Source organism: Hipposideros armiger, unplaced genomic scaffold, assembly GCF_001890085.2.
Source record: "Hipposideros armiger isolate ML-2016 unplaced genomic scaffold, ASM189008v1 scaffold_283, whole genome shotgun sequence".
NCBI classification, from domain to species: domain Eukaryota; kingdom Metazoa; phylum Chordata; class Mammalia; order Chiroptera; family Hipposideridae; genus Hipposideros; species Hipposideros armiger.
In genome coordinates, this window is record NW_017731633.1 from 1290200 (window position 1) to 1358073 (window position 67874).

At 50.0% G+C, this 67874-nt stretch overlaps 5 protein-coding genes and 1 long non-coding RNA gene across 13 annotated transcripts in view; 4 read left to right on the forward strand and 2 right to left on the reverse strand.

Moving 5' to 3' along the window:
* The window catches only part of IRF3 (interferon regulatory factor 3), a 10520-nt gene extending 5216 nt beyond the window's left edge, over positions 1 to 5304 (reverse strand). The window contains exons 1-2 of one of the 2 annotated variants that reach the window (XM_019658294.1): positions 3989 to 5304; positions 30 to 210 (exon numbers count right to left, since the gene is read on the reverse strand). The gene's annotated coding sequence lies outside the window, so the exon portion shown is untranslated. The remainder of the gene's footprint in view (positions 1 to 29; positions 211 to 3988) is intronic. The other variant, XM_019658295.1, reaches the window with a different exon arrangement.
* The window catches only part of BCL2L12 (BCL2 like 12), a 6539-nt gene extending 1067 nt beyond the window's left edge, over positions 1 to 5472 (forward strand). The window contains 8 exon segments of the mRNA XM_019658161.1: positions 1 to 66; positions 68 to 111; positions 730 to 844; positions 1069 to 1211; positions 2036 to 2122; positions 2210 to 2301; positions 3137 to 3424; positions 5252 to 5472. The exon segment at positions 1 to 66 is cut by the window's left edge and continues 62 nt beyond it. Of these exon segments, the coding sequence (XP_019513706.1) occupies positions 1 to 66; positions 68 to 111; positions 730 to 844; positions 1069 to 1211; positions 2036 to 2122; positions 2210 to 2301; positions 3137 to 3424; positions 5252 to 5302 (886 nt within the window). The 3' untranslated portion in view covers positions 5303 to 5472.
* A 4505-nt stretch (positions 5473 to 9977) lies between these two features.
* PRMT1 (protein arginine methyltransferase 1) lies at positions 9978 to 20170 on the forward strand. Of its 4 annotated transcripts, XM_019658297.1 has the most exons (11): positions 9978 to 10134; positions 12317 to 12370; positions 12911 to 13012; positions 13790 to 13945; positions 14110 to 14173; positions 15310 to 15452; positions 16238 to 16325; positions 16430 to 16545; positions 17916 to 18066; positions 18386 to 18507; positions 19849 to 20170. In XM_019658297.1, the coding sequence occupies exons 1-11, from the start codon at positions 10099 to 10101 to the stop codon at positions 19930 to 19932; spliced, it is 1116 nt and encodes a 371-aa protein (XP_019513842.1). In that variant the 5' UTR covers positions 9978 to 10098; the 3' UTR covers positions 19933 to 20170. The 4 variants fall into 4 exon arrangements, with proteins under 4 accessions (XP_019513842.1, XP_019513843.1, XP_019513845.1 ...); XM_019658298.1 differs by lacking the exon at positions 12317 to 12370; XM_019658300.1 differs by lacking the exons at positions 9978 to 10134; positions 12317 to 12370 and adding an exon at positions 12571 to 12671.
* A 2423-nt stretch (positions 20171 to 22593) lies between these two features.
* On the forward strand, positions 22594 to 42933 carry CPT1C (carnitine palmitoyltransferase 1C). 3 transcript variants are annotated; one of them, XM_019658400.1, is made up of 20 exons: positions 22594 to 23357; positions 23843 to 23904; positions 24034 to 24189; positions 28052 to 28191; positions 29427 to 29598; positions 29854 to 29955; positions 30049 to 30186; positions 36151 to 36228; positions 36462 to 36569; positions 36673 to 36757; positions 37076 to 37274; positions 37381 to 37563; positions 38262 to 38367; positions 39475 to 39591; positions 40127 to 40291; positions 40528 to 40662; positions 41291 to 41443; positions 41884 to 41997; positions 42124 to 42216; positions 42466 to 42933. In XM_019658400.1, exons 3-20 carry the CDS (start codon positions 24049 to 24051, stop codon positions 42649 to 42651), a joined length of 2415 nt encoding a protein of 804 aa, XP_019513945.1. In that variant the 5' UTR covers positions 22594 to 23357; positions 23843 to 23904; positions 24034 to 24048; the 3' UTR covers positions 42652 to 42933. The 3 variants fall into 3 exon arrangements, with proteins under 3 accessions (XP_019513945.1, XP_019513943.1, XP_019513944.1); XM_019658398.1 differs by having other exon boundaries at positions 22601 to 23357; positions 23843 to 23917; XM_019658399.1 differs by having other exon boundaries at positions 23072 to 23114; positions 23843 to 23917.
* A 6906-nt stretch (positions 42934 to 49839) lies between these two features.
* Positions 49840 to 63159, reverse strand: TSKS (testis specific serine kinase substrate). Of its 2 annotated transcripts, XM_019658143.1 has the most exons (11): positions 62891 to 63159; positions 62261 to 62486; positions 55050 to 55145; positions 54759 to 54842; positions 54336 to 54419; positions 53485 to 53774; positions 52784 to 52978; positions 52181 to 52354; positions 51355 to 51490; positions 50133 to 50257; positions 49840 to 50001 (listed from the first exon to the last, which is right to left on the reverse strand). In XM_019658143.1, the coding sequence occupies exons 1-11, from the start codon at positions 63058 to 63060 to the stop codon at positions 49863 to 49865; spliced, it is 1719 nt and encodes a 572-aa protein (XP_019513688.1). In that variant the 5' UTR covers positions 63061 to 63159; the 3' UTR covers positions 49840 to 49862. The 2 variants fall into 2 exon arrangements, 1 of the variants encoding a protein (XP_019513688.1); XR_002125705.1 differs by lacking the exons at positions 50133 to 50257; positions 51355 to 51490; positions 52784 to 52978; ... (4 more) ...; positions 62261 to 62486; positions 62891 to 63159 and having other exon boundaries at positions 49913 to 50001; positions 52181 to 52269.
* LOC109390987 (uncharacterized) lies at positions 52893 to 62956 on the forward strand. The gene is made up of 3 exons (XR_002125706.1): positions 52893 to 52992; positions 58760 to 58956; positions 62812 to 62956. It is a non-coding gene; the product is annotated as an uncharacterized LOC109390987 (long non-coding RNA).
* Positions 63160 to 67874: the final 4715 nt, after the last annotated feature.

Here is a 67874-nt window from a genome sequence, read left to right on the forward strand (position 1 = left end):
GCCCCTTCCACGTTTGGGCCGCCACCAACCTGGTCCAGTGCGCAGGCGCGGGAAAGTTGAAATAATTTACACAAGTTCAGCGAAGGAGGCAGCGGCGGGGCCCGGGACCAGGTGAGCGGGACGTTAGTGAGGGCTGGGCTGAGGAGGGGGCCGGGATCCAGGAACGGGCATCTCAGTTCCCGGGCGGGTCCCCGGGTCCCGCCAAGCGTCCTGGGTCCCCAAAGAGTTTAGCTTCAGATAGTGAAACTACACCTCCCAGCACGCTGCGCGGTGAACAAGTACGGACCGAGTGGAATGTTTGCTATGAAGCCTGCTGGGATTGGTAGTTTCCATGCACTAACGACTTTAGCCCTGAGAATCTAAAAATCGAAGATTCAAGCCCCTTTCTCCCCCGGGGACCCAGAGGTCTGAGGCAGAATCCCCTTACTCTTTCAGACTCAAGAGTTCTGACCCTTAAACTGCTCTTTCACCACTAAAAAAAAAAAAAAAGTTCAGACTCTTAGCACCCTCTTCCTTAGACCCAAGAATCGCTAGAATCAAGGAGTCTTCATCCTCATCCCTCTTCTCTCTGGGGACTCAAGAGTCTGGGCCCCCAGACCTCAATTCCCTTAAAGGACCTAGGAGTCCAGACCCTCAGCCCCCTTCTCATTCACGGATAAGGAATTTGGACCCCAAGCCATCACTTCCCGCTAAACCCTGGAGTCCAACGCTCAGCCCCCTCTCTCACAGGTGCCTCCATGGCAGGCTCAGAGGAGCTGGGGCTCCGGGAAGACACGCTGAGGGTCCTAGCTGCCTTCCTTAGGCGGGGTGAGGCTGCCAGATCCCCCGTTCCAACGCCACCCAGGTAAGAGGAGTTGCCCTCCCCACTCAGGAACCAGCATTTGGGGTGGGCCCTCCCGGTGGGCCCTCCCTAACTCTTGCTCCTGGTCTCAGTCTGTCTCCTTTCCCCTCTCTTTATATCTGGTTATATTCCTTGCCCCTGGAGTTGCAGGGAGAGGCCCTCAGTGGGAGAAAAAAGGGGTTGCTTGGAACGCGCCGCTGGGGTCACTCTGAGTTCCCTTTCCCCAGGAGCCCCGCCCAGGAGGAGCCAACAGACTTCCTGAGCCGCCTTCGAAGATGTCTTCCCTGTTCCTTGGGGGGAGGAGCAGTTCCCCCTGAATCCGCTCGGCCTTGCTCCCTGCCCATCCATCCATGCTATGGTTCAGAGCCTGGTAAGAGATTTCCCTAGATCACCCATGAATTGGCAGGGCCAGGAGCTTTGGTTCTTAAAGTATAGACTGGATAAGAAACTAATTCAAGATCACTCAGCCAAGGGGGTAGGTAGCTGTGTGGCGTCTCCAGTACCTACCCTCGCCATTCTGTGCCCACCCCCTCACCCCCCATTCCCAGTTAGATTGCTATCAATTCTGTGAGCTGGCTTCAGGAGAGCGTTTGGTACATTTCTATTTGTTCTCTCCCTCCTTCCCCACCCCTGGAACTTTTGTAACCACCAGTACCCCCAATAGGGAGGCAGGAGACCTGGTTTTCAATCACAACTCTCTAGCTATTTAGTAACATGACTCAGAAAATCCTTTTCTTCCACACTCCTATGTTTCTCCAGTAGCAAAGTAGGAATGGGAATATGTGTCATTGGACTTGATCAAGAGTGACCAACAGCTTTCCTCTCATATGTGATCCTGGATAGACTAGTAATTGCTACTGGGAGTGCTAGCTTGGAAAGGATTTCCCAGCTGGAGAAAAGAGCTCTGTGATCAGTTGATTATGCCTGAAATAGGCCAGAGATAGAGTGGTAATAGCTAGAGTGCCATGAGTTTGCCTTCCTTGAATGGGATAATCTTCAATGTCCAGTTCAGCTTTAATATTCTGAGTCCAGTTTGGGGGACACGATAAAGGGTCTTTTGCCAATTTTGCTCACTGGGCCTCACTTTACTCCATTATGAAATGGAAATCATTGCTACCTACAAGGTGGCTGGGAGGAGAGAATCCATAACTTCCTAATGTCCTGGAGACCTATCATTGGCTCTTTTCACCCGAGGCCCAGCTACTCCAGACTTCTATGCACTGGTGGCCCAGCGGTTGGAACAGCTGGTCCAAGAGCAACTGAGATCCTCACCTAACCCAGGTGAGGTGCAGAGGGGCCCTGGAGAAGGGTGAGAGTAGAAGGGTTGTCAGGTTTCTGCCCCTAGCCGAATTCTCTTCTGCTCCCCAGAGTTACAGGGTCCTCCACCTACAGAGAAGGAAGCCCTGCTGCGGAGGCTGGTGGCTTTGCTGGAGGAGGAGGCAGAAGACATCAACCAGAAGGTGATGGTCAGTCTGTTCCATCCCTTAGCTAGGATAGGAATTGCTGGATGGTTGGGCACTGGGATCAGAAGCTGGAGCTGCATTCTCATCTGATGGTCAGGTGGGGAGAAAATAGGACAAGCCTTAATGAAGGGTTGAGTGGTATGGCCAGGGCAATATCTTAGAGGCTTCCATTGCTCCTTACAGGGGCCTGGCCTAAAGGCAGAGTGTGTGGTCATCAGAAACATGATCTAGGAATGAAACTGGGACTAGTTGAGGAGACAAGGGAATGTATGGTGGTGGGAGTGGTGGTTTGGAGAAGGCTGTCTAAAATCTGAAGCCCTGATTGACTATATAAGGGCATGGTTTAGAGTGTGGGAGAAATGGACTGCCAGAGGTGTGATTTGTGACTCTGATTGAGTCACAAATGATTGGCATATGATTGGCTCGGGAGTTTGGGCAAAGTGTATGGTCCTGTAATATTAATTGTATGGTAGAAGGCAAGGTTGTTGTAGACACTGGCGGGGCCTCCAGGGCTGTCAGGGAACCCCATTGGAGGTGTGGCTATTAGATTCACATTCTAGAAGTCGGCTAAAGTAGGGCTTGGGCCTCATTGACTGTCGAGGCCTCAGCAGGGGCACGGCTTAACTTCTTGGGTTCTAAGCCACTTTTCCGGGAGTAGTTTCGCAGAGACCAATCTGGTTATGATTGCCGGATGTGATGAATAGGGGCATGGCTTACAGCGTGAGTATCTACCACGCACTTGAACCAGAAAGCCACGCCTCCCAGCCTCCTATTGGCTGGTCACGAGGGCGTGACTGAGGTGGACCCTCCTCTTCCCCTTCCCACCCCACAGCTGGCTTCGGACCCTGCCCTGCGCCGCAAGCTGTCTCGCCTCTCTGCTGGCTCCTTCGCCCGCTTAGCGGAGTTGTTCTCCAGCCGGGAAAGCAGCCCTTACCCCAGCTGCTCACGCCCCTCGTTGCCGTGCCCCGGGCCCCCGCCGCCTTCTCCGGAGCCCCTGGCCCGCCTGGCCCTGGCCATGGAGCTGAGCCGGCGCGTGGCCTGGCTAGGGGGCACCCTAGCCGGACTCAGCGTAGAGCACGTGCACAGTTTCACACCCTGGATACAGGCCCACGGGGGCTGGGTGAGCCTCCAAACCCTCTCTGTGCCCCCCTTTACCTAATTGTAATTGTGTGTGTGTGTGCGGGGGTGTGTGGGGGGGTGGAGGCTTCTTAGGTTTCCTTTCAGACATCACAGGTATTCTCCCAGCCCTACCATTCATTCATTCACCTGTTCAGTGTTTATCGAGCACCTACTGTACACTAGGCATCGCGGTGATCAGTGGGTTATTGTGAGGATTAAATGAGATCATCCTTGTAAGTACTTCGCACTCCGGGGGCACTTGTTTGTGTGGTTATCTGGTGACTGTATGCCTGGGTAATGCTGCCTGAGGGAATGCCCTTGCCAGGGTTTTCTCTCTGCCTCATTCTTTCTGCTCCTCTGTTCCTCTCAGTTATTACCCCCAGGGAGGCCTTCCCTGGTCCCCATTTAAAACTGCAGCCACCTCTTACCCACTCTCCTTCGGTTTTCACTGCTTTACTTCCTTCCATAGCACTCTGTACCTTCTAACAGGTGGTAGAAATGACCAGTTTTACTTACTTCTCTTTGTTGTTAGACACATCAGCTTCAGAAGACCAGGGAGTCTTACCTTGCTTGTTCACTGCATTCAGCGCCAGGTTCAGAGCTGGGTTGAGCTTCAGTGTACTGGCTGTATAGCCTTGGCAACTGCTGCCACCTCCCTGAGCAGCTGTCTGTCCCTGAACAATGCCCTTGCCTCGTTGCTGTGGGGATGCAGTCAAAGAAGGACGCATACCAGGCCCTCAGAATGTAACCGTTGCTTCACAGACTTGGCAGGAATAGTCCAGGTGTGTTTGAGGAGCAGGGAAGAGGGGCCGTTAGGGCTGTAGCGGGGTGAACGAGAGGGCGAGAGTTGAGAGCAGGAGGGGCGGCCAGGTCGCGCAAGGCCCTTGGTCACAGTGAGAACTTGGACTTTGACTCTGAGTGAGCCCAGAATCCCTGAAGGGCTCGGAATAGAAGGACAACAGGGGACTTAGGTGTTAATGGCGCCCTCTGGTGGTGGCCTCGGGAACACTGTAGGAGGAGAGGGCAGAAATAGGGAGCTTGGAGAGGCTGACTGCTCTGGTCCAGGGAGGAGATGAGGGTGGATCAGACTAGGGTGGGGGTAGTGGAGGATTCTGGGTTTAATTTGGAAGTAGAGCTGACAGATTTTGCTAATGGAATGGATGTGGGCACTGAGTGGCAGACAGGATTCAAGGATGCTGGCCTGGCAACTGCAGGGCTCCATCTGCTGTTCCCTGAGATGGGGAAGAGTTGGGTGGAGAGCAGTGGGGGAGCAGGTTTTGGGAAGAGTCAGAGATGAGGTGATCCATTTAAGCGAGATACTTCCTTCAGACCTCAAAGCCAGATGATGAGGGCACAATAGATGTAAGTGTTTGGCTCTCAGCCCACAAGCTTGTTGAGTTGTAAAATTATTTTATTTTTTAAGGAATGATAACAGGTAAGCTTGGTCAGGTACTTGCCAAGGACTTCAGAGGAATGATCCCATTTAAGTTCCTCAACAACCTTATGAGATTTGGTTACTGTCCTGGTCTTACAGAGGCTGAGTGGGGGAGTTCTCGTGCGGGGGTTTCAAATCAGCACCTTGTCACAAAGTCAGGACTCTAAGTCGTTCAAATCCCAGCACTGTATCTCCCTCTCTCTAGGATTCTGTCCTGCCCACCCCATAGTCTCTGATCCTTGCTCTGGGTCTCTGTCTCCCCATCTCTGGTCTCTGTCCCCTCCTTTTTCTGGTTCCTTGCCTCCCCTCTCTCTGCTCTTACTGGGCTGGTGTGGATGTTGCTGTGATCAGAGGATGCCTCTCCTCATGAGGCACTGCCACTTTTCCCTCCAGGAGGGCATCCTGGCTGTTTCACCCGTGGACTTGAACTTACCCCTGGACTGAGATCTTCCTCAGAAGCTGCTACAAGACAGGACCTCACGTCCCCGCGCTCTTTGTGTACTTCCCAAGCCTTCCTGTTCCACTCAGGGATATGGGGTGGTGGCTGCCCTCCCTGGTTTTGCCAAAAAGAAAATTAAAAAAAATTTTTTTCATATTAAAAACTTTTTCAAGTATTAACTTGTCACTCAAGAACTGTTCTAAGTAGGGGAGGTTTGGTTCAGAGATCTCTCTGATTTATAAATTGAGGAATGAGCCAATTCATTCATTCTAGAAGTGTTTATTTGGAGCACTTACAAGTGCTTGTCACCTGAACATACAGCGTATTTGAGGATATCTGTAAATTTGATTCTAGCTAATTACGTTCTTTTTCCAATTGCATGATTTATTTATTCCAGCTAACCCCGTGTTGATGCTCATGGAGTCTTTCCAGGTAGTTCCAGAAGAAAGCTATGATCTTCCTTCACGAGTATCCAGACACCACCCTCTTCTCATTTTTCTCCTCCCACTGCTCCTTCTGAACCTTTTTTTTTTTTTAAGATTTTATTGGGGAATTGGGGAAGGGGAACAGCAAGTTGTTATCCTTCAGTCTTAGTTGTGGAGGGCGCAGCTAGCTCAGCTCCAAGTCCAGTCACCATCCTGCCGCTCATCGGCAGCTCAGCTCAAGGTGCTATGTTCAATCTTAGTTGCAGGTGGGTGTAGCCCACCATCCCATGCGGGAGTCGAACCAGCAACCTTGTTGTTAGGAGCATGTGCTCTCACCAGCTGAGCCATCCAGCCACCTGTTGGCAGCTCAGCTTGGGCGCAGCTCACTGGCCCATGTGGGAATCAAACCGGCAACCCTGTTGCTCAGAACCGCTCTTAACCAACTGAGCCACTCGTCCAGCCCCTTCTGAACCTTTTTTGCTGGTTACTCCTCATCTATCTGTAGACTCGGGGTTTGTTACCTTTTAAGGGCGACAGCCCCTTTCACAGATTTATGTTTGTAAAAGCATACATGAAATATACAGGATTACAAGGGAACTCTACAGTTGATCTTCGTTATACACAGATTTTGTATTTGCGAATTTGCCTATGCACTGAAATTTATGTGTAACCCCCAAATTAATACTCACGGAACTTTCATGGTCATTGTGGGCACGTGTGTGGGCAAAAGATTTGACCTCAGATAAGGTTGAACAAGGCAACACTCTGCCTTCTTGTTTCAGCTCTTATACTGTAAACCCATGTCCTGTCCGCACTCTATTTAGTGCCCCATTTTTCTACTTTATGTACTTTTTGTGGTGATTTTGTTATTGAAAGGGCCCCAAGCATAGCACTGAGTTGCTGTCTAGTGTTTCTAAGTGCAAGAAGGCTGTTGTGTGCCTTGGTTAGATAAACTCATTCAGACATGAGTTATTGTGCTCTTGGCTGTGACTTCAGTGTGAGTAATCAACAATATCTATTAAATAATATGTCTTCAAACAGAAACACACAATCAAGTGATGTATTGATGGGTTGACAAAAGTGTTGTGACAAGAGCAACCTGACCCACCTTGTTTTTCCCTGGGAACAGTGGCTCAGTACTTGCAAAGTCAGTGAGGGCAGCGACTTTATAGAATATAACTATCACAATAAGAATCGACTGTATAGTGAAATAAGGTTTTCAATATTAATATAAAAATTAGTGGTGCTGGGGTGGCCGGGTGGCTCAGTTCGTTAGAATGTATGCCCTAACAACAACGTTGCGGGTTCAATTCCCACATAGGCCCTTGAGCTGTGCCTTCTGCAACTATTGGGTTGTCTGAAAAGTCATGACGCATTTTTGCAACAAAAAACGTAGAAAAAAATACGTTATGACTTTTCCGACAACCCAATAGATTGAAGATAATGGCTTGAGCTGAGCTGCCGGTGCCCAGCCAGATGACTCAGTTGGTTAGAGCCCATGCTCTTAACAACAAGGTTGCCAGTTCGATTCCCACATGGGATGGTGGGCTGTGCCCCCGTGTAATTAGAGTGAAAACAGCGACTAGACTTGGAGCTTAGCTGCGTCCTCCACAACTAGATTGAAGGACAACGACTTGACTGGGAGCTGATGGGTCCTGAAAAAACACAATGTTATCCAATAAAAATTTTTTTAAAAAGTTAAAAAAAATCACTGGTGTAATAATAGGCATGCCTCTTCATTAACATATTAATTAGAAAGAATTAATTAGAATTAGAATAGGTCTAATAACCATTTTTCTTTTTAAAATTTTTTTATTGCTTATTTTTTTTTAATTAGTTTCAGGTATACAAAACAACATAATGACTAGACATTTACACCTCTCACAAAGTGATAGCCCCAACAAGTCTACTACCCCCGAGACCATACATAGCTATTCCCTATGCTGTACTTTACATTCTGTGACATATATATATATATATATATATATATAATATGTTACCGTTAATATCCAATATTATTTTATATTAGTTTCAGGTATACAGTGCAGTGGTTAGGCATTCATATAATCTACGAAGTGATTAATAACCATATTTCTAAATAGAGCAGGAATGACATCTTCAGATGTGTTCGTTATTGCTGTTTCGCTGTGTAACAAATCACACCAAATGCAGAGGCTTACAATTTGTGTAATGGCTTAATTCATATTTATTAATCACAATTTCTGTGGGTCAGGGATGTGGGTGCAGCTTAGCTGGACACTGTTCAGGGTTCAGTCAAGTTCTCAGCTTTCGCTTCATCAGAGGCTCAGGGTCCTCTTTCCAGCACCAATGGCTGTTGGTAGAATTCATGTCCTTGTACCTGTATGACTCGCGATGATGGAACAGCTGGAGAATCACTGTGACCGTAGAGAAGGCCTCAGCCCCTTTTAAAGGGCTCCCATCTGATTAAGTCAGGCCTACCCAGGAAAATATCCCGTTTGATTTATTTAAAGTTCACTTATTTGTGGCCTTAACAGCATCTATAAAATCAATTCGCCCTTGCCATATACAGTAATCTAATCAAGGGAGTGACATTCACATCCTTTGTCATATAACCCAACCTACTCCTTGGTATGTAACACTAGGGGGCAGAGATCACAAGGGCCACCTTAGAATTCTGCCCACCACAAGCCTCTCTGTAAAGAGCTGCGCCCTCCACAACTAGATTGAAAACGACTTGACTTTTAGCTGATGGGTCCTGGAGGGACACACTGTTCCCCAGTAAAGTAAGAAAAGAAAAAAAATGAAGAAAAAACGTTCAAAGAGCGATGCAAAATGACAACCACAATGTCTTCATACCCACGACTGTGAAAATTAAAGACTGATCAAGTGCTGGTCAGAATGTGGAGCAAAGGAACTCTTCATGCATCACTGATGGGAATGCAAAATGATAGAACACACAGGAAAACATTTGGCAGTTTCTTATAAGGTGCAACACACCTACCATACGACGGAGCAATCCTTCTCCTAGGTTTACCCAAGAGAAATGAAAGTGTCTGTTCACAGAAAGACTTGTATATCAACGTTCATAGCCATTTTGTTCATAATAGCCCCAATCTGGAAACTACTCAGATGTCCATTAACAGGAAAACGGATAAACAGTGATACATCCATACAATGGAGTATCCCTCAGCAATAAAAAGAATTGCACAGCCGTTATGTGCAACGACTTGGATGAATATCGAAAGCATTATGCTGAGTAAAAGCAGACACAAGAGAGCACATACTGTATAATTCCATTCATTGGAAACTTTAGCAAAGCAAAAGCTACACTATCGTGACAGAAAACAGAAAGTGATTGCTTCAGGGCTTGGGTGGGGGAGGTATTCACTGGAAAGGGTCCTGAAGGAACTTTCCGGGGTGATGGATATATTCTACAAGTTGCATCCATCTTCATCCAACTATTAATTTTTTCTGCAGGTCGAGGAAAGACCCCCGGAGGAGGTGGTGTCTAAGCTGTGCTCAGACTGACGAACAAGAGTTGGCAGACAAAGGGAGGTGGGTGTTGCTGGCAGGGAAGGGACTTAGCAGAGGCCAAGGGGTTTGAGTGGGGTCGCTGGGTTTTAAAAACTTGGAATAGTTAAGTAGAAGACTAGAGTTTAAATGCTTTAACACCTGAGTCCTATTGCTGACTTGGATCGGGACCCTGGAGAAGCTCTCTCTCTCTCTCTTTGGGCCTCTCATTGCTTCAGTTTTTCCCTCAGGTAGATGAGCAAAATTGCCCTTGTTCTCCTAGACTCCCCTCGGACTGGGAGAATCCACCGAACGGACGATGAGTGACAGTTAGTTTTTGCCAATCGCTGGAGCCTAAAGCCCTGTTTCCTCCCTCCTCGTAGGCCAATCGCCGTGTTCTTGAGACAGCCGCTTGCAGAGGGCTAGCCAAAGGCCTCGTGAAGTCACATTTTGGATAACCCAGTGAGCGGCTGTTAAGGGGGCGGGTCGTTTCGGTGATGGACAGATCTATTTCAAAATGTCCGCTAGCGCGTGGCCTGCCGGGAAGCTTTGAGGCGGTGCTGGGGGGAAGGGGCGGGAACCCATGGTTGACTTTGACCAATCATCAGTCAGATTTCTTGCGACAGACGGGCAGTCTTTCCCCATCCTGTCGACTTGAGGAGGCGGGACTCTGCACGCCAGACTGGGCGGGCCCCTGAACTTTGATGAGCGTCTACTTGGCCCAATTGCTAAACGGTATTCCCAGACGGGCCGCTTCCATTGCCAATGAGATTTCCTGGCAGGATCACGGTGGGCGGGCCGCGGACCCTCCGGTATAAGGCGGTCCCGGGGGAGTGCGGAGAAGGGGGGGGTTTTGGCGGCTGGAGGAGTAGGTGCGGGTGAAGATGGCGGCAGCCGAGGCCACGAACTGCATCATGGAGGTGAGCATCTGGAACGCCGCCGGGAGCGGGGGTCGGTTTGGGGGTTTGGTGTTTCATGGCTCCGTCGTGGGGAAGGGGCTCCGGGTTGGCGGATGGGGGCTTGAGGCCGCCAGCTGTACGGAGGGGAGGCCGCATGCTCCGGATTCGGGGATACCGTTTGAAGTGTGGTTTCCCTAGCTCTCGGGGGCTTGCGGTATCCCGCCAAGCCGATGTTCTCGTGCCCCCTCTCACGTGGAGGAGGACTGGGGTGCTTCCGGCCTGGACCCCCCGTGGCCCGGGCGCGGTGAGAGGGGAGGAGGTGTGCCATGCCCGGTGGCCCGGCGGGCTCCACGTGCAGGACAAAGGCCCCGCCCCTGGCCGGGGGAGGGGCGCCCCGGGGGGGGGCGGGGAGGAGGCTCCGACCCTACTTTGGAGGCCCCCAGCCTTCCTCCCGGGGGATAGCGACGTACACCTCCGGGTGGGACCTATTTGGGTCCCTCCACGAAGTAAAGAGTCTCTTGGGAGGGGCAGTGTATCTCGACCCTCTATAACCCCCTTCCTTCGAGAGGGCCATCTGCTTAGGCATCGGTCCAGCTTTTGTGCACTTTTGGGTTAGGATTAGAGGAAGACGAAGAATTGGTGTGCCCCCCCCCCATTTCCTGTCCCTGGATTCTACCCCCGGCAGGGGCTTTGGGAACTGGGGGGGATGGGGCATGCCCCTGTGACCTCCGTCTGGGTGGTGGTGGAGCCTCTAGCTTGAAGGAGATCTTTCCGGATAAGGGACGGGGCACCCCCTTGTGGCCATTTCTGGGTGTGTGAGTGGGACATCTTTTTCATGGGGCGTGTCTCAAAGCCCACTGTCCCGTCCCGTTTGAGGCCTCCCGGGCGAAAAGAGGGAAAGTCCTTCTGCTGGGAAGGGGATGTGATGGAAGCTGCGAGCTTTAACCCCCCTTTTCACTCCCCATGGCATTTGTGAAGGTGGGAGATGATCTCCCCCTTCCTGAAGCCCTGTTTTGAGGGTCCTTGAGCCTAGATTCCCTGAAACCATTTCCCAAGAGGTTGGTTCTTGTGCAGCCATGTGGGGTTGGTTCCCGGCGCTGTTTCAAGCCCTTTGGGCCTTGTCTGGCGGTGGTATCAGTGATATTGAGAAATGGGCCCCAGTGGGAAATCGCCGCACCAGGCGTCCTTTGTAGGCATCCTCGCTGGCTTGGGAGAATGGGGGTGGGGCTTGGAGCCCCGTGGGTTATGTCAGTGACTTCACACTTCTTGGAGTCTGAAGCTGGTCATATCTTGGAAGAGGTGTAATCTGATGGGGCCTCAGTACTCCCATCCCTTACCTTGTAGCATTCTCTGGAGGGGAGGTCAGCTCCTCAGGGTCACGCCAATGACTCCCATCCCCCTTGGCTGTCTCCTGGACCAGGGCCTATGTGGGTGGAGGAAATACCTTCTCCAGAGGTTGCCTCAGGACTTGGTCCAACACCTGGGTGGATTCTGGGCATGGGATGGGTGTCTGAATGGGGGGAGATGAGTTCAAGGGTCCAGAGTTTGGCCTCTTCCCAGGGACTCTACCTTCCTAGGTAGAGGGTAATAAGCAAGGAGATTGTCTCCAACTGGTTTTATTTGGGGCCCAAGGCAGGAGCATGGGGGAGTGCCAGCTCTGGTGGGGGTGCCTGTGTGCCACACCTCCTTTCTGGAACCCTCTCAGACAAGAGACTGGTTTGCAGAAGTGGCAGATGCCCAGTTGGGTACCTCCTGCCAGCCCCCTCCTCCAGCTAGCTACTCATGGCACCCCAGCATGGGGGTGTGTGTCAGAAAGTGTCACCTAATCTGGGGGGATTAGATGATGAGGGGGAGCGACAGCTGGCAGTGCCTGTGTGCCCAGCCAGTGCCAGTTCCTCTGGGCTTGATGGGGGAGGTGTGTATGGTCAGGTTCCTGGCCAGAGAGGGGTAATGTGGGTGTGGTCCGCCATCTCTCCAGCCACAGCTGAGACAGACCCCCCTCCTCCCTTCTCCCCCCTACTTGTCCCACCCCTTTTGAAAACAATCCTGCCTCATTACTTGCTCCCTCTGCCACCACTCTCCACCAAGGAAAAGGAAAATTGCAGGAAACACCTCCCCTCCCCCAAGAGCCGGGGTCCCCTGGCCTGGGCTGCCCCTAGCCACTCCCAGTAGCTAATCCTTTCTCCCTGTTACTCTCTCCTAGAATTTTGTAGCCACCTTGGCTAATGGGATGAGCCTCCAGCCGCCTCTTGAAGAAGTAAATATCCTTTTGTGAGACCCTTCCCCACATTAAGATATCTTGCCACACAATAGGCCCTTTCTAGCAGTCTAACCTTGATCCCTCTCGCTTCAAACCAGTTTATCCCGTGCCCCTGAAACAGTACAAACACCTCCAGGTTTGTGGCCCCCATCAGACCTCCCCAAATACTGTGGCTGCTTCCTTAACTCCATTTCCAGCCCCCCTTTGCCCTTCCCTGTGTTTGCCCCAGTTCTGCCTTCCCCTCCCCTCCCCAGCTGTGGGCTGAGCTAGAGACGGGGGCAGAGAGACTGGAGAGATGGTAGGCGTGGCTGAGGTATCGGGGTACTCCCTGGATGGTGCTCTGGGGGGGTCCTGCAAGAGGAAAATGGGGTTTTAGGTTTTGGGGTTCTGGGGGAGGCAAGACGGCAGGAGGGGCTGTAGGGTTGCCATGGTACGATTTTGGGGGGTTTACTCCAGGGAGAAGTAGGGACCTGGAGGCTTAAGAGGCTTTGGGGAGGCTCCCAGATTTGACTCATATTCCCCTCCGCCCCTTCCCAGGTTTCCTGTGGCCAGGCAGAAAGCAGCGAGAAGCCCAACGCTGAGGACATGACATCCAAAGATTACTACTTTGACTCCTACGCTCACTTTGGCATCCACGAGGTGAGTGTGGACAGCTCCTAAGGCTGCTGAATCTTGAGGGGTTAGTTAATATTTGGGAAGGCTGGAACTTAATTTTCCACGCGTGCGCACTGCCTTCCCTGGCAACAGGCCGCCCCTCTGCGCATGCCAGGCACCCACCCCTGGTCTCCTCTCCCAGCCGTTGCCTTGGAGACTGAGGTTAGCTTGGCGCTCTTTAGGACCGCTCTTGGGCGGCAAGGGTGTGAGTGCGCATGTGTGGCTGAGACTGCAGCTGGAGGTCAGGGCCTGCTGGTCTCTGCCGCCCTCTAGTGACCGGCGGTGGGATTGCCCCCAGCTGCTCGTGCCTGGTGTGCAGACAGCTTCCCTCCTCTTAACACACTGGGGCCTGAGGTCCCAGAAAGCAGCTGGGATGGGGTTCTGAGATCTTTTTTTCCTGCTGAGGCCTCATATTTTAAATTGTGGTAAACTATATATACATAACAATTTACGATTTGATAAGTATACAGGTCAGTGACATTAGGCTACTGAGGACTTTTTAAAGCCAAGGATACCTGAGGTTTAGGATACAGTGGTGGAATCTGGCAAAGATGGGAGTTTAGTCCATCCAGGCTGATTGTACAAATAGGGAAACTGAGGCACATGGAGGAGAAATAACTTGTTCCAGGGGATTAAGCAGTGGGGAGGTTGAGCTCTAGCTCTTCAAATTGTCAGCGTGTCAGAGGCCAATGCAACCCATTTTCCAGCTGGGAATGCAGGTCCCCTTCATGGTATTTTTATACCCTTCCCCCCCACCCACAGGAGATGCTGAAAGATGAGGTGCGCACCCTCACGTACCGCAACTCCATGTTCCACAATCGGCACCTCTTCAAGGACAAGGTGGTGCTGGACGTGGGCTCAGGCACGGGGATCCTCTGCATGTTTGCTGCCAAGGCTGGGGCCCGAAAGGTCATCGGGGTGAGTGTCCTAGGCAGCTGGGCAGGTCTGGGCCTTGGGACCGAGAGGGGGCCCCTTGGGAGGGCTCAGGGATTGCATGGAGGGGAATGGGGGCTGAGAGTGGGAGTGGAGGCTGAAAGTGGGAGTGGGGGGCGTCTCACCCTCCCTTTTTCCTGGGCCCCCAGATCGAGTGTTCCAGTATCTCTGATTATGCGGTGAAGATCGTCAAAGCCAACAAGTTAGACCATGGTGAGCCCAGTAAGAGAATGGATTTGTGGAGATGGAGCGGGTGATCCCAGCTTCCCCGGGGTCCTCGGCAAGGGGTGGGGGTCACTAAACATAATTCAGCCATTCCTCCCCTGTGGGCTCTGGGCTGCCAATAGCCAGAGAATCCAACATCTTGAGAACCCATGACCTGATGAACGTGTCCTACCATCTTAGAATTTGAGTATTGGAGTCACAGTTAGTGCCTCAGTCTTAAAACGTTAGGGCAAGAAGCAGTCTTGCTTCTTCAATGAGTAATAGATGGTGCTTGATACCTGAGGGCCCCTAGTGAGAAGTCTACACCTATAATAAGCACATACACGTATAAATGATTTTACATGTGCATCGTTTTTACACAAATAGCATTTCATATGAGTCTTTCCTCTTTGCTTTTTTTATCTGCTTGTGTAGTTTAACATGTTGCAGGATGTTGAGACGATGTTCCTCTTTATGATGATCCTGTCATACACTTATACCCCAGCTTCTGAGATTTTCATTCCCCCCATACATAACGTCATTTCATATATGAACTAGTATATCTGTGCGATCAATTTATAAAAGGATTGCATGGGTGAAAAATATAAGTTGAGTAGATGTTGAGTTCCCACTTGCAAGACTTGCAAGGTGTAAGCAGCAGAGAACATGGGAAGACGGTGGGTTTTCTGGATATGAGGGCTCCTAGCATTTAGAAACTGAAGTGATTTTATTTTTTTTAAGACTAGTATAAATGAACCTCCCAAGTACCCATCAGTCAGCTTTAAATATGTCCAGCAGAAGCAAATGCCAGCTGTGATATCATTTCCCCTGTAAATCCTATTGTGTGTGTTTCTAATAGATGAGAACAATTTAGAAACATGACGATACTGTTAGTGGGAAAACCATAACCTCACCTAATACCTAATCCATGTAAAATTTCTGCTTCTGCCTCAAAAATATCTAGAGTGATGAATGAATTTTAAAACTGAGTGAACAAGGTTTGGCTTCAGCTCACAGAGTTCTTTAAAGATGTCCAAATGTAGACCCCAGCCCTTGTGGGGTCCTAAGGCCCTGGACTCCCAGGGGAAAGCAAGCGAACGGGTCTCCTCAGGACTGGTGGTATGTCCCCCTGTCTGCCCCCACAGTGGTGACCATCATCAAGGGGAAGGTGGAGGAAGTGGAGCTTCCGGTGGAGAAGGTTGACATCATCATCAGCGAGTGGATGGGCTACTGTCTCTTCTACGAGTCGATGCTCAACACTGTGCTTTATGCCCGAGACAAGTGGCTGGTGAGGCCCCCGGTGGGGTTAGAGCTGCTAACACAGGCTGGGGTCCTTTAGCTATTTGTTGAGCACTTGTCAGTCGGGGTTCAGGTAGAAAACAAAAGGCCATACTAGGTATTTCCTACACAGGGGACTTAATACAGGGGATTGACTGTGCAGGTGTTGGAACGCCCACAACCAAAACAAGGTGTAACAGGCTTTGGAAACTAGAGGGTCAGGAGGGAGACACTGGGGCGCTATGGGCCTAGGTGCTCAGATCAGAGCAGGCCTCCCAGGGGAGGTGACTGAGACCTGAACAGTGGATGGGAAGTAGCTGCATAGGATCGAAGGGGAAGAGCATGTTGGGCAGAGCAAAGGTCCTGGGGCAGGAGTGTGCTTGCCATGTGTTGAGCTGCAGGAAAACTAGAGTGGAATGAGGGTCGGGAAAAGCAATAGGAGGTAAAGTTGGAGGTGGGGTGGAGGGGCCCGAGTAGGTCTTGTGCGACCTTTGGGCCCTCATGAGACTTTGCTTTACCTCTCAGAGGATCCCTCAGAACCTCTGAAGGACAGGGCCTGACTTAGGTGCTGCTGAGTGCCACCTAGCAGCCATATGGGGAATAGACTTAGGGGTGAGAATGGAGCCCAGGGAACTGTTGAGGTCACTGCAGGAGTCCAGGTGGGAAATGTTGGTAGCTCACACTTGGGTGGGGATGGGGTAGATAAAGAGACCAAACCGGTGAGGTTTGGGGGCAGCATTGCCTTGCGCCACCCCCCTTCCCCCCACCTCACGCCCTCACCCTAACCCTTCACAGGCACCCGATGGCCTCATTTTCCCAGACCGAGCCACACTGTACGTGACGGCTATTGAGGACCGGCAGTACAAAGACTACAAGATTCACTGTGAGCTCATGCCCTGAGGAGCTCGTGGGGTGGGGCGGGGTGGGTTGGGGCAGGCTGGGCCCTGGCACACTGGTGTACTCACCCTTCCTCTGCCTGCTTCCTAGGGTGGGAGAACGTGTATGGCTTTGACATGTCTTGCATCAAAGATGTGGCCATAAAGGAGCCCCTTGTGGACGTGGTGGACCCCAAGCAGCTGGTCACCAACGCCTGCCTCATAAAGGTGAGGGGATGGGTGTGGGCAGGCGTCCCCCAGGATTGGAACCAAAGTAGGGCCAGCAACTGGCCCTGTGCAAGACATCAGGGCCCAGAATGCTGGCCTGAGGCCTTAGGAGCCTGACCTATTGGCCAGAGGTGATGCGAGAAGCCCAGAGAAGCCATTTTGTCCATTAAAAATCTTTGGGAGCTAGGCAGGGCCAGTGGGTTCCTGGATGAACTCATTGAGATGAGCTTGGCCCTGCCCCAGGGGCACTCGTTCCAGAGGGCACATTCAAGTCAGGCAGATAAGACCTCCAGGCGGGGCTCAACCCCCTGGGTACCCCCAGGAGTGAGTTGATCACTGGCAGTTCTGTGACTGCGGTCATTTGTTGAGCGTCCCCTCCCCGCCAAACACACCACATCTCACACATCACATCTTTTTTTTTTTTTTAAGATTTTATTGAGGAATTGGGGGATGGGAACAGCATTGGGGAATTGGGGAAGGGGAACAGACAAGTTGCTGTCCTTTTGTTCTTCAGTCTAGTTGTGGGGGACTTTGCTTCACTGGCCCAAGTTGGCACCATCATTGCGCTCTTCCCGGGCGAGGCAGATCAGTCCCTGGCTTCTGGACGGCCGCTCACTGCGGCTGCTGGCCGCTCACGCTGGCTGCTGGCTACACACAGTAGCCCATGGCAACCCACTGCAGCAGGGGCTGCAGCCTACGCCATCGCCGGCGCGACTCATGGCAGCCCAGCTCCAGGTTGAGCTGTTGTTCAGCATCTTAGCTGTAGAGGGCAGTGTCACTGGCCCTCATATGTGGGATCCGAACCGGGGCCCTCTGGCGTCCCAAGCCAGCTCTTAACCAGTGCGCCACTATGCCGGCCCTCACACATCACATCTTACTGGGATGTGTGAGGTGGGCAAAACCGGGTGAAGGAGGAAGATTGTGGAGGGAGTGAGGAGAGGCAACAAGGAGGACAGGCGGCCTGACCGGACCAACCTCCACAGCCCACGTCAGAACTCCGGTTTTGTTCTGAATGCGTCTGCAAGCTGTCTGAGGGTTTTAAGCAGGGATTTGACATGGACTGATTGGCGCTGTTTTAAAATTGTTGCCCTGGCTATGTCAAGTAAGGGATGTGGCGGGGAGGTGGGAAGCACGGAGCCCTGATAGGCTGCTGCAGTGGGGAAGTGATGGTGGCCTGGGGCAGGGTGTAGGCCGTGGAGGGGGACTGGGCATTTCTCTTTAAGTAGTTGTCTAGGAAGTAAACTGTTGGGTTTGAGGTTTGGATGTGGGAGAGAAGAGAGTAGGGAATCCAAGGTGCCCTCCCCTTGGGTTTTATGGTTGGACACTGGGCTGGATGTTGCCACGTGGGGCTCACGGGGCCTGTCCCTCAGGAAGTGGACATCTACACGGTGAAGGTGGAAGACCTGACCTTCACATCCCCCTTCTGCCTGCAAGTGAAGCGGAACGACTACGTGCACGCCCTGGTGGCCTACTTCAACATCGAGTTCACACGCTGCCACAAGAGGACCGGGTTTTCCACCAGTGAGTGTGGGGGTGGGGGCTGTGGGGCGTGTGACAGGAGCGGCCAGAGGAGCCAAGGGGACAGTGAGAACTCGGTCCCATGCCGGCTCTGCCAGCTAACCTGAGCATGCTGTGCCTTCGTTTCCCTACCCACGAAACCTAGACAGCTTCCTCCTTAAGGCTGGAGGAGGGAGAAAGGATTCACAGGCAGGTCGACCACAGTCAGTGCTCAGTAACAGGCTATTGGAGTGTGTGCCAGGCAAAGGGGAGGGCAAGGCCAAAGCGGGGGTTTAGGGTGGGGCAGGAGGCTATGGTCCAGCTGAACCGACCCTGCCCCCAGGCCCCGAGTCCCCGTACACGCACTGGAAACAGACGGTGTTCTACATGGAGGACTACCTGACGGTGAAGACGGGCGAGGAGATCTTTGGCACCATTGGCATGCGGCCCAATGCCAAGAATAATGTGAGGCTCGAAGGGAGCTGGGGTGGGGCATGGACTGGGGCACTTTTGCCTGTCGGGGGCTCTCGTGGTCTGTGGCACACGGTTTTATTGAACACCTACCGGAAGTGGGGCCCTGGGGACCCAGCCATGATCAGGCCCAGCTCCTGCCCTCCTGATGCTCCTGTTATCGACACAGGACACACATGGTAAACCCCAGCTGGAGATGACGTTTGCGGGGACAGAGGGAGAACCACAGGGTTTCCTAGCCCGGGCAGTCTTGGGGAGTGAAGGGAGGGAAGGAAAGGAAGGCTGTTTCTTCCTCTTTAGCACCTGGCAGCACGAAGCAGCCATCAGCTGGGGCATGAGCGGGTAAGCAGGTCTGGGGCAAAGTCAGGAGTCCCAGCGCAGCCAGTGTGGGTGGTGGGAGGAAAGGTCTGGGGTCCTGAGTGGAGGGGAGTGGTCTGTGCCGGAAATAGCAGGCCAGTGCTCATGTGGCTGGATGATGCTCAGGTAGCCTGTGCGGAGGGGAGTGGCCCAAGATTGCACCCAGGTTCTGAGTCGAGATAAGAACCCGTTAAAGCAGTGACTCAACCAAGGACAGTTTTGCTGTCCTCCAGAGGACATTTGTCAATGCGGATATTTTGGGTTGTTAACAACTGGAGAAGGGGTGGTACTGGTATCTAGTGGGTAGAGGCTGGGGTGTGCACAGGACAACAAAGAATGGCTCCATAATGAAGAATGGTGGCACCCCAAATGTCAGCAGTGTGGAGGCTGTGAAACCCCAAACGAGAGAGAGAGAGAGAGATGGCCAAGAGGGAGGAGGGAGCGCCAGAGCTCTTGGTGAATTGAGGTCATTGGTGACTGCCCCAGCCCTTCTTGGGGGTGGGTGGACAGGGAGGATTGGCTTCCAGGAAGCTGGGGTGAAGAGGAAGTAGGGACAAGGGGTGGGACCACTGAGTTTAGCTGTCAGGTTTTTTGGAAGGAGGAAGTGTGCCTCAGAGGGGTTAGCTCCTTATAAAAGAAGAAATAACTATTTTGCTGATGGGAATAGTCCTGGTGAGGAAAATGTAATGAAAGAGGCAGGGCAGCTGAGCTCTGCCCCTGAGGGCCCTGCTGGGCTTGAGAATGTCACATGGAGCTGTCACTGGGAGTTAGGGTTCAGGGCAGATGCTCGGAGTGGCACCAGCAATATGGGGTCTCCAGCCTGGATGTGGGTGGGAGGGTGTGTAGACAGCTGGGGGAGTCACGGTGTCTCAGGTGTGCTGGGTCTGCACCGCCTCTGCTTCTTGACTCAGACAGTTTTAGGTCTCTGCCTGCCATGTCTCCAGTCCCGCCCCCCTCACACCTGCCCTCTCCCCACAGCGTGACCTGGACTTCACCATTGACCTGGACTTCAAGGGCCAGCTGTGTGAGCTGTCCTGCTCCACCGACTACCGGATGCGCTGAGACAGCGCCTGGTTCCTCCCACCCCCGCCGGGCAGGCCCTACATGGGCCCAGGGGCTGTGGCGTTCTTAGGCAGTTTCGGGGCTCCTCCTTCCTCTCCCTCCCTCAGAAGGGGGTTTTAGGGGCCTGGGTGGGGGTGGGGGGATGGGAGGGGGAGGGCACATCGTGACTGTGTTTTTCATAACTTATGTTTTTATATGGTTGCATTTACGCCAATAAATCCTCAGCTGGGACACCTCAGCTTCCTGAGGGCAAAGTGGTGTTTGGGGTTCAGCCCACAGGTGCTGAGGTCCCAGCCCTAGCAGCCCAGACTACCAGGATGAGGCCTGTCGAGGGCTGTAGGCCTCATTTCTTTTTCCCACCTCTGGCCTCTCAGTGTCTTATCCCAACTCTCCCCTTAGCTCTCTCCCAGGATCCCTTCCCCCCAGCCCTCTCTTGAGAGTCTGTCCCCCCACCCCCCTCTCTCTTGCCCCCTGAGGCTCTGTTATATGGTTCTGTTCCCAGCTGCCCTGCCAGGCTGGGGGAAGGTAGGGGTTTCTAGCACAGCTGGGCCCTGAAGTTTCCAAAAAAACTGTCTCCCTGCTTCCCCCGACACACACATTGGTCTCATTTTTTTACTGTCCGGGACCCTCTAAGGTCAGGCCAAGGCAAACGCAGTGACTACTGCCCTGCTTTCTGCAGCTGGGGAAACTGAGTCATGGCGGGGTTGCCTTGGGGGATAGAATTACTTGTGTGGGGATGTGTGTCCACTTCCTCCCCAAGCCTGACTTGGAGCTTGGGTATAGGGATCAATGGGGGGAGGGGGGTGGTCCCATCTCAGGGTAGCAAGGCCTCTCCACTTCAGAGATGGACTAACCTTCCAGGGGCTATCTGTCCAGCTGCTGCAGGCATGGCATCTTCACCCATCTGTCCTTTCCCCTGGTCCACCAGGACACTGTCCACACAACCTGGATCACTCAACATACTGTGTCTTCCCACAACCCTTGCTACAACTGCTTCAGTGCAGCTGGAGCCCAGACTCCCTTTGTCCCCATCCCCAGGTGGACCTGTCTGCACAGGCCCCGCATTCCCCAGCCCCCTCTCTGAAAGTTGCCTGGCCTCACCTGTTTTTGTTTTTTTTTTAAAGATTTTATTATTGGGGATTTGGGGGAGGGGAACAGACAAGTTGCTGCCCTTTTGTTCTTCAGTCTAGTTGTGGAGGATGGCGCTTCACTGGCCTGTGTTGGTATTTCATTGCGCTCTTCCTGGGGGAGGCAGTCGTTGGCCGGCCATTGGACGGCGGCTCACTGGCAGCTGAGCTCCAGGTCGAGCTGTGCACCATCTTAGCTGTAAAGGGCGCAGCGTCACTGGCCCTCATATGGGATCCCAACCGTGGCCCTGCTGCTCAGAGCTGGCGTCGCAAGACAACTAAACAATGCGCCACTCAGCAGGCCCTGGCCTCACCTCTTGAGACTGGGAAGTGTCTCCACCCGTTGGCTGTGCTGGTCTTTGCCGGGTGAGACGGCAACTACACAGAAGCACAGCTCCCCCTCTCCCACCCCTTTCCTGGAAACCCTGCTGAGCCACTAGCTGGTGTCTGCTGCCTGGCCCCTTATCGCTCTACCTTAAAAGGGCCATATCTTCCTGGGGGGATGGGGGGGTTCAGCGGTGCAGTTGGACCCTTATACCTGTGGGGGCTCCCTAAGGGCAGTGCAGGAGGTGGGGATCCGGGTTCTAATCCTGCTCTGGGTGGTGTGACCTTATAGATTCGCCTGTTCCCCCCCGTCCGTGCCCCCCCCCTGGGGAGTGGGGATTGGCCCTGACTCTGAGCTAAAGCGGGCCTTGGGAGGAGAGGGTTATCCAGCTCCTGGAAGGGGCCAGGACCTCACCCCAAAGAGGCTGCTTGCCCGCCTGTTTTCCACCCCAAGGTGACTGCCTACACCCTCCTGCTGTTGCTCCTCTGTTCTGGGGCACCCGAACTCCCGGGTTCAGGTGAGAGCCTGGTGCCAGGCAGGGACATGGCAAGAAGAAGGAAAAGCACGTGGGGTGTGCCCTCTGGGCCAGGGTGTTCCGCTGTGATGGAATGGGAAGGCCATCTAAGTGTGCGTGCCCCTTAAAAGTTATCGGAATTCTAGGTTCCCCTACCCAACTGAGTCCCATTTCATAAGTGGCTTCCGTTTAAACCCAGTGTCCCGCGCCCCCACACCAGGTACCCCAACACTGCAGGCACTTTTGTTCCCTGGACACGTGCCAGGCACACCACCTGCCAAAGACCATACTGGCTCTGCTCTGCCTCCACCAAGCAGCTCTCTCAAGGAAGGTTGACAGCGAGCCCCAAGGACCCCACAGCTATGGGCGCCACCGGTGGCAAGAGGTCCCAGCCCTTGTTGCGGTTTCTCCAGGACCCCGCCTGCAGCAATAAGGCCAGTGCAGTGACCAGCTTGCTGGGTGATATCGGGCACGTCTCTGCCTCCCCCAGACCTCAGTTTACCCATCTGTATATTGGGGTCACGAACGCGTTTCCCCCCCCCCCAACTCCATGTGGGTTTACCCAGAGACCGTCTCCCACCCGCCCCCACACCCCCTGGCGTGATTGGCTGCGCTGGGCACACCTGAGCCAGCACGGACAATATTAACCTCCAGAGTCGAATAAAATTGTTCTGTGTTTCAGTCTCTTCAGTCTCATTCGTGTCTCCCGATCTGAGCCCGGTCACTATTGTATTCTTCCCTTTTACCCATTCACATTTTCCCTCACGGAAGTCCCTCTAACTGTCTAACTTGAATCCAATCTGCTTTAGCTCCTTCGCGTCAACTCAGTCCATGCAGCTGCACGTTCTATCGGTGGTTTTGGTGCACTGACCGGACCCCAAAACAGCCCTCCTCCCTCCCCCGGTGGTAGGGCTGAGATTCGCTCCGGCTTGATACTACCCAACGTGCGTCACTACGTGTATCCAGAGATAGGCTGTGAGTTTCAAGCTGAGCTTCGTTCCTTGAAGATAAAGGAGCGAGCACCTTGAGAAACAGCGGAATTGGGAGCCCAAGATCGTGGGGTTCAAAGGAGAGATTCTGCGTAGAACGCGGCAGGTCAAATAGAGAATCAGGCAGGGTAGAGAGACCAGGATAGGGATTGGACGTTGGGCTTCCGAGAGGGCGGGGATTTGAAGGAGGCGGGGATAGAACACAGAGGGACTGGAACCGAGCGGAGGTAAAACCAGGGACTTGAATACCCCCCCGAAATACACGCAAGACAGAAATCGGGGTTCCTGGATATTGGATAATCGGGGGCGGGCAGGAGTTCCGAAGGCCGGTCGACCAAGTCTTGGACTCGTCGCTCTGGGATTGGTCATATGCAAGTGGGAGACGGGTCTAGCGCTCTAAATCGGGGTTTGGGGAGGTGTACTAAGGCTTGGTCCCCAGGATCCGATCGGCACACCCCAGACTCAGCGTGGTAAGTATCGGCCCGGAGGGACCCCAGCTGCTGCAGGAGCTGGAGGCCTGTGTCTTGGGTTAGGCATGCGAGACTCGCCATCACTTGTCCTGGACGCATGCTTGGGCTTACAGCCTCAGCATCCCCAGCTGCGAAACATGCGCAGTAGGGTGTTCCAGCCCCCAACATCTCTAGCCCCAGGGGCGGGGGGAGGGGACGCTGGGCCACCCCAGAGCGGATGAATTTATAGACAGTCCTCCCGCCCCACCCCCGCCTTGGAATGGGAAGCGGAAATCGGATGGACACTGCCAACGTCCGGCAGGTGTTCGTTTCAAATGGGTCTAGGACTAATATTTTTTATCGAGACCCCCTCAACTCACCCTGGACCGGTTTCCTCCCTCCACCCCCGAATCTTAAAAGTCCTATATCGGGGGCATCGCCCCCGCACCACGTCCTCAGCAGAGCCGCAAAAGGGGGAGTTATCCTTCCCGCCTCTGTTTTCACAGAGATCCCAAATTGACGTCCCCCCAACACCGGAGTCTCGGCTGGGACCCTCAAGATTCCTCAGGTGCTTAGGAAGGGTGAGCCGGCATCCTGTATTCTTGGGTCAGCGGGAGGAGAGGGTTGGGGACCTGCACTCCTAGGTCTGAGGAAGCTAGGGGCTAGAGACCTGGAGAATGACCCTCTGTTTTCCCAGGGGGTCTAACGCGACATGGCTGAAGCACACCAGGCTGTAGGCTTCCGACCCTCACTGTCTTCTGAACGGGCGGAAGTGGAATTCAGTGCCCCGGTGTTGCAGGAGATCTACCTGTCCGGACTGCGCTCTTGGAAAAGGCATCTCTCGCGTTTTTGGGTGAGGAGGGCTGTGGCTTGGTTTCCTTCCGGGAATCCACTTATCTGCTTCCAGGATGCCTGAGGCCCACTTCCAGCATCCTGGTGGTCCCATTTCTGGGATCATATCACTCCCTTCTGGGATTTCTGATGTCTACTTCCAAGACCCCTAAAATTATTTCCTGGTCTGTAGCTCGCTTCTGGGATCCTCAACCTCAGCTATTAGGAAACCCTGTTTACCCCTTGTATCCATTTCCTGGACCCCCACCTTCCCCACACCCCGAAACACAACTTCCACCCCAATTTTTAGAACTCAGTCCCCTTCCCATGGTGCACATCTCATCTTTCCCTTTCATCTCCAGGCTCTAAACTAGGTGCTCCCCTTTGCTGAACACTAAGACCTGATCAAGATCTTGGGTAGCCCACACCACAATCCTGAAGGCCCCTCAGTTCTGAGTTGTGAACCTCCAATATCTGTATCCTGCACTTCTCCATCACCATAAACCCTGCTGTCCCAGCTCTGGAAAAGCCCAACTCCTCCTCCTTTCCCTGGCTCTAAAATGCCTATGCCCTCCATATAACCAGAACCCATGTCTGCCCCAGAGTCCCTGGTTCTAGAACTCTGGCACCATCTATTGGGTTGTCTGAAAAGTCATGACGTATTTTTTCTATGTTTTCATGGCAAAAATGCATCATGACTTTTCTGACAACCCAGTACATAAGAGTCTCCCTGCTGGTCACATCCTCTCTGTCTGTCCTCACAGGTCTTGAACACCTGTGGGGTCAGCCAGGACTGAATTTGAATCCTGGCTCTGCCACTACTAGTTGTGTGGCCTTGGGCAAGTGCTCCTCTCTGAGCCTCAGTTTACCCACATGTAAAACAGGGGTAATGATGGCCCCTTCCTTACAGGGCAGTCACAAGGATTAAATGAATTCTTACATGACAACTGCCAGGCCCATGGCAAGTGCTGAGTAAGTGTTAGCTTTTGATAATATTGTTTTCCATTCATTCGACAAATATCCGTGGAGCATTTGTTCAGGGCCTGGCACTGTTTGGGGCATTGGGGACATGTCAGGGAGCAGGACAGATGGAATCCTGCCCTCATGGAGCTCTCCATTTAGTTGGAGTGGAAGACAATAGAGAAGAAAAATAAGCATATATGTATGCATACATATATGTTTAAACTAAGAGATACAGAAAAATGCAGATTTTTTTAAGCACACAGTGAGTTTTCAGAATACTTATATAACCAAGCCACCCCTGCAAAGGAGTCAAGACCTGAAAACCTTTGCCAATGGCCAAATGGCCCCCACCAGACACTCACATAAGTATCAAATGATAATTGTAATAATAGTCACTCTTCCCTTTCTAGCACACAGCCACCTCTCTCCCTGATGGTTACTTGGAGCTCTCATGTCTTCCCTTTTTTACTTTTTTACTTTGGGACCCCAGTTATCACCCTGAAGCCATAGCTCCTGGAACTTGGTACCAGGGTAAGGGCTGTGCCCTCCTCAACACCAGAGCTGTGATTCCATAGAGCGATTGCCAAGCCTCAGTGTCTTCATTTCTGAAATGGAAACCTTGACAGTTCCTGCCTCAAGGGATTGTTGGAAGCATTTAGTTGTCTTAGCAGAAGGCCTTGCTCACAGGAGTGATGACTCCAGCATTGCCATTCTAATCTTATGTGCCATGTAGGTGCTGTGTGACCTACAGCATGCTAGTAGCTTCTCTGGGCTTCTGCTCCACCATTTCTAAAATCACATTTGGATAGTAGTGTGCCCAGGATTCTACACTAACCAATCCCTTTAAATCTATTGCTCTTGAGGGCCTTCTAAGGCAGAGGTATTGTTTGCCGCATTTTACAGATAAAGAAACAGCAGTCCAAAGAGGTGCTTTCACTTTTCCCAAGGTCACACAGCTGTTAAGATGCAGAACTTGAGGCAGAACTAGAATTAGCAGTCTGGTTCTGGATCCCATGCAGATGCTCACTATCATGGGCTGCTTTTCTAGAATGTGGTCCCAGAACCTACACTATAGGGATGTTGTGAATTATGTGCAATGGGTGGGTCACTTGGGCCAAGCATGTGGCATGACATCCATCACTTAGTGGGACATTCATCAGCAGGAAGTCTGTGTCCCCTGAAATGGTTTCCAAATGAATATGAAATTCAGAGATATGGCAGACCCCAGAGGACAGTACTTTGTAGGACATCCTGTTGCATTAGGGTCCCAAGGTATCTGGATGATTTGAGTGGTTGCTAGTGGACCCTGTAGCTAGGGGATCTGGGTTCAAATCCTAGCTCCACGATTTACTGGCTGTGTGGCCTTGGATGGATTCAAAGTGCCCTGGAGAAATTTCCTGCTATTATGAAGCCTCTGTTCTCTTGCAACCCAGAGTGCCAGATAGAACTGACAACTTCTTTTAAAAAGAAAAATGAAACAAAATATTGGGTCATCGTGAAAGTCATGATGTATTTTTCTGTTTTTCAATGCAAAAATGCATCATGACTTTCCCGATGACCCAATATAACCACATTTGCCAGTAACATTTTCCTGCCAAGCCATAGGAAGACTGTCAAGTAAAAGCCCCAAGGAAAAGTAGAGTAGCAATAGAAAGGATCACTGTAATATTTATTGAGCACCTACTGTGTGCCTGGCTCTGAGCGATGCAATCCAGCCTTTTCTCCAGGCCTCTTGTCTGCTTTATTTTTCACCATAGCACCTAGCGCCATCTGACATACTACACTAAATCCTTCACTTATATAGTATTGTCTCTGTCCCCCAGAAAAGCAGGCATCTTGCTATCTTGTCACTGCTGTAGGATCACAATAAACATTTGTGGAATGATGTTTTCTCATCCAGCTCTTGTGACAGACAACCCTATGAGCCAAGTTTTGGGATTATTCCCATTCTACAGTTGAGGACACAGAGGTGGAGTCACGTGCTTGTGGTCATTCATCTAGTTAGTGACAGAGATTTGAGCCCAGATTCTAAACCCTGATCTCTGAGGCCTTTCTTTTCTTTAAATGTGGGAAAAGAAAGTGGTTTCTTGAGCCTGGATAGTGCTGCCCCACCAACTGTAGCTATTATCCTGTTTTAGCCATGCTCTCTGTGTGACCTTGAAGCAGAATATTTTCTTTTGTAAAATGAGATCATCTTAGTATCTGCTTCACAGGGTTGTGGGGAGGATTTAAAGAGTTAAGGCTTGTGGGGCGGCCGGTTAGCTCAGTTGGTTAGAGTACAGTGCTCATAACACCAAGGTTGCCAGTTCGATCCCCACATGGGCCACTGAGTTGCGCCCTCTACAACTAGATTGAAACAACTACTTGACTTTACAGGAGCTGATGGGTCCTGGAAAAACACACTGTTCCCCCACCCAAAAAAAAGGGTAACTGTCACCTCATGTGTTAAAAAAAAAGTTAAGCCTTGTAAATGCCTGGCACATAGTGCTCATTAAGTGTTAGTTATCTACAATAGATTACCCTTCTCTAGGAATCTGGTTAGTAACCCAGCACTTTCATTCATCTCTCACTCATTCCATGGCCAGATAGTTCTAGAAGGCCTACTGAGCTCCAGACCCTACTGTATCTGGGGGCTCATTTTGTCTTCAAGGTCCTCCCTTAGAATAACCTCCTCCAGGAAGTCCTCCCTGACTCCCTTGGGCTAACCCGCTACCACAGGGCTCCTGTGCCATGTCCTACTGCCATTAGCACTCATTCCAGACTGACCTCCCTGAGGGCAGAATCTACATCAGTCTATTCCCCACTGGGTCTTGAGCATCCAGCTCAGGGCCTAGCGCACACTGGATGCTCAATCAATAACTAAAAATGGTGCTTAAAGGACAGGATAACTGATTGGATGGATGCCCTTTTTCCCCCTGCAGAACGACTTTCTCACTGGTATGTTCCCCGCCAGCCCCCTCAGCTGGCTCTTCCTCTTCAGTGCAATTCAGCTTGCCTGGTTCCTCCAGCTGGACCCTTCCCTAGGACTGATGGAGAAAATCAAAGAGTTGCTGCCAGACTGGTGAGCTCCCCACTTCAGCCGAGTGTCCTCCCTAATCCCTTTCCCTACACCCAGTAAGTTTCTGTATCAGCGTGGTGTGTCTGCTGAAGAAAAACCCTGAGACTTACTTTGGGACAGATTAATAAAGGTATATCATCAATAGAAAGGAGGTGATTTCCTCTCTTCTCTCTGCACATTTTCCATTCTGGCTGTTTCTTGCCAAGAGGGATGGTGACAAACTAGAAAATGTCCAGATATAGTTATATATACTAATGAAAGTATGAACTCTGTTAGTCCCCAGTTGTGTAGTCTTAGGTGAGAGACCACCATTCTTGGTGTCAGAGTCTTCATCTGTAAAATGGGGATAATAATATTTGTTTCTTAGGGTGATTGGAAGAAGTAAACAAAATCACGCATGTGGAATATTCAATACAATGCCAGGAAGTTATTAAATAAAAAGTTGTAATATTATAGTTGTTGCAGTCATTTGGGGAAAGGTTTGGCAACCAGATGCCAGTGAAGTGACAGGTTCTAACTCTTAGATTAGTCTCCCTGGGGAAGAAGGCAAATTTTGTGCAGACAGCCCCAAAGGGCAGACCTTGGATCAGACGTAGAAACTTCCAGGAAAACTAGATTTACAATCTACAGAAAGGAGGTGACTCACCCCAAGACCTCCAGGTGGGATTTACTCCCATGTCTGATTGTAACTTTGCAAACATGTTGATTTACTGTAACTTTAGACCAGTTTCCTAAACTTTAGTTTGTATTGGAACCACCTGCAGACTTGTTAAAACACCGATTGCTGGGCCCCACCCCAAGAGATTCTGTTTTAGTAGGTCTGGGTTAGGCCTAGGAATTTGCATTTCTAGCAAGCTCCCAGGTGGTGCTGATGCTGCTGGTCCAAGGGCCACACTTTGAGAACCACTGCCTTAAAGTATAATTCGATATCTGAGAGGGAAAAGTGTCCCTTCAATAGAAATACCACCTATTAAGCACCTACCAATTTCCATGGGAAGTGATTTTAAAAGCTTGGTGTCCCCACAATCCTGGGGGGAGGAGGGTGCCAAGAGAAGATAGCACCTACTTTACAAATTAGGAAACTGGACTTCTCTGATTCTAATTCTACAAGATAAACCTTCAACAGCCAAAAGACCAGTCAGAGAATATTAGGGAGGGCAGGGGCTGGGTGGGGCTGGAAGAGAGGGGAATTCTGAAACTAGGAGACCCAGGCCCATCCTCTCTTTCTCTCCCCTCAGGGGAGGACAGCACCACAGGCTTCGGGGGGTCCTGGCTGCTGCACTGTTTGCTTCTTGTCTGTGGGGAGCCCTGATCTTTACACTTCACGTGGCTCTGAGGCTGCTTCTGTCCTATCACGGCTGGCTCCTTGAACCCCACGGAGCCATGTCCTCACTCACCAAGACTTGGCTGGTATGTGAGAAGCAGTGCCTCCAGGAGCCCACTTTTCTGTCCTCTTCTCTCTGGGTCTCTGTCCCCTCTATTTGTAGGTCTCTGTCCCCCTCTCTATGGGTCTCTGTTCCCTCTATCTTTAGGTTTCAGGCCCCTTCTTTCTGGATCTCTATCCCCCTTTCTTTGGGGTTCTGTCCCATTCTGTCACATACACCCCACCCAGTCCCTGTCCCCACTGAAAGGTTTAATGATCCACTAATTCTCGCTTCCCTCCAGGCCCTGGTCCGCATCTTCTCTGGCCGCCATCCGATGCTCTTCAGTTACCAGCGCTCCCTGCCGCGCCAGCCCGTGCCCTCTGTGCAGGACACCGTGCGCAAGGTGGGCCTGTTACCCGGTGATGAGGGGGGGGGCGAAGCAGGCGAGGGTGGGCGGAGGGCGTGACCTACCCTCTTTTCCTCCTTGCCTCCTCAGTACCTGGAGTCTGTCCGTCCTGTCCTCTCGGACGAGGACTTCGACTGTACTGCGATCCTAGCACAGGAATTCCTGAGACTACAGGCGTCGCTGCTGCAGTGGTACCTGTGGCTCAAATCCTGGTGGGCGTCCAATTACGTGAGTCCCTTATCCGCAAGGCAAAAGTTCTGAGCCCACCCTTCTAACCCTGAGGTAGACGCCCCGTTCCACGCCCCGCCCACAATCCCTAGGTCCTGCGGTGATTGGAGGTCCGAGATACTCAATCTCAGCCTCGCCCCACGCTTCAATAATTTAAACCCGGCCCCAGATGCTCCGATATTCCGAGCTCCTCTCTGCTCTCCAATATTCTGAACCCCGTCTATCATGTGCCAACACTTTGAGCCCCGCCCTCCATGCGCCAACATTCTGAGACTGACTCCAATAATCTAAGCTCCGCCACCAGGACCCGCCCACATCCAGAGCTCCGCCAGTATTTGAACTAAAATTCCAGGACCTATCCAACAGGCAGCCTCTCTCCTGGCAACACTCTAAGCCCCGCCCCCAAAATAGTTCTTTCCGTCCACCCTCTGCTCAAGGACACACCTTCTCCAAATGGGCTTCTATTCTGAATTCAGGAGCTAGATGAGTTGAGCTCCTTGAGGCATAGAGCAAGTCAGCGATTCCCCCAAATCAGGGTTTATCAGGTTCCATCCTGTAGGAAGCTGTAATAGCCTCAGGTAGTATGTGGAAGTGGAGGTAACAATGAAGAGACAGATGGGATGATGTAAGTCCTGGGGGGGAGGTGGTCAAAGGAGGCCGCAGCTGGATGAGAGGATCAGGGTTCCAGGAGAAGGTACTAGGGCTGAATCTTGAGAGCTGGAGAGAATTTGAACCTGTCAGGTTGATAGAAGGAATAGCCTGAGCAGCGGTGAGGAAGTAGAAAAGTTGTGGGGCTTGGGCTGGGAGCAAGGAGGCTTTACTCTGGTTGGAGCAAGGAAATTCAAAGGTGGTGGTCATGAGAGGTGATGGCGGAGTGGTGGGGGGAGGCCTGGACTCTAGTTGAGGACCCTGGACTTTGTCTTGGGGGTGCTAAGGAGCCAGGGGAGGATTTTGAACAGGAGAGAGGGAAAGTCTGGAGGGGAGATGCTGGAGGCTGGGAGGCTGGAGTGAGAGTCTAGAGCAGGGGTCGGCAAACTGTGGCTTGTGAGCCACATGCAACTCCATGGGTACCTTCTGTCTCAAAAGTTTGCTGACCCCTGGAAGAGCCAATCCTGTCCCTCACAACAATATAAAAAGTATTCGAGAGCCATAAATATATTTTTACATAATCACCATTATGTGAATAATATCCTTTAAACATTTTATAAATGAAATATGATAGTTTTATTTTCATTTTCAATTTTACTTCTGAGCCACATGTATGTACCCAAAGAGCCGCATGTGGCTCACGAGCTGCAGTTTGCTGACCCCTGGCAGCTCTTCTGTCTAAAAAGTTTGCCGATCCCTGGTCTAGAGGGAGAGGACAAAGCCTGAGAGGCGGCTGTGCGACAGAGGGGACAGGCAGAGAGAGCATCAAGGGTCAGGAGGGTGGGGCAGGGAACTGCCACGCTGTCAGGGAGAGGAGGGAGATGGCAAAGATGGTACCCATGGTCTCACCTGGTGATTGGCGGGGGTGGGGGGACTGTGGGGCTCTCCCTTACATGAGGAGAAGGGAAACAGCTTTGATATCATGACACTGAGCTCCGTGGAGGCAGGTTTGACTGACCTGGAGGGTCCAGGAGAGACACCCCAGAGACTGAGTGAGGGTTCAAGCAAGACGCTGGGTTGTGACTGCAAACAGGGACCCTCAGCTTTAGAAGAATATTGAAACATTAGACTTGGATGAAAATATCGGAGGCGAGAATATAGAGTGAAAAGGGAAGAGGGTTTGGGACAGAGCCCCAAGGGATAGCAACATGGAAGTCACACAAGCTTGATGGAGGGCACTGAGTTGCACCTAGAGAGGTAGAATGGAAGCCAGGCCTTAGTTTTTACTTTTTTTTTTTCTTCATCCTCTTCAACTAGATTCTGCTCTATAAAATTAAATAAACGCACATATACACACACAACATAGATGTATTTCACTGTACTCTAATTACAACATACACCATTATCTAATGTTAATGCCGCTCTCACGCTGTAAACACATGTCCTTTTTGTGATCTGTTTAGTTTCACGTTGTTTGCATTTTTATGTGTTTCATTGGTGGTTTTGCTGTTGAAAATGGCCCTCAAGTGTCGCGCTGAAGTGCTGGCTAGCATTCCTAAGCATTCCTAAGCATAAGAAGGCTGCAATGTGCCTTACAGAGAAGATACATATGTTAGATGAACTTTCTTCAAGCCATGACTTCAATATGACTGAATCAACAATATATATATATATATATTTTTTTTCTTTTCTCTCTTTTAAAGATTTTTATTGGGGAATTGTTGGATGGGAACAGTGCTGGGGAATTGGGGGAAGGGGAACAGACAAGTTGCTGTCCCTTTGCTCCTCAGTCCAGTTAAGGAGGACGTCGCCCCACCGGCCCAAGTTGGCACCATCACTGCGCTCTTCCCGGAGGAGGCAGATCATCGCTGGCCCCTGGACGGCTGCTCATGGCGGCTGCTGGCCGCTTACGCAGGCTGCCGGCTACACACGGCAGCCCATGGCAACCCACTGCAACAGGGGCTGCAGCCTACGCCGTTGCTGGTGACCCACAGCAGCCCAGCTCCAGGTTGAGCTCTGTTGTTCAGCATCTTAACTGTGGAGGGCAGTGTCACTGGCCCTCATATGTGGGATCCGAACCGGGGCCCTCTGGCGTCCCAAGCCAACTCCCAACCAATACGCCACTCAGCTGGCCCTCAACAATATATTTTAAATAAGGCATCTTTAAGCAGAAACACACATGAAACCAGTTTATGTATTAAATGGTTGATGAAAATATGGTAACCAGAGGCTTGCAGGAACCTGACCCTGTATTTCCGCAGGAGCGGTGATTCGGTATTCACTAGTTCAGTGTTCACAGCGACTTTGTAGAACAGAACTACCGTGGGTAACGAGAATCAACTGTATATGAAAAGAGTTCATCTAGACTTATTTAGACATAGATTTGTATCAAAGACCACTCCTGAGCAAACTTTAAAAAGGAAGCTGTAAATATAATAAATTGGCCAAGGCACCCCTAAGACTTTCACATTCAGAATACAAGTTGTCTCACTTGTCTTTTGATTCACATTTGTCCATGTCTTCCCACTTTCCCCACAGCTTCATTCTCTGTGTTGTCAAGAACTTTGGGATGTAGTATTTCCTGAAAGATCCTATAATATAACCAAAGCCTTTGGTTGTGGTGCGCTACAATGGCTTTTAGTAAAACCAGCCTAATTTGATTTTGCTTTGGACATCACCAGGTCTGATTCATCCCTTCCCTCAACCACCCCCATGTGGTTTCTGGTGGTTAAAATCTTGCTCCATTATTGTCTCCAGGATTTTCTTCTGAGTCATAGACACCCTTCAGCAAGCTTTTAAAAAAAGCTGTATGTTATACATATAATGTTACAATGTTATACATATGATAAAATGCACAAATCTTAAGTGTACAGCTTGGTGAAATTTTATGTATGCATATGACCATATAATTGCAGCCTAGATCAAGGTATAGAACTTTTCTAGCATTTGCTGGAAACTTCTGGATTTTTCTAGAAGTTGTTCCACATTCCCAGAGAAGGACAACTACATCCCACCTAAGTGTAAGGAAGTGTAAGATGCCATTGACTTTAAGATGCAAGCAAACATGTATGTCTTCATAGATCTATGACAGAAGAAAGGAAAACATCTAGAAAATATTCAAGTTCCCTCTGACCACCTCCCTGTAATTCTTGTCCCTCCCACCACTGCCTGTGAAAAACACTTTGGTCAGGGTCTTTTTTTTTTTCTTCTTTAAAAAAAATTTTTTTTGGAGGGGGTAACAGCCATGGTCATGGGCTACACATTGCTTTCATGCTACAATGGCATAGCTGACTCCTTTAGGAAGGGCGCAGCTCAGAGTGGCAATGCGGGAATCAAACCGGCAACCTTGGTGCCATCAGCACCACGCTCTAACCAACTGAGTTAACCGGTTACCCCAATCAGGGTCTTTTCTGAGTGTATATATACATATTTATTTGTACTCAAGGATATAGCTATAAAATACATTTTATTTGTATACAATACATATAATTTTAAAATATAATCTAATATAGTTATATATGATATAATATAGAAAATATGTATGTAATATAAAATATACATAAGTATGTAATTTTTATTGTGATAAAATATACATAATATAAAATTTACTTTTTTTTTTCTAGCTGAGCCATCCTGCCACCTGTTGGCAGCTCAGCGGCAGCTCAGCTCAGACTGGGAATTGAACTGGTGACCCTGTTGCTCAGAGCTCACACTCTTGAGTGAGCTCTTAACCAACTGAGCCACTCGGCCGGCCCTTAAAATTTACCTTTTTAAGTGTACAATTTAGTGGTATTAAGTACATTCACAATGTTGTGTAACCATGGCTACTATTTCCAGAACTTTTTCATCATCCCAAACAGAAACTCTGTACCCATTAGGCAAAACATCCCCATTCTGTGTCTATGAATTTGCCTGTCTCAGATTTTTTATGTAAGTGGAATCATACACTATTTGTCCTTTTGTGTCTGGCTCATTTCCCTTTGCATAATGTTTTCAGGGCTCATCCATGTTGTATCCCGTATCAGAACTTCATTCCTTTTTATATTAACATTCCATTGTATGGATAGACTACATTTTGGTTGTCCATTTATCTGTTGATGGACACTTGGGTCTTGGTAGTATTTTTAAAAATCTCAGATGGGATCGATAGACATATCTGTTGTGCACCCAGCCTTTTTTACTTGGCAGTATACTTTGGTGCTCACTCTGTCAGTAATATAGATGTACCTTGTTGTTGTTTCTTTAAAGATTTTATTGGGGAATTGGGGAAGGGAACAGTGTTGGGGAAGGGGAACATTGTGTTTTTCCAGGATCCATCAGCTCCAAGTCAAGTTGTTGTCCTTCAATCTTAGTTGTGGAGGGTGCAAGCTCAGCACCAAATACAGTTGCTGCTTTCAATCTAGTTGCGGGGTGCGAGGGGGGACGTGCAGCCCACCACCCTGTGCGAGATTCGAACCAGCAACCTTTGTTAAGAACACAAGCTCTCGGGCCGGCCAAGTGGTGTGTTGGTTAGGAGTTGACTTGGGATGCCAGCTCTGAGCATCAGGGCCCTGGTTCGGATCCTACATTAGGGCCAGTGACACTGCGCCCTCTACAGCTAAGATGGTGAACAACAGCTCAACCTGGAGCTGGGCTGCCGTGAGTCGCTGGCGGTGGCAGCGTAGGCTGCAGTGGAGCTGCAGTCTGCTGCCATAAGCTACCGTGAGTGGCTGGCAGCCGGTGTGAGTGGCCAGCAGCTGGCATGAGCTGCCAAGAGCCGCCATGAGCAGCCATTTAGGGGCCGGCAACCGATCTGCCTCACCAGGGCAGAGCACAATGATAATATCAACATGGGCCAGTGAAGCGACGTCCTCCACAACTAAACTGAAGAACAGAAGGACAGCAACTTGTCTGTTCCCCTTCCCGGATTCCCCAAAGCTGTTCCCTCCCCCAATTCCTCAATAAAAATCTTTAAAAAAAAACAAAAAACACAAGCTCTCACCAGCTGAGCCATCAGGCAGCTGGTTCGCAGCTCAGCTGGGGCGCAGCTCTCTGGCCCATGGGGGAATCGAACCGGCAACGCTATTGCTCAGAGCTCATGCTCTTAACCAACTGCGCCACCCGCTGGCCCTACCTTGTTGTTTTTGAAACCCATTGGCCCTATCTTGTTGTTTTTGACAGCTGCGTAGTATTCCATAGCGTTAAGTATAGCATGATTTAGCTAAGTGACTGCCCCCACTGATGGACTTCTAGGTTATTGATGGTTACTGATCATGACGGCCGCCTTCACTGAGCTCCACCCTCCCTGGACATAGCAAAGTCTTGAGGGGCTCGACCCTCCCACCCCCTACCTTGGCCCCAGCACCCCAGCTGTGTGTCTTTCTGCCGTACTCCCAGGTCAGTGACTGGTGGGAAGAGTTTGTGTACCTGCGCTCCCGGAACGCTCTGATGGTGAATAGCAACTACTATATGATGGTGAGAAGGGGAGAAGGGGGCTTGGAGCTGGAAGGGGGGTGGGGCTCGTAGTTCCCGGGTCTAAGATTGGGGTGTCTGGGTAGAATGTGGGGTTTAGACTCAGTGATCCAAATCACAGTCTGGAATTCACCATCCTGCCCTCTGTTGGGGTCGGTACCTGTATTTGGTGTCAGTGCCCACACAGCGGCAAACTTGACCCCAGGCGTTTTGCTGTCCCCTTGGCTGGCCCCCAGGACTTCCTGTACGTGACGCCCACGCCGGTGCAGGCTGCTCGCGCGGGAAACGCGGTCCACGCCCTCCTCCTCTACCGCCACCACTTGAACCGCCAGGAGATACTGCCAGTGAGAATGCTGCGCCTGTGGGCTGGGGACAGAGGCTGTGGTTCTATAGTTGTGGGTACACTTGGGAGAGGAGGGGGATTCACGAGCCCATGGTCTCCTGCAGACTTTGTTGATGGGAATGCGGCCCTTATGCTCTGCCCAATATGAGAAGATATTCAACACCACACGCATTCCTGGGATCCAGAAAGGTGAGACCCCTCTCCCCTCCTCACTGACAGAAGAGGAACAGTGTAGGGACTAAGAGCATGTTCTCTGGAGCCAAACTATTTGGATTCGAATCTCAGCTCCATCGCTCCCTAGCTGTGTGACCTTGAGCAAGTTATTACCCTCTCTGAGCCCCAGCTTCCCCATCTCTAAAATGGAATAATAAGGGTGCATAGGGTGGTGAGGATTAAATGAGTGCTTAGACAGTGCAAGCCATGTAGGAAGTACCTAGTAAGTGGTCGCTATTCTTAGTATAAAGTTCCCGATCTTCCTGTCCACGTTTCTGCCCACACCACTCCTAGACCACATCCGCCACCTCCATGATAGCCGACATGTGGCGGTCTTCCACCGGGGCCGATTCTTCCGCGTGGGGACCCACTCCCAAAGCGGCCTGCTTTCCCCGCGTGCCCTGGAGCAGCAGTTCCAGCGAATCCTAGACGACCCCTCACCTGCCTTCCCCCACGAGGAGCATCTGGCAGCGCTGACCGCTGCTGCTCCCAGGTGAGGCTGGGAGGTCAGAGGCCAACTCTGGAAGTTTCAGAAGGGCAGAGTTGGGGGCCTGGTGGAGGCTGGGCAGGGTGGAGGGCTCAGGCACATCCCCCAACAGGGACATGTGGGCCCAAGTGCGGAGGTCCCTGAAGACCCAGTCGGAGGATGCCTTGGAGGCAGTTGAAGGGGCTGCTTTCTTTGTATCACTGGATTCGGAGCCCAAGGGGCTCACCAGGGAGGACCCTGCAGCTTCCTTGGATGCCTACGCCCATGCCCTGCTGGCTGGCAGGGGCCATGACCGGTGAGTCAGCCTGGGGACTTGAACTCCACCCCAACTTGCGACCAAGAACCCAGTATCCAGACATAAGACTCTGGGCACTAGACAGGCAGACCCTGGACCCTAGACCTGGGCATCTCCAGATCCACGGGACCCTTTGATCTGAGGACCCCAGACCCAATGCTTTGAGATCTGAGGACCTCTAATCCAGAGAACCCCTAGGCCCAGGACCCCAGACCCTGGAACCCCAAACCTCAGACATGGACCGTCAGACCCAGAGACTCCCAGAGCCAGAAACGCAAGCATGGGGACCACAGACTCAGAACCATAGAATCCTCAGACCTTAATGCCGGCACCTTAAATCAGGACCCCAGACCTGGGACCCCTAGACCTAGAGATCCTCAGACAACTTCCTAAATGCCTTCTAAGCAGTATGCTGATTGCTGAGCCCCCTGGGAGAGTCTCCCTAACCTCCCAGCATCCCATAAACCTTAAACCGTTCTCGGCATGTTGTTTGAATACCTCCAGCTCTCCAAAAGTTTAGACACGTCTCAGAGGCTGCCCAGAGCTGCCTGGAGACTCCACCCTCTTAGAGACCCCCATACCAGCCCTAATTCCCAGAAAAATCTCCCCACCCTGAAACCCCCACAAGTCCTTTAGAGAACACCCACTTTCCCCTGGCCCCCGCTCTTTGGTGACCACTCTGAACTCTCCCCTCGCAGCTGGTTTGACAAATCCTTCACCCTCATCGTCTTCTCCAATGGGAAGCTGGGCCTCAGCGTGGAGCATTCATGGGCCGACTGCCCCATCTCAGGACATATGTGGGAGGTAGGGCAGCCAGCCCATCCCCTGCCTTGGGGACTGCCACCCCCATTTCCAAAGGCCTTCCTTTCCGGGGCCTTAGGGTCAAAGGAAAAACGGAGCCTCAGAGAAAGGTAGAGATGGGACCAGGACCACCCAGCAAAGAAGGGGGGTCTGAGATTATGACCTTCCTTTGATGAATGAGCAATTGGGGCTCAGAGAAGGGAGGTGATTTGCCAAGTGTCACAGAGCCAAGAGTTGCAGAGCAAAAATATGAATTGGGAATGCTCTGAGACCAGAAAGTGAGGCCTCTCAATCATGTCACGTTGAATTGGAACCATCTTCTAGCTCTGGCTGGCTGTGTGACCTTGGGCAAGTTACTCCCCTCCTCTGAGCCTCAGTTTTCCCCTTCATCAGGGGAAAGATTGGAGGACCTTCACGTCTCTATTTTATTTAGTCCCTAAATCATAGGGGGTGGTGTCTGCATCCCATAGGGTTCCCAGTGGTCGGATGGGGCTCAGGGTGGGGACTGGGCATGTGTGAGGGGAAGGAACCTCAAGGACAGCCCGTCAGCATTGTCTCTTCTGTACCTGTTTCTTGTTTGTAAAATGGGAATTTTCCCCCTTTGATTATATTGGTAAATGAAGCTCTCAATTCAATTCAACCTCAGATCCTTCTGGCACTTCATGTCAACATACCTCTTCATATCAACTTATCAACAACTTAAGAGATGTCACGTACAGTAAGATAAAGAGAAATGCAAGGCTGGAAGGTAGTAGGTTCTCAATCAGGGCTGATTTGAAATATTTAGCAATATTTAAAATATTTAACAATAATAAAAAAGCAAGATGTGGGCCCCACTCAATCAGAGTGAATGCTGAGGCGCTTGGGGCAGCCATTGCTGGCTCTTTATCTACGTGTCGGAAGTACAGGGTCAGTAAGCAACCGTTGAGTATTAGTATCAGTCCTGCTCTCAATGAACTTGAACCTGAGAACCCACCTGTGAACGCCAGGGGTTTCTGCTTCTTAGGGACTGCCCTCCACCCCGAGAAGGGCCTGATATAGAGGTCCCTGGTTAGATGGCTCTTGGACCACAGGGAAGAAGGGACTCTGACAGCCTCCATTTGTACACAGTTCACTCTGGCCACAGAATGCTTTCAGCTGGGCTACTCAGCAGATGGCCACTGCAAGGGCCATCCTGACCCCTCACTGCCCCAGCCCCAGCGGCTGTACTGGGACCTTCCAGACAAGGTAAGGCTGGGTTTCCGGGCCTCTCCTCCAAGTCCCCAAATTCCTGGCTTTGACACTATATAAACTTATTGCTGCCCCCAATCTCACCATCCCAATCCCAACTCTAACCCTAACCCCATCACCAATGCCATCCCCATCCCCAACCTCAATTCAGGCCGACCCCAACTCAAATCCCAGCTCCCTTCCCCCCCCCCCCCCCCAAACTCATCTCTATCCCAACACCATCACCATACCTAAATTCAGTCCGGTCTCCAACACCAGACTCATCTGAAACCCCAGCCCTAATTCCATCCCATCCCCAGCCCAAACACCAACCTTGTCCTATCCCCAACCCCAACCACATCCTGACCTTCAATGCCATCCCTGTCTCCATCATTAACCTAATCCTTCAGCTTCATTCCCTTCTTTGTCCACATTTCCATTATCTACCCCAACCCTAGCTCCATTCCCCTCTCTGCCTCCAGTCCCATTCCCAGCTCTAACCCTACCCCCATCTGTAACCCCGGCTACTCCTTCCTCTCTCCTGCTCTGGAAGATGCATCTATTCATCTCTCTGGCCCTGAGGGGAGCCAAGACCTTATCTGGAGACATCGACTGCCACGTCTTCCCCTTCTCCCACTTTGGCAAGAGCTTCATCAAACGCTGCCACCTCTCTTCAGACAGCTTCATCCAGATGGCCTTGCAACTGGCCCACTTCCGGGTCAGTTGGGTTTCCCGACCCCAGCCCCTCTCAGGACCTCGGTTCCCTGGTCCCCCAATACCTGCCTCGTCAGCCCCTTTCCTGACTCTTCTTGGCCACTGTAGGTCTCCCACCTTCATTTCTCTCTCCCAGCCACATATTCCTGAGGGGGAGGAGGCTGGGGGTCCAGAGGTGTGTCAAGTCTGTTAAGACCTCCAGAGCCCAGCTGACAGGCTCCTCTTCTCTTTGTCCCCCAGGACAGGGGTCAATTCTGCCTGACTTATGAGTCAGCTATGACCCGCTTGTTTCTGGAAGGCCGGACGGAGACGGTGCGGTCTTGCACGAGGGAGGCCTGCAACTTTGTGAGAGCCATGGATGACAAAGAGAAGACAGTGGGTGTGGGCCTCATTTGAGGCTTCTGTTATTTCCATGCCCTCACTGATACATTTGCAGACATTTATGGAGCACCCTCTGAGGGCCAGGCCCCATGATGGGCACTAGGAACAGGAAGGAACCAGGCCTGGTCTCCGACCTCAAGGAGCTCACTGATGGGGGGGAGACAGATAGTTCAGCATAGTGTGATACATGGGGGTCACACAGGGCACTGGAGGAGCACATAAGAGGGAGCCCTGGTTGCACAATGTAGCTCTCTTTGATTATTTAGCCTCTATGTGACCTTGTGACTTCTATTTGCACCATTCCTCATGTTCCCTGTATGACCTCTCTGCTCAGAACCCCCCAGGCACCTCTGTTCCTTCTCCCCCCCTACCATGTGGTTCAATGGAAGGAGTTTCAGGAGAGTGAGACAGACCTGGGAACCCATCTGATTCTGCTTTACTGTGTGCCCCTGAGCAAGTGACTGTCCCTCTCTGAGCCTGTTTCTCCTCTATAAAACAGAGTTGCTATCTCTGCCTTGCAGGGATGTTGCAAGCTGGGTAGAGGCCAGGGGTGTGTCAGGCCCCAGCAGTAAGCCCACTTCCTATTTTTCCATGACCTGTGTGACCTCCCTGGGGGCCCCAGGACCCACAGTGCCTCACCCTATTCCGCTTGGCGGTGGATAAGCACCAGGCTCTTCTGAAGGCAGCGATGAGCGGACAGGGGGTCGACCGCCACCTCTTCGCACTCTACATCATGTCCCAATTCCTCCACCTGCAGTCGCCCTTCCTGGACCAGGTTGGGGTGTAGGGAAAGGGTTAGAGAGGGCAGTGGGAAACCATGGGGAAATGGAGGCACTTGAGGGCAAGGAGGATGATGTTGGGAAAAGGAGGTCTCAACAGAGGAGAGAGTTAGGGATTGGGGGGCAAAAGAGAAAAAGAGAGGGCAGAGGGAAGGGGAAGAGGGGTGTAGTCGTTGAAAGAAACGGGAGGGGCCGGTCAGAGAGAAGAGAGGGGCGGGGTCATGGGAGGTCGGGGCGTGGTCAAGTGGAGAAGAGCAGTGTGGTTAGGGAGGGGAAGGGCAGAACTGCAGACTAGGGCCGATTTAGGGGAAATGGGCAGTCAGGGGAGGAGGTCAGAAAGGACCAGGGCTGTGTGGAGTGGAGTTGAGCCAAGGGGGCACAGACCTGCGGGTCTGTCTTTATTGCACACGTGACCTGACCATCTCCTGTCCCTTAGGTTCACTCGGAACAGTGGCAGCTGGCCACCAGCCAGATCCCTGTTCAGCAGGTCCACCTGTTTGACGTCCACAATTACCCCGACTACGTTTCCTCTGGTGGTGGATTTGGGCCTGTGAGTGGGACTGGGCCAGACCAGCTCTCTGGACCCTGGGCCCTGAGAGGAGGGGGCTGGCACCTGCACAGTGGAGGAGGAGGGGACCTGGGACTCTTTTATTCCCCTCACTCTGTCCCTTTCCAGGTCGATGACCATGGTTATGGTGTTTCTTACATCTTCATGGGGAATGACACGATCACCTTCCACATCTCCAGCAAAAAATCAAGCACAAAAACGGTGAGATACACCCCGCCCCTCCTTCCTTAGGGCCCAGGAGTCTAGACTCCTAGCTCCCTTCCAGCTCCCTCCTCTTCTACAACCTAAGAATCCAGACTCCCAGTCCCCTCCTGCGTCACAGCCCCAGAGTCCTGGTCTCCATCCCCCGCCTCCCTCAGACCCAGGAGTCAGAGACCTCAGCTCTTGTTTCTCAGCCCGCAGGAGCCCTTCTCCCAGCATCCCCTGAATGTGACCCATTTCTCCTTCCAGGACTCCCACCGGCTTGGGCAGCACATCGAGGCAGCACTGTTGGACGTGGCCTCCCTGTTCCAGGAGGGGCAACATCTTAAGCGAGGATGCAGAGGGCTAAGGGAGGAGGACTCCGGGCACAGGACTAGCTCTCTCCCTTGCCACACTAAGGGCTCCAGGGCATCCATGACACCCAACAACTTTTGACCCCTTCCATCAGGGAGCTGGTCTCCCTAGAAACTAGCTGGAGGGCTGGGCTGGTATAGGACAGAGGCAGTCTGTTTGCATTTGGAAATCTCACATCTAGTCCAATAAAGATGTGTGAGCTGGGTATGTGCTATTGCTGTGCTCTTGGGCTGGGCAAGGGTGGAGGGGGAGAAAAGGTCCCATTCATCCCCGGGCCCAACCAGAAATTCCCAGTTACCTCCAGTGCCCTTGGCACTTTTTGTTCATCCAATCTGATTAAAGTGATACCATTGATAGAGTGAATTAATGTGGTGTTTCTCCCACATAATAGAAAATATTTGCAAATCATTTATCTGATAAGGAGTTAATATTCAGAACTCTTGCAACTCAACAACAACAGAAAACTCCAAACAACCCTATTCAAAAATGGGCCAAGGACTTGAATAGACATTTCTCCAGAGAGGATATACAAATGGCCAATAAGCACATGAAAAAAGGTTCCTGGTGGTTGCTAGAAGCTGGGTGGAGGGAGGAATAGGGAATGAGGAGGTTTTGTTTAATGGGTATAGAGCTTCTGTTTCAGGATGATGAAAAGTTCTGGAAATAGATAGTAGTGATAGTTACACAACATTGTGAATGTAATTAATGCCACTGGATTGTACACTTTCAATCCCCAAAATAATATTTTGAATAATTTCACTATTGGTTGCTTTATGATGATGACATATTTGTCAAATGTTATTATATATGAAGTTTTAATGTTTGTCATCTTTTTAATCTTCTTTCAGGACTACACTGATTACTGTTACCTTAAATTTTAATCTATTGGCTTTACATCTTATTTTCTATAGAAAAAAAAATCTTTCCTTCTTTCATCTATTTATTTCTTCAGAAGATCTTTAGAATAATTGGGTTAAATCTTTTAAAAAATAATCTCATTGGGATTTTGATTGAATTTGCATTAAAACCACAATGTAATTTGGATAGACTTAATATCAGCACAACATTCAGACTAGCTATCCAGGAAAATAGTCTCGTGTATTCAAGTACTCTTTCAAAAATATATTTGGGCCTTAGAGGTACAGAATTGGATTACTCATCATCGCTGGTCCTTGGCACACTCTACTGTTAAGTGTACCAGTTATGAAGTTATTATCGCTTGTATTCGAATCCACTCCCTTGAACTAAAAGCTTTGCCAATCTGAGATTGGGACTCTGAAAACCACACTTCCGCTTTGCCCACCGGTTGTGCTAGATGCTGCCAGTAAGGGGCACCAAAGGAACTGCAGACTCCTGGAGGAAGGGAAAGGGACTCGCTCCTTCCTGTTTGCTTATTTCCGGTCAGTTTCTTGTCCTCATCAGTGTCACCCAGCGCCGCTTCATCATCCCAGCTGAGGCAGTTTCTTACTGTAGCAGCTGGTAAATCTAGTTTGCAGTTTTTCCAAATTTTGCACACCCTCAAAGATGTCTGCACCACTTCACCAGCACCTTTCCTGAGAAGGTGCCAGTGCCTGGTGGTCCTCGGAGCTCAGGCACTGAGCAATGCCCCCTCCCCATTGAGTTTCATTTCCAGTGAGCCTCTCATCCAAGCGTTTAGCTTCAGTAATTCTAAACTTTATCATTTGTTTTTCCTGCCCCAGGGGTTGTACCTGCTTCCTGTAGTGATTCCCACCATGATGCCATAGAGTTCTCTTTTTGCTTTCTCAGTTACCCAGTAAGCAACACTTTATGCCTAAATACAGCCGCCCACCCTTATCCACGGGGGATAATTCCAAGACTCCTAATGGATGCCTGAAACCCCAGATAGTACCGAACCCTATATATACTATGTTTTTTCCTATACATACTTACCTATGGTAAAGTTTAATGCATAAATTAGGAACAGTAAGATAATAACTAATAAAATAGAACAAAAAGGACAATATACTGTAATAAAAGTAATGAGAATGGCTTTGGGGCCATTAAGTAAAATAAGTGTTCCTTGAACACAAGCGCTATGATTCTGCCACAGTTGATCTGATAACCGAGACAGTTACTAAGTGACTAATGGACAGGGCATGTATACAATGTAGAAACGCTGGACAAAGGGATGAGGCACGGCCCAATCGGGACTGAGCTGGGCTGAATGAGATTTCATTCACAATACTTGGACTGGTGCCCAATTTAAAACTTAAGAATTGTTTATTTCTGGAATTTTTCATTTAATATTTTCAGACTGCAGTGGACTGCAGGTAACTGAAACTGTGGAAAATGAAACTGCAGATGGGGGGGGTTTACCGGTACAATTTCTTTTTTTTTAATTTAGATGATTTATTTTAGATTACTTTTATCCATATATTTTGACTTAATATAACTTGCAGATTGTGTCACTTATTCTTTACATTTAACAGTGAAAAATAACTAAAACTGAATAGCAAATACTTTATTAGGAAGTACATGGTCTCAATGGCAATAACAAATTCACCTGAACAGNACACACACACACACACACACACACACACACACACACACACACACACACCACATGCTCATTCTTTCTCTCCAGGCACTGGAGAAGTCTAAACAGATCCTGTTTTCTAGACACAAGCACACACTATGTACCAGGCCAAGCACATACACATATTTTCTCTTTATTCCTCATAGACTCACCTCTTGAGGTTATTCTGCAAGTGAGGCAAATGAGGCGCAAAGAGAGGATGCCCCTAGTACTTGTGGGTACACAACACATGAGGTGACCTTGTCAGAATTTTAAACCCAGAGCCTTTTAAAAAATATCCTTTTTTTTTTTTTTTAAGCTGAGCTATCCTGTTACCTGTTGGCAGCTCAGCAGCAGCTCAGCTCAGGCCAGGACTCGAACCGCTGTTGCTCAGACCTCACACTCTTGAGCGAGCTCTTAACCAACTGAGCCACTCGCCAGCCTCCCCAGAGCCTTTTTTTAAACCATAGCACCACATGGCCTCTCATCCTCGTTACCTTTTATCATCATAAAATGCTTTGTGATTCCTGCCAAACTGGCTTAGGAGAGATGCATGCAGCAGGATCCACTCTCATTTCTTCCACATATTCAGAAGTTAGCCTAGCACATGACTTCTTAGCCAAAGACCACATTTCCCAGGCTTCCTTGCAGCCAAGTGTGTTCATGTGACTAAGTTCTGGCAAATGGAATGTGAGTGGGAATAATGTAGACAATTTCTGAATCATGCCTTTAATAAAGGAAAGGAGGGAGAATGTCCCCATTTCTTTCTTCCTACTGGCTGGAATGCAAAGTTGATGGCATAAGGCAGAGTAGCCATCTTAGGCCATGAGATGGAGGACACGACAAAATAGAAGAAGCTTGAATCCCAACACTGTGGAGCCATACATGATTCCAACCATTTATGAAGACTTTTACACACAAGAGATAGCATTTTCCATCTTGTTTAAGCTATGCTATTTTGTGTCTCTTTGTTACAGCAGCTAAATTTGTGACTCAACAGTTGAGCCACCAGAACACAGGAGCCTGCTGCATTTGAAGAGCAAAACTGCTATACTTGTTGAGGCTTTTATGTGAGAAATAAACTATCCTGCGTAAACCAGTTACTTTGGTTTCTCTCACAGCTGCTGAACTAATACACAAAAAGAAAAGCCAGAACAAGTTTCCTCCATTGTAATAAGGAGACAACAACACATTTCTTACATGATTGCTCTGGGAAACAAATGTGATAAGAAATATTGTATTAAGGTGACATCAGCAAAATGGTGGAGCCAGGAACCCCAAGATTCCACCCCTTCATAAAAACAATGAAGAAACTGGCAAAAAACAGTTAAGAGTCATTGAGAAGATACAACAATTATAAATATTGGGTTGTCAGAAAAGTTATGAGGTATTTTGTCTATGTTTTTCAAAGGTCATTTATTTATATAAAGAACAAAGATCAATCAATAATATATTGCCTGTTTTGTTTAATAACCTTTTGCCATCTTTCAATAAGCTTCATAATCCCTCATTCATAGAAGGACCTGGTTTTATTTGCAAAAACTGAACAAGGTGCTGATTTACAGCCTCATCTGAATTGAACGTTATACCATGCAAGGAGTTTTGAAGAGAGTGAAACAAGTGGAAGTCTGATGGCACAAGGTCAGGCGAGTATGGTGGGTGTGGCAGCAAATCCCATCCAAACTCCAATAATTTTTGATAGGTGATCAAACTTTTGTGTGGTCTCGTGTTGTTGTGATGGAACACAACTCCTTTACAATTAACAAGCTCTGGACATTTCTGGATGATGGATTCATTCAAACTGTCCAATTGCCGACAGTACACATTCGAATTGATTGTTTGGTTCCTTGATAGGAGCTCAAAAAACACGACACCTTTAAAATCCCACCACACTGAGAACATAACCTTCCTTTGATGAATGTCTGCTTTCGATGTCGTTTGAGGCAAATCATCAGGTCGGGACCAAGACCATTTGTGCATCACATTGTTGTAAACAATTCACTTCTCATCAGCAGTTATCAGTCGCTTCAAAAAAGGATCGTTTTTCTCATGTTTAATGAGCATATTGCAGATGTTTATACGCACTGTCATATGAACTTATTTGAGTTCATGCGGAACCCAAATATTGAGCTTGCTTACATATCCCAGCTTCTTCAGGTGGTGGTGAATGCTTGAATGATGGATGTTCAATGTTTCTGCAATCTCTTGTGTCATGAAACGTGGGTTTGACTCGATCAATGCCTTTATTTTGTCATCAACTTTGGTGGGCCTCCCTGACCGAGGAGCTTCATTGAGATCAAAATCACCAGCATAGAATTTCGTGAACTATCATTGGCACTGACATTCTTTTAGAGCATTGTCTCCATAAACTTTATGCAACTTTTCACAGGCTTGACGCATGTTCTTCTCTTTATGGAAGTAAAACAGTAAAATATGGCAAAAATGTACAGTTTGGTCTTCCACCTTCAACTTGTAAAATCTCCAAAATTCAACCAAATCTCTCGTTTTTTTTAGAATGAAGGTGTCAGCTGTCAAATCACATAGCAATAACATAGATGCGAATGACTCTAGTACTTCCAAAAATGAACTAGTGCCATCTGTCGCAAACGTGTAATGACTTTTCTGACAGCCCAATATGAATGCATCTAACAGAACTTCAAAACACATGAAACAAAAAACTGACAGAATTGAAGGGAGACATTGACAATTCAAGAGTAATTTTTGGAGACTTCAATACCTCATTTTCAATGACGAATAGAACAACTAGAGATAAGATCAGCAAGGAGACAGAAAACTTGCTCAACACTATAACCCAACGAGACCTAACAGACATCTATAGAACACTCCACATAACAATGGCAGGATATACATTTTTCTCAAATGCACATGAAATGTTCTCAAAACAAGTCTCAATAAATTTAAAAGGATTGAGATGCTACAGATTGTTTTCTGACCTTGATGACTTCAGTAGAATGAACTTAGAAATAAATGGCAGAAAGAAATTGAGGAAACTCACAAATATATGGAAATTAAACAACACACTCATAAACAACCAATGGGTAGAAGAATAAATCACAAGAGAAATTATAAAATATTTTGGGATGCAGGAAAATGAAAACATTCCAAAACTTATGGGATGCAGGGAAAACAATACTTTGAGGAAAATGTGACTGTAAACACCCACATCAAAAAACGAAAGAACTCGGGCCTGCCGAGTGGCGCGATGGTTGAGAACTGGCTTGGGACGCCAGAGGGCCCCGGTTCGGATCCCACATATGAGGGCCAGTGACACTGCCCTCCACAGCTAAGNGTGTCGCCGGCGACTCACAGCAGCCCAGCTCCAGGTCGAGCTGTTGTTCATCATCTTAGCTGTAGAGGGCAAGCGTCACTGGCCCTCAATGTGGGATCCGAACCGCAGCCCTGCTTCTCAGAGCTGGTGCTCCTAAGCGAGCTCTTAACCAGCTGAGCCACTCGGCTGGCCCAATAAATGTGTTTTGATGTTCACTTTTTATTTAACTTTCTTGCTAAACTCACTGATTTTTAAATGATTTATAGGTTCTATTGGGTTCTTTATGATTCTCTATATCCATAATTATGCCATTTCAAAATAATAATTTTCTTCTTTCCCTATCCTTATATTCATTTTGTTTTCTTATTACAATGGTATTAGAATGGGAGTTACCTTTGGGGTAGAAGGAAAGGGTAGTGATTGGGAGGGGACATCAGAGGGGATTTGAGGGTTCTGGTAAGGTGAAGTCTCTAAATCTTGGTGGTTACATGAACATGTCTATTTCATAATAATTCATGGAACTTTTTTTTTTTTAAGCTGAGCCATCCTGCCACCTGTTGGCAGCTCAGAGGCTGCTCAGTTCAGGCCGGGAATCGAACTGCTGTTGTTCAGAGCTCAAACTCTTGAGCAAGCTCTTAACCAACTGAGCCACTCGGCCAGCCCTCATGGAACTTTTCATTTGTGAATTTTTCTGTTTATATTATACTTTTATTAAAAGTTTAAAAATAGCATTACTGCAGTGGTTTAAACTATGTCCACAACTTGACATTCTTTTCACAATATGTCTGCAAATTTTTTGACACACCCCTTGCGTAAGATCTGGACTTTGTGACTTGATTCTAAGGAATATAGAAAGGGGAAATGATAGTATACAACTTGAGAGACTAGGTCATCAAAGGCACTGTTCTCTCTCAGGCTGCTTGCTGTGGGAGAAATTAGCTCTCACGAGAAGCTGAGGCCTCCGGCCAACAGACAGCAAGCAACTGAGGCCTCCAACTAAGAGCCATGTGACTGCACCATCTTGGAAGTGCGACCTCCAGCCTCAGTCAAGCCTTCAGATGAGTGCAGCCGCAGCTGACATCTTGATCACGGACTCATGAGGACCCTGGGCCAGAACCATTTAGCTAAGCTACTCCCAGATTCCTGTACTTCAGAAATTGTGAGATAATATGTTTATTGTTTTAAGCAATTAAGTTTTGGGATAATTTTTTACACAGCAATAGACAATATATCTAGTAAAAATAACCCCCAAAAAATGTTGGTTGGCCAGCCCAAACTGGACCACAGAACCTTATTTCTACCCCCTATTTTGTTTTCAAAGAACTGGACCATTAACAACTCTCTCAAACCAAGATAGCCTGTTGGCTGAGTCATGGCACAGAGGCTGGTGCACGGTGTGCGTCCAATTTAGTAGTCATCTTTTGGTGTCAAAAAGGAGACCAAATTCATGCCAGCATGAGGGGCCATTTATTGCTCATGGGTTGGGCCCCCACGTTTTGGGGGAGTTCCCCCACTGCTTCCTCCCCCCTCAAGTGGCAGGTTGCTGAGTTGATCGTGGATGGAGCACATCTTCAAGTGTAGATAGTCCACAGCGGCCACCTTCTCCCTGTAATAACAGAGAGAGAGGAGTTGGTGCTGGTGGGGCCAGATGCTACAGTTGAAATGGAAGGAGGGGATGACTGAGGCCCAGTCCCGAAGACCTCACCCTCCTCCCATGCCCTCAGCCTCCTTCCTCACTCCGGCTTCATCTTTTCCGTCAGCAGCAGGTTCTTGGCCCGCAAGGCTTCGTCTTGGGCCATCCGAAGGGTGGAGCTCAGGGCCTCTGCCCTGACATGTTTGGCCAAGGCCTGGCGCTCCAGCTCCTGGGGAGAGGAGTGTAGACGCAGCTGGGCTTGCCTGACTGGGCTAGGGGTGGAGGGGGAGCTGGATCGCGGAGGGCAAGGGGCAGGGTCCCATGGGGCCGAGTTCCTCACCCAGGGTATTCCGATCATGCCTCCAACCTGAGACTGACCCCAGCATCCCACAGTACACTGGCCTTCCAAATTCCAATTGTGTGCTAAACCTGTGTCTGTCACACTGTCTGTCCCCTAATGCACTGGCCTTCTATGTCCCAGCAATCACTAAATCAGTATCTATCATACTGTCCCCAAATGCCTGTGAACCATCATGCACTGGATATGTGTCTGGGCCCCAACATTCCATCATTTGGTGACCTTCTACATTCCATAATTCACAAGCCCTCACATCTCCTTATCTGTAGACTAGCATCTCTATTATAATAGTAGTCCTTAGTGCTCTGGTTCTCTATATACCAGAATATACCAGGCCCTATTTCCTATCATGTCATAGTCCCATAGCTCTACCACATCAGTGGCCCATACTCCCTCACTTGTCTGTCTCACCCACTGTAACTTATATCCCATCATACACTAGGCCAATATCCCATAATACATCAGTTCCCTATGTTTCAGAATGTACACAGGCATCAAGTTCCATCAGCTATTGGGCTTGAGTCTGCGGTGCAATGCCCCATGAAGACCTGTGGTTCCATTTCCCTTAATGCACTAACTTATTGTGACCAATAATCTGACCTCAGTGATTCCATATAATGTGTGGCCTCTCTTAAGGTCTCCAGAAAACCAGGTTTATATTCCATGAAGCTGTAGACTGATGTCTGTCTCCTGTGTCCCACAATGCACCAGATCCAGTGCCCCATCATGCTTTGGGCCTAAAGTCCATCACCCAAAGCTCCATAATGAATGACCTATGACTCACCAACCACCAAACTGCTTACACTTCCTCTACCCAAATGCATTAGAGCCCAGTGTTCCCCCAATCCCTACTGCCCACAGCTCAGCCCTTCCCATCCTGCCACACACTAGCAGCACCTTGTACCGGGGGCTTCCCTCCCCCTGCCCTGACAGAAAGGTGGGGCATGGTGGCCCATGGTCCCTGGTACCAGAATCATCTTGTGTAGCCTCTGGCAGCTGGGGCAGGCAGGAGCCAGGCCCCTCTGCTTCACCTCGTCTACTAGCGGGGTCAACGCTCGTTCCAGCAGCTGCTGCAGGGACTCCGTGGACAACTGCTGCCCCTGGCTGGGGAAGGGGTATTCACCAGTTGAAAGAGGCCTAGTGCTATATTCTCAAGATACTCCATGCCTACTTGCCCAGCCTCCACCTAGTTCCTAGTTCCTGTTTCTACTATGCACCCATGCAACATTCCCACCGTGCTCTAGGGCCAACATACAGTGCATCAGATATCTTTTGGTTTCCACGGTGTGGGAATTCCCACAGTGCCTGGGGATTCCCACTCCCAAAGGGCACCAGATAGCCAGCCCTCAGTTCACCAAAAACTCACATTTCCTACACTGCACTAGTTAAACCTGATCCCACGTTGTATTGGAAGTCCTCCCTCTTCCTAATGTGGACCAAGCATGTAATGTATCCCCTGGCTCTCCAATACACCAAGGTCTCACCTTCCCCACGATACACTGAGAAACCCAGAGTTCCACCAAATACTACATCCCAACCTTCTTCCCACATGCACTAGAAATCCAGGATGCTTGAAATGTATCAACTCTCTTGTGTTCCACAAGACACTGACTCCACCTTTTGGGGAGGGAAAAAACATGGCTCCCATAATGCACCAGGACTGGCCCGTCCCACAATGCATGCATGGGGATGCCCTATCTCCCAAAATGAACTGCCTTCCCTTTGTGCCAGTGCCCCATTTTCTTCAATGCTTTGACCTAGAATGCACCTAGAGGCCAGGCCTGGGCCCCTTACCTGGCACAGCGGGCACAGGAACCTTGGGGGATCCGATCCAAGTTCATGGAGAGGTCAGACCCTCTTCGAGAGCTCTGAAATTGCCGCCCCAGCTCCTCCAGAATCGGTTTCACTGGGCCCAGCCCCTCCAGCTCACTCCTCAGTGAAGCCACAGACACCGCTGACCGCTCCACCCTGAGACATGAGAATAACCAGTGCTGCAAGGTCACCTCTCCTAAAGAATATGTCCTGCTAGCAAGGCTGCATCCCAGATTAGAATTTCTGTCTCCAACTCACCGGGAATACTCCCCCATGCCCTGCCCCTCTCTGCTCTGATTGGCCTCTCCTTTTGTGCTTTAAGGTCTGGAATGCCCCTCCTTGTGCTCTAATTGGCTTTCCCTATTCCTATTTGGCTCCTCCCTTTGCCCTTTTAAAGTATGGGACAACTAGTCTCTAATTAGCCCCGCCCCTCAGTCCTTATTAGGGATGGCACACCCCTCCTTACTTTCTAATTGCAGCTTTCTCCTGTCAGTACATGGTCTTGACCTCTCGGCCCCAGCTGATTGATTGGTCCACCCCTAGGCTCCGCTCTCCCACAGCCCTACCCTGCACCTGGGCCCTTACATGGTGCACAGCTCGTCTGTTCGACCCCGCAGCTCCTGCAGGCCCCGTGCCGTCTGCGCCTGCTCTCGCTGTGCTCGCTCCCACTGGCCTAGGAAGCCGTCGAGCCTGCCGCCCAGGCCCCCGAGCAGCCGCAGGACCTCCTGCACGGCCCCCTCCTCCTGATGCCACCGAGCAGTCAGCGAGGACACCTCCCTCCTGGAGGAGCCGAGGTAAGGAACTGGTCAGGGCTAGGTTTGAACTCATCGGCCCCGCCTCGCCAAGACCTCGTCCAAGGCTCCGGACCTACCCAGGCCCCAAATTCTGGAGTCCTGTCCATTTCTTGGAATCCTCTCATGTCCTCTAGAGCCCTGGCTTACCCCCTTTTCAGGTATCCTGGCCCTTCTCTTGTCCTGCCCTCCACCCCCATATCAGCTCCTCCAGACTCTGCCTCCTCAAGGCACTGCTCACCCCAATCCTGCCCCTTGAATTTGGAGACCCCAAGGACCTGCCCTTTCAACTCCTCCCCCCCGCAAAAGCCCGCCCATCTCAACAGACCTCCCACCACTCTTGTACTCAAAGCTCAGTTCCTTGAAGTCCTGCCCTTTGAGGTCACCTCCCGCAGAACACTCCCTCCCAGGTTCTTCGAGGCTCCACCCCCTGGGCCCTGTCCTCGAAGATCTTCCAGGCTCCATCCCCCACCCCCCCACCCCCATCCCACTCACCTCAGCTCCTCAAGGCCGGTAGAGACCTTCTGTAACTCCTGCTCGCTCAGGATGGGGCTTTCCCCTGCCCGGGACCCTATTCCCCGGCCGCCTATGGCCAGGCGTGATCGTGGGGGTTCATTGGGGCTTCCTGGTGGATCAGGACAGCCTGGGGGCTGGGCGGTGGGGCCAGGACCAGAATCTTGCTTGGAGAGACCCTCCTCCAGCTTCTGTTCCAGCATGTGCAGCTCGGCCTCCTGCCTCCGTGGTGTCTCATCCTGCAGCTGCTGTTGGAGGTAGCGCAGCTTCTCCTGGAAGGGGAAGGAGGGCAGGGTTACTGTGTCCAGCCCCTTGCCTCCCACAATCACCTCCACCCCCACCCCAAATCCGCCCAATGAATTCCTGAGATTGGAAAGTAAATGGATGTGGACGATAGGATATTGGGAAGTCTAAGTGGACTGACTCCCACTTGCTGTTTCTGGGGATGTTTGTCCCATTTGAAGGCTAGGTGGAGTCCAACTCACTTTAACCTCCTAATGCCTGCCTCCCTTTCTCCATCCAGCCCTCCACCCCAGCTCTAGTCCTCCAAGGTGTCAAAAAGCAGTCCCTCCTGTTTAGGAAGAACAATTGAAGTTTTTCCAACATTTTGTTGGGAAATGAGTGGGCATGTGGGCAGGATGGGCACTCCCACTCAAAGTCCAACACAAGTCCCTCCCTCAGGGACCTGAATGTGACTGTGCATGGATAAGTATGACTGTGAACACGAAGGGGCAGTGTGGTGGTGGTGGTAGGGAGGGAAGTTCCCCCTGAAGTCTACCTCAAGTACCTCATGCATTTGATCCTCTTACCAAATCCTGGGACCACTCCCTTACCTCCAGCAGGGCCGAGTTCTGCTTCAGGACGTTGGTTTTTATTTCAGCATCTTCCACTGACCGGGTCACCTTCCGGCAGTTCTCCTGGGTTAGAACACCAGGACGGGGACCCTACCTTCCCACTCCAGTCCCGGGTCCCAACCCTTACCCTCTCTATTTCTACACAGGCTCCATCCAACTCCAAATATAAGACACATCCACTTCTCCCTCCACGTTTGCCCTCTGCTTTTTGGTCTGCCCCTTAGGAGCCTGGTTCCCTTGGTTAAAGGGATGGCTTCCTCCTTGGACCTCTCCCATGCTACTTTTCCACTTCCTCCCACCTCTCTTATGTCCACCCACACCATTCCTCCCCACTTTTCCTTCCACCCTCTTCCTACCTCCACTCCCTTGTCCTCAGCCCATTCCTGCCCTCCAGTGGCTCACCTTGAGTTGAGTACAGTACCCTTCCAGTTCTTCCGCCTCTTGCCGCCTTCTTTCTAAATTCTCGCTCAGCACAGAACACTCACTCTGGAACATGGAAGGGAGGAGAAGTTAGCCAGGACCGCAAGGGGACACCCCATGGGGAGGAGAGGCTGGGCCTTGGAAGGTCACTTTTCCTTCTGAGCCTCTACCTCCCCAACTGGGCTATGGGTGCATTGAGTTGTAGGAAGGTTGTAAGTGGGCAACTTGGCCCTGGAGGAAGAGGAAGTATTGGGGCAGGAGGGATCCTCATACCTGCAGTGTCTGCACGTGCTGATTAACCCGGGTGGTCTTTTCCTTCAAGCTGGTGATGGAGTCTTTGGCACGGATCAATCCACTGTTGACCCCACTCTGGGAAGAATGGGAGACAGGAGTGTCATCGGTGTGTGGACGCAAACCCCAACCCAAAGAAAAACTCTAGAACTGGGAGGAGGCTCGGTTTACACCTTGATTCTGCCCTGGAGTGGCTGTGTGACTTTGGGCCAGGGCTGCACCTCTCATTCTTGGTATTCCTGCTCTGTAAAACCAGGGGTGGACTTGTTTTCTGCTTGGTGGATCGGAAGAAAAATCAGTAGGACCAGGAGGGAGTCGGGGTGTGGAGGGAATGCTTAGACATGTGCAGGAAGAAAGATGGTCTCAACCCAAACACTGAGATAAATGCCTTTGGGGTCCACAGACATAAATAAAATAGACTGTTAAAACACATACTCGGGACCGGCCGAGTGGCGCCTTGGTTAAGAGTTGGCTTGGGATTCTAACTCTGACCAGCAGGGCCCCGGTTTGGATCCCACATGAGAACCAATGACGCTGCGCCCTCTACAGCTAAGATGGTGAACAACAGCTCAACCTGGAGTTGGGCTGTTGTGAGTCACCAGCGATGGCTAGGCTGCAGCCCTGCTGCAGTGGGCTGCTGTGAGCTACTGTGAGTGGCTGGCAGCCAGCGTGAGCTGCCATGAGCCGCCCAGCGACTGCCTCACTCGGGANAGTCGAAAGGTTTTTCCCAGAACACCACGAAGCATAGTTCTATGTAGACTCTGCCACCATTGGCCATAGGTCTGTTCTACAATACATTCACTTTTTAGGGTAGCTGCAGGGCTTCCAGAAAAAAAACATCTAAAGCATGTCTCATAGCATATATTGATAATCCATGGTTTCAGGATTCCTGGGTCCCGCAGAAGTCCGCCATCCTTACGTCTGTAACATTTCTTTGTATGAAATCATCTCTGTTAAAATAACTGGTGTGATTTTTGTCTCCTTGGTGTACCTTGACTGACACCAATTATTTGCAATATGAAGCGGATTCTCAAAGATGGGGTTTGGAGAATGGTTTAATTGGTTTTTAGGGATCAAACACAGTGATGAGCTCCTTGACATTGCAAAATGGGATGCTAGTAATCCACAGTATGCAGTGATGGTTAATCATATATTATCATCCATGTTGACTGATGAAGATGCATCTGAAGTGAGTGACTTGGGGGATCAAACAGTTGCTGCCGTTATGGTACTAACAAGGATGGTGGCATTCAGAGGCTTCTTCTGAGGCAGGGGCAGGAGATGGAATGATGTAGTGAGGGAGATGACTCCCTCTTTTCTGCTTCAGGGTGTGTCTCTGGAAGTGGCCACAGCTCTTACTAGACAAGACCTGCCGTGGTTTCTGCTTTTATAAGGTGACCTGAGCCCCTGCTATACAAAATGCCATAGAGCAGGCAGCTTAAACAACAAACATTTATTTCTCACTGTTCTGGAGGCCGGAAAGTCCAAGATCAAAGTACTGGCAGATTTGGTGTCTGCTTCCTGCTTGCAGATGGTTGCTTTCTTGCTGTATCCTCACATTGTGTCTCTTCTCATAAGGGCACTAATCCCATCTTGGAGCCCCACTCGCATGACCTCATCTGAACCGAATTACTTCCTAATAACCCCATTTCCAATTACCATCACCCTGGGGATTAGGGTTTCAACACATGAATGTTGGGGGGACACAAACATATGGTCCATAGCACTCTATAAAATGAGAATGATTTTTCATTCTCTGAGGGGTTTTAAGATCCCCCCTGTGAAGCCACATTAATAAATATCAAACCTATGAGCTTTGAATCTATAAATCAATTGGGGAGAAGTAACATCTTTATAATACCTTAAAAGCCATGTATATGATACAATCCCCCATTTATTGAAGTGTTTAACTTCTTTCAATAATGTTTTTAAGTTTTCTGTAGTGGGAATGGCATGTCTTCACTNGAACAAAACAGCAACTTGTCTGTTCCCCTTCCCCCAATTCCCCAGCACTGTTCCCATCCCCCCAATTCCCCAATAAAAATCTTTAAAAAAACAAAAAAACCCGAAAGAACTCAAAATTAACCTAAACTTCTACCTTAAGAAACCAGAAAAAAAATAGCATACTAAACCCAGAGCTAGCAAAAGATAGGAAATAGTAAAGATTAGAGTGGTAAAAAATGAAATAAAGAATAGAAAAACAGTAGATAAAATCAACAAAATGAGAAGTTTGTTTTTTGAAAAGATCAACAAAATTGAGAAATCTTTAGACCACAAAAATGAGAGAAAAGACTCAAATTACTGAAATCAGGAAGAAAAGAGGAGACATTACTATCAATCTTATGGAAAGAAAGAGGTTTATAAGTGAATTGTATGCCATCAAATTTTTTTTTTTAAATATATATTTTTTTGAATTGGGGAATTGGGGGAATGGGAACAGTGCTGGGGAATTGGGGGAAGGGGAACAGACAAGTTGCTGTCGTTTTGTTCTTCATTCTAGTTGTGGAGGACGTTGCTTCACTGGCCCAAGTTGGCACCATCATTGCGCTCTTCCCGGGCGAGGCACATCTGTTGCCGGCTTCTGGACGGCCGCTCACTGTGGCTGCTGGCCGCTCACGCTGGCTGCTAGCTACACAGGGCAGCCCATGGCAACCCACTGCCACAGGGGCTGCAGCCTACGCCATCGCCGGCGACTCATGGCAGCCCAGCTCCAGGTTGAGCTGCCGTTCAGCATCCTAGCTGTGGAGGGCAGTGTCACTGGCCCTCACATGTGGGATCCGAACCGGGGCCCTCCGGCGTCCCAAGCCAGCTCTTAACCATCGCGCCACTCAGCCGGCCCGCCATCAAATTTGATAACAGATGAAATGGAAAAATCTTTAGGAAAACTCAAACTACCAAAGCTGACTCAAGAAGAACTTAGGACATCTGAATAGATCCATAACAAGAGACTGAGTTAGTAATAAAAAAAAACTTCCAACAAAGAAAAGCCCAATACCATATATCTTCAATCATTTAAAAAAGAATTGCTACCAATGCATCTCAATCTCGTCCCAAAAAATAGAAGCAGAGGGAACAGTTCCTAACTCATTTCATGAGGCCAGTATTACCCTGATACCAAAGCCAAAGACATCACAAGAAAATAAAAACTACAGACCAGTATCCCTTCTGAACACAGTCACAAAATCTTCAACAAAATTCTAACAAAACCAAATCAGCATAATATAAAAAAGATTATATACCATGACCAAGTAGGATTTATCCCAGGGATGCAAGGTTGGTTGAACATACAGAAATTAATCAATGTAATATATCATATTAATAGAATAAAAGGAAAAAACATGATTGTGTCAATCCAGAAAAAAAATTTTGACAAAATCCAACACCCTTTCATGATAAAAAACACTTTCAAGAAACTAGAAATAGAAGGGAACTTTCTCACCCAGATGAAGGGTATCTACAACCCCCCCCCCACACACACACACACAAAACTATGGTGGTTTAAAATATGTCCATACATTCTTTGATGCTTCTTTAAAATGTGAGCCTAGTCCCCTCACTTGGATGTGGACTGGACTTAGTGATGCATACCTAGTAAATAGAATAATGCAGAAGTGATGGTATGTGACTTAAGAGACTAGTTCATAAAAGGAACTGTGACTTCCTGCCTTTTCTCTCTCTCTGGGGAATGACAGCTATCATGTCTTAAGCAGCCACTCATGGAGAGGCCCAGGAACTGAGGCCTCCAACCAAGATCCTTGTGAGTGTGCCATCTTGGAAGCATGACCTCCAGCCCCAGTCAAGCCTTCAGATGACTGCAGCCCCTCCCCAAATCATGACTGCAACCTCATGAGAGACCCTGATCCAGAACCAGCCAACTAGGCCACTCCAGGTTTGTTGTAAGTTTAGGGATAATTTGTTTCACAGCAATAGCTAACTAGTACACAAAGTGATCTTTGAAACTGAAAACCCTGAAGGTCTTGGGGTTCCCATGCATAGCTATTCGGGAAAACTAGGAAAGCAAGTCCTGGGGTCTACTCAGTTCTCCCACTTACTAGCTGAAGGACCCCAGGGAGGGGATTTCACCTCTCTGCCTCTGTTTCCCACCCCGTAAAGTGGAGATGGGACTACTAGCTACCTTCACAGGGCAGCTGTTGGGAGGAAAACAGGCTGGATCAGAAAGGCCCTGGGGTCAATAGTTCTTTGGAAAAGGGCAGCTGGGTTCTTTGGAGGTGAGTTTTAGCTTCACTGAGCACAGATGAGTGGAGTGGTGAAGGCAAAGCCTGTCACGCTTGGCTGAGAAATGAATAGCGTGATAGGGAGCCAGAGACCTGGGAACAAAGCCCTCCTTGGCCACCCACTTGGCAATCCAAATCCCCACTCCAAGCTTGCCTCGGTTTCCTTTCTCATAAAATGGGAATGATGATACCCTGCTCCGATGGCAGTGCAAAGAGTCAGCAGGTATGATCAGTAAGCCAAGCACAGTGATTAGTGTCAGCATTGTTATTGTTAAAAATAAGGACAACAGGGTGGGATCTACCAGGAAGGGACTTAGAGCCAAATGCTCCTAGCAGCCTCAGGGAAATCTGCAGACAGCAGGACCAGTCCCGAGCAGGGGTCAAAGGGCCCCTCCTATCCATCTTTGCCTTGATTCACTGACCTTCCCAAAGTGCAATACCGATTTTTCAGTTGCGTCCTTTGGCCTCTTAAAGATGTCATAGCTTAAAACAAAAGCCAAAGCTGCCTGCTTCATCATTCTCTCATTGACTGTCCAATCTAGGACTTGTCATTCTCTCCATCAGGGTCTCCATGCCCCCTGGTTCTCTGTCCTCTCTCCTGTTGTCTGTCTCACCTCTCTCCCTGGTGTCTGACCCTTTCCTCTCTGGATCTCTCTCCCCCTCCCTGCATCTTTGTCCCCCTTTCCCTGGACCTTTGTCTTCCTCTCTGGGTTTCTGTCCCCTCCTCTCTGCCTGTCTCCAGCTTTCTCTCCTGATGTAGCTCAGATGCTGAGTGCCTGTATGTGGTCTTACTGTCCACCTTCTCACTGCTCCTGCACGTACCCTGAGGTGTTAGCAATCATTACTTCTTTCATTTCACAGAGAAGGAACCTGAAGCCCTGTAGAGGCTGATAATTCCCCTGCAGCCCCACAGCGAGCTGGCAGCAGCATCAGGCCTTGATCCTGGCTGCCCAGGGCTCTTTCTCAGGCATCACAATCCACTGGAGGACGTGACTTAGAAATAGCTCACGGGAGGCAGACCTGTTTAAGTGCTGCCTGAGTGGCGCTCACAGACAGAGGGAGGAAACTTTTCTGGCTGGGGGAGGGGATGTCTCCTTGGCCATCCATCCTGCCAGGACTCTGCCCTGTTCCCTTCTCTCTGTCTGGTCCTCCTACCCTGGACCCTTGCTCAGCCTCCTCTTGGGCCTCACTGCCTTCAGCCTCTACCTTTCAAACATCTCCCACCCAGCCCCAGAGGAGTTTTCTAGGGAAAGAAAGGGCTTTTGCTTTAGTGTTAATCCCACTAGTCCAGGCCCTGCTTCTTACAAGCTCTCTCAACTTGCAGAGGTCACTCCACCTGTCTCAACCTCAGTTATTTTTGTTTTCATCTTTAAACTGGTAATGACACCACTTCCCTTACAGAACTTCTAAGAGAGGAAAACGAGATCCCCACCATAGGGACATGGCACAGTGCCTGGCACATAGTAGGTGCTCAATCAATGGGAGTGGGGACAATACCCTAAGTTACTCCTCTCTCTCCCCTGCCCATGAACCCTCAATGGCTTCCCATTGCCCTCAGAAGAATGCCATTTTTCTCAGCTTGTGTAGCCTGTGCCCTGCCCCTCTCCAGCCTCGTCTCTCTCACACACCACACTTTAGCCACAGGGACAAACTTGCAATTAGCCCCCTTACCTGGGTTCTTTTCAACCCCTGGTCTTTTGCACATATTGTTCCAGCTAGCTGGAACACCCTTCCCTGTCTTCTGCCTGGGGAACAAACACCTTTCTTATCTTTGGGACCCAGCCTGAATGTTGCCTTTTCTGGAAAGTCTTCCTTGACCCTGGCTGGCTGGGCCAAGGCCTCCATTTCCAGGGCTTCCACAAGTGACCTCACTGCCCCATCAATGCAGGGTGCTTCCCACCCCTACCCTAACTCCTAAGCCTGGCTCCACTATGTACAAGCTGCATGGCCTTGGGTATGCTCTTTAACCTTTTGGGGCTTCATTATCTTCATCTGTGAAAGGGGGGGCAAATAATAATAACGATAACTCCCACAACACGTATTCTGTGCTTACAGCTGGCTACTGTGCTAAACATTTTGTATGAATGAGCAATACTTCATTTCATGACAACCTCATGAAGTGGGTACAGTTATATCCAGAACTCTGTCTTGGATGCTGCTATATTTCCTGCTTCTAGACCAGTGCCTGGCACATCATACGCGTTGTAGAAACACATGCATTTCCATTTTACAGATGAAGAAACTGAGGCTCCCCAGAACACGGAAAGTGCTCAGTAAATGCTAGCGAATCTTATTAGCATCATTATGACCATGGTTATTGTTAGCATAATTCTTAGTGTCCACATCAAGCTCAGTTCAGGGTCTGGCCCAGGAGAAGCCTGGCAGGGGTTGATGGGGAGTTAAAGGACAAGCTATAGTACTCAATGCTCTAGTCAGGAATTCTCTAAATTCCCTTAGATCTTGCTCACCTCCAAGTTTTGCCCCAGATTCTTAGCTGAGCCCCGCTGAGAACTCCTACTCATCCATCAAAGCCCAATTCCAACACTGCCTCCTCCAGGAAGCTTTCCTTAATACCTACAGCCTGGTTTAAAGGGCCATTTTCTGGGATCCCCAGTGTTACCTCCATTATGAAGTTTATCACCTCAGTTTGTGCCTGTTGCCCCACCAGACTGGGAGCTTCTTCCAGGCAGGGACCTGGCCTGACTCCTATCTGTGACCCCAGCCTCACCCAGGACATTGGGAAGTGACTGGATGAACTAAAGACCAACTCCCCGGCAGCAGGCATCATTTACCAAAGATGGAACAGGTTCATGGCTGGCTGTTAGGGGAAAAGGAGGCAGTTCCTCTGGGCTTTAAAGGGTGATCAAAACCAAGATAACACCCCCCACCACCCGCCAACTCCTCAGTATTTGCCTACCACCAGGGTGAGGACCATCTCCCCACCCAGGTGCCCCTCACCAGTATTTCTGTGATGTCTGGGTCATCTGGAGCCCAGGGTGGGGTGGAGGAGGTGGGGGGCACAGGCAGTGCCAGCAGGCCACTGTCGTCTGTGGTAGAGTCTGTTCCCGAGGAGTCGGTGGGCTCCATGGCAGCCAGGTTGAGCAGGGACACGTTGGTGCAGGCCGAGGACCGTTTGAGGTTCAGGCACCAGTGCATTGGCTCATGGGACATCCGAGGTTCCACCCTGGGAAGGAGAGACAGGCAGGAGGGTCAGGATATAGCCTCAGTAGAATATGGCCCCTTCTTTCTCCCTGTCTCCACACTCCCTGCTCTCTAATTCCAGCCTTACCTCCTCCTTCCTTCCTTCCTTCCTTCTCCATCCCTGCTGCCTACTTCCTTCTTCTTTTAATGCCCCCCTTCTGATTTTTTCCTTCCCCACTAACTTTTACCTCCTTCCCATTGTCCCCACTCCCTTCTTCCTCGATACCTCCCGCTCTCTTTATTTCTCCTTTCCCATCGCCCTCTTGCCTGCCCCTCTTATGCCCCCTCCTCTCCCTGCTCTCTTCCAGCACCCACGGTGGGACTTCTGCTCTGTTGGAGGCAGTGCTGGGCACTAGGACCATCCCTGACAGGATCCGACAAACCCACCCGTGGAATGACACAGCCTTCTTTTTCTTCGCATTCCCCTTGGCTGGGCTGGTCACCCCCCCAGGAGTCTCAGGAACCAGCTGGGAGTGGCTCTCGACCCCCGCAGGGGGGTCCCCAGCCTCATGGATCTCTTTGGACTGCCAGATTGTCTTCACCACCACACTCGCCATGGCGTGTGGGGGCCCTGCTCCCAGGGGCTCCTTCCTCTGAGACACTCCACCTACTCTGACCACTGACCCTCAAAGTTCCTGTCCCCACAAGCCTGCCTCATAAAGGACTCAACCACTGGGCCTCATTAAGGGGGGGTGGATACAGGGGTAGGGTGAGGTGCTGCTGGCTCAGGACATCCCCCCAGGAGCGTCTCAGTGAACCCTTCATGTCCAGGGTTCTGTTTCTACCCACAATGTATCCCTTGCTTCGGAACTCCATAAAGTTTTTCATTCTAGACTAGAACTTACAATGGATGGGACCACTGGCTCTTGGGAGGGGTCCACCTTCCTTCTCCTGAGGCTAACTGTGAGGTCACCCAGTCCCCAATATTCATACTTGATTCTTCATGCAATCACCTGGGCTTCCACTTTCCCAGGATCTGGAAGATGGTGGTGAATGAGAATGGAGCCCCAGCCCTAGAGGATCTAACATTCTATGGGGAGAGTGGGTGGGCCTGGGAGGGGGCCAGCAAGCAATAGACAGGAACACACAAAAGTACCAGATGTTGGGCCAGCCGAGTGGCTCAGTTGGTTAAGGGCGCAAGCTCTGAGCAACAGGATTGCTGGTTCAATTCCCACATGGGCCAGTGAGCTGCGCCCAAGCTGAGCTGCCAACAGGTGGCAGGATGACTCAGCTGGTGAGAGCACATGCTCTTAACAAGGTTTCCAGTTCAACTCCCACATGGGATGGTGGGCTACGCCCACCCACAACTGAGATTGAACATGGCACTTTGAGCTGAGCAGCTGAGAGCTGCGGACAGGTGGCCGGATGGTAACTGGACTTGGAGCTGAGCTAGCTGCACCTGCCACAACTAAGATTGAAGGACAACAACTTGGCTGCTCCTCTTCCTCAATTCCCCAACACTGTTCCCCTCCCCCAATTTCCCAAGAAAAGCTTTAAAAAAAATCTAAACAAACATGGAATTCTAGTTAGTTAACTCTAGCATTCAAGACTTTGGGTGTGTATTAGTCTCTTGGGGCTGCTGTAATGAAGTACGACAGACTGGAGGGAGGGGGTGCTTAAATCACAGAAGTGTACTGTCTATCAGGTCTGGAGGCCAGAAGTCCAAGATAAGGTGTTAGCAGGGCTGGTTTCGCCTGAGGCTGTGAGGGAGAATCTGTGGCAGGCCTCTCTCTCCTCAGGCATTCCTTGGCTTACAGATGGCCATCTTCTCCCTGTGTCTTCATATTTGTCTTCTCTCTATCCCTGTCTACCTCTGTGTCCAAAGTTCCTCCTTTTTAAGGACATAGTCATATTGGCTCAGGTACCACCCAAATGACCTCACCTTAACTTGATCATCTGCAAAGACCCAATTTCCAAACAAGGTCACATTGACAGGTTCTGGGGGACACAATTCAACCTACCACAGGATGAAGTGCACTGATGTCTGTAGCTTACTTTGAATGAATCAAAAACACAAAATGGGTTGATGGAGGGAAGAAGGCCAGATTGACAAATGTGGAGGGCATAGCAAGCTCAGCTCCAAGTCCAGTCACCATCCGGCTACCCGTCGGCAGCTCATGGCACACTCAGCTCAAGGTGTCATGTTCAATCTTAGTTGCGGGTGAGCGTAGCCCAACATCCCATGCAGGAGTTGAACTGGCAACCTTGCTGTTAGGAGCCCATGCTCTCACCAGCTAAGTTATCCTGCCACCTGTTGGCAGCTCAGCTCAGGCACAGCTCACTGGCCCATGTGGGAATTGAACCGGCAACGCTGTTGCTCAGAGCTTGTGGTCTTAACCAACTGAGCCACTCGGCCAACTCTGTGTGGCTGTTTTGACTTGCTGAATACTTAGACATTTTCCTAATAAAATGTTGGGGAAGATACTGGGTGATGGGGATGACATGGTATGATGAGGTGGGGCTTGTTTTAAAACAGTCCAGTGGAGTGGGCAAGGGAAATGGAGGGCATTATAGGGTCAAACAATAAAGGACTATCTTAACCATAGTTGGAGCTGGGTGTATGGGGGTGCATTATACCATCTGCTTTGGGGTATATTTGAAAATTTCTATAACAATAAAAAAATTTTTATTTGCATTTATTTTTTTCTCTTTTATTAAATCTATTGGGTTAACAATGGTTAATAACAATATATAACATTCAGGTGTACAACATTATAATTTGACATCTGTATATTGTGAGCTTACCACCTGAAGTCTAGTTTCCTTCCCTTACCTTATATTACAATTAAAAAAATGCTGATAATGTGCTTGAGAGTGAACACATTAGGGAGGGTATAGTAGGGAGGACTTACTTTATTATTATTTTTTTTGTTCATTATTCTTTAGATTCCATATATAAGTGAGAGCATATGGTCTAGGGAGGGCTAACTTTATTTTTTATTAAAATAAGATTACACATTTTATTATTATTATTTTTTAAAGATTGTATTGGGGAATTGGGGAAGGGAACAGTGTTGGGCAATTAGGGAAGGGAACATTGTGTTTTTCCAGGACCATCAGCTCCAAATCAAGTTGCTGTCTTTCAATCTTAGTTGTGGAGGGCACAGCTCAGCGCCAAGTTCAGTCACCACTTTCAATCTAGTTGCGGGGGTGGGGGTGGGGGGGGCACAGCCCACCATCCCATGTGGGAATCGAACTGGCAACCTTGTTGTTAAGAGCATGCACTCTAACCAACTGGGCCATCCGGCCGCCAGTTGGCAGTTCAGTGGCAGCTCAGCAGCAGCCCAGCTCAGGCACAGCTCACTGGCCCATGTGGGAATCAAACCAGCGACCCTGTTGCTCAGAGCTCATGCTCTTAAGCAAACTGTTAACCAACTGAGCCACTTGGCTGGCCCCCAGGAGGGCTTACTTTAAATCCCTAAGTCTAGGGCCGGCCGAGTGGCTTGTTGTTTAAGAGTTGGCTTAAGATGTCAGCTTTGAGAAGCAGGGCCCCGGTTCAAATCCCACATGTGGGCCAGTGACGCTGCGCCCTTTACAGCTAAGATGGTGAACCTGGAGCTGGGCTGCTGTGAGTCGCCGGCGACGGTGTAGGCTGCAGTGGGGCTGGCTGGCAGCAGGCGTGAGCTTTCGTGAGCTGCGGTGAGCCACCGTGAGCGGCTGTCCAATGGCCGGTGAGCGACTGCCTCACCTGGGAAGAGTGAAGTGATAATACCAACACGGGCCATTGAAGCGATGTCCTCCACAACAAGACTGAAGAACAGAAGGACAGCAACTTGTCTATTCCACTTCCCTGATTCCCCAACGCTGTTTTCCTCCCCAAGTTCCCCAATAAAATCTTAAAAAAAATAAAAAAGAAAGAGTTGGCTTGGGAGTGCAAGCTCTGAGCAGCAAGTCCACTGGTTCGGATCCCACATGGGCCAGTGACACTGCGCCCTCTACAGCTAAGATGGCGAACAATAGCTCCACCAGGAGCTGGGCTGCCGTGAGTTGCCAGTGACGGCCTAGGCTGCTGTGGGGCTGCATTGGGCTGCTGTAAGCTACCATGAGTGGCCGGCAGCCAGCATGAGCTGCCGTGAGTGGCCGTCCAGAGGCCGGTGACCGATCTGCCTCAGCCAGGAAGAGTGCAATGATCACAATACCAACATGGGCCAGTGAAGCGACGTCCTCCACAACTAGACTGAAGAACAAAAGGACAGCAACTTGTCTGTTCCCCTTCCCGGATTCCCCAAAGCTGTTCCCTCCCCCAATTCCCTAATAAAATCTTTTTTAAAATAATAAAATAAATAATAATAAATCTCGAAGTCCAGAAGTTCTCTCCTTAGCATGGCCATTGAGTTGAGATCTTGAAGGATAAGGGGCAGGTATAGGGAAAACTGCAGTAGGGGTAGGGGTGTAGAGATGTGTCTGGAGGGTCAGAATGGCCAAGAGGGGGCCAGTGTGGCTTGAGCATTTAAGCTGGGGAAGGATACGATGGATTGATGTTGTAAAAAGCACCCTGGGTGAGTGTGGAGAATGGGCTATGGGTGGCCAAGATGGGAGCAAAGAGAGCAGCAAAGGACATCACTGCAAAATTCCAGGCAAGAGATGATGGTGGTGGTGGCCTGCACGGGGTGAGGCAGTGGCCATGAACGGAGGTGGCTGGCCCTGGGATGTGCTGTGGCCTTGGTTTGAGGTGACAGATGGGAGGCATTCTAGCAAGAGTGCCTGGGTGACTGATAGAGGGCCCATTTGTCAAAATGGGAAGACTGGGGGTGAATCCAGTTTTTCTGGAGAAAGTTGAGAGCTGATTTGCTCAGGTCAAAGTCTTAGAAGCTATTGATGGCTCAACCCATGAGCTCTTCAAGGGGCTTTTGGGGTTCCCTCTTAATGCTCTGTCTTAAAACCAAAATGGACTTTGCAAAACCTCATCTAGACCCCCAAATGTGGACTTGTTTGTGACCTGGTCTTAAAACTTAGCAGTGGGTCAGCCCCCAAGCCCCAAAATTGTCTTGCTCAAATCCAGTCCTATGCCATCCAATATCACAGCCACTATCAATGGCCTGTGTCTGCTGAGGGCTTGCAATGTGGCCAGTCTCAACTAAGATGTGTTATAAGCAAAAAACCCTGGATTTCAAAGACTTAGATAAATAAGCATGCCAAATATGTTGAAATGTAATATTGGGGTATATTGGGTCAGATAAAATATATTATTAAAATTAATCTCACCTTTTTACTTTTCTTTTCACATGCCTGGAGTAAATTGAAATTTATACCTGTGGCTCTCACTGTATATCTACCGGGGGTGCCAAAAAAATGTATACACATGAGTTGTATTTATTTTTAGTTATCGGTATATATTGAGTACTACAATTTTAATACAGTTTTTTCCTTT

What these genes read in the sequence shown, in the direction of transcription:
- CPT1C (XM_019658400.1), top strand. Translation starts at nt 24,049, where the DNA reads ATGGCTGAAGCACACCAGGCTGTAGGCTTCCGACCCTCACTGTCTTCT. An exon ending in ACCGCCAGGAGATACTGCCA is followed by an intron (nt 36,570 to 36,672) that starts GTGAGAATGCTG and finishes GGTCTCCTGCAG; the next exon opens with ACTTTGTTGATGGGAATGCG. An exon ending in GCTGGCAGGGGCCATGACCG is followed by an intron (nt 37,564 to 38,261) that starts GTGAGTCAGCCT and finishes CTCCCCTCGCAG; the next exon opens with CTGGTTTGACAAATCCTTCA.
- TSKS (XM_019658143.1), bottom strand. Translation starts at nt 63,060, where the DNA reads ATGGCGAGTGTGGTGGTGAAGACAATCTGGCAGTCCAAAGAGATCCAT. An exon ending in AGAACTCGGCCCTGCTGGAG is followed by an intron (nt 53,775 to 54,335) that starts GTAAGGGAGTGG and finishes TTCCCCTTCCAG; the next exon opens with GAGAAGCTGCGCTACCTCCA. An exon ending in ACGGAAAAGATGAAGCCGGA is followed by an intron (nt 50,002 to 50,132) that starts GTGAGGAAGGAG and finishes CTGTTATTACAG; the next exon opens with GGAGAAGGTGGCCGCTGTGG.
- PRMT1 (XM_019658297.1), top strand. Translation starts at nt 10,099, where the DNA reads ATGGCGGCAGCCGAGGCCACGAACTGCATCATGGAG. An exon ending in CCAACGCCTGCCTCATAAAG is followed by an intron (nt 16,546 to 17,915) that starts GTGAGGGGATGG and finishes CCTGTCCCTCAG; the next exon opens with GAAGTGGACATCTACACGGT. An exon ending in GAGGACCGGGTTTTCCACCA is followed by an intron (nt 18,067 to 18,385) that starts GTGAGTGTGGGG and finishes CCCTGCCCCCAG; the next exon opens with GCCCCGAGTCCCCGTACACG.